Source organism: Ursus maritimus, unplaced genomic scaffold (assembly GCF_017311325.1).
Source record: "Ursus maritimus isolate PB19 unplaced genomic scaffold, ASM1731132v1 scaffold_7, whole genome shotgun sequence".
Lineage (NCBI taxonomy): Eukaryota > Metazoa > Chordata > Mammalia > Carnivora > Ursidae > Ursus > Ursus maritimus.
Window position 1 is genome coordinate 60846410 of NW_024426885.1, and position 72089 is coordinate 60918498.

Below are 72089 nucleotides of genomic sequence, written 5' to 3' on the forward strand. Positions count from 1 at the left end.
CAAATTGTTATAGAACATTATTTTCTTTAACTTAAGCACATGCATTGTTCCATAAGATTCTAAAAACAAAAGATGGTTATTGTAAGGAAAATTGAAATTTAACTGAACAGAATTTACTATTTCCCTTACTTAAAATTGAAGCGTATATTTCAATTTTAATTCATATTGCAGATTTCAAAAGAACAAGGCCTTGAAGTTCTACCAGAACATGATCCGATACGTGACCAAAGTTGGTATGTGAACAAAAAGCTCCGCCAAAGACTATTTGAGGAATATGGAGTCAGAACCTGTACTCTCATTCAGTTCCTTGGTGATGCCATTGTGTTACCAGCAGGAGCACTTCATCAGGTACATAAAAACTTATTTCTCACACATCTATTACTGAAGGAACTGATTTTGAAAAAGAAATTGTTCTGACAAGTTAGAGAATGATCTGCACCCAGTTAGCTTTCATTAAGAAATCACTAAAATAGCTTTCCAGTGCTTGAAGAGATCTTACATAATTAAATGCTTTGAGAACTTAAATTGTTTCAGCGTGAGCCAGATTTCCATTTTTGTATTGTTTCCGGTTTAGTGGATCAAAATCTCATTTTTAAGACTTTTTATGGAGGAAAAAGAGATACTATATGTTCAGTTCTCAGTAGTGAGACTTAGCACTTAAGTATTAAGACTTAAGAGATCACATATTTTCTAAGGCACCAGATTGAGCAGAATGAAGTGTTGGCTAGACCATTCCATAATTCAGGCTTTTAGTGTAACTCCTGCCTTGTTGTTTGCTAACAGCAGTAGCATGTCCAAAGGAAGATACGTAATTTTTATAGCTATTAATCCATAAAATTTAAAAACTAAAATAAACACGTTACCTTTGTTTCTGTGGCTTGACTATGTGGCACCTGGAAAAAAGGCATAGAAAGATACTGGGCATGGAGGATTGGGTTAAAAGCATACGGTGGATTCCTATAAATAGACTGGAGCTACCACAGACCAGTTAGCCCTCATAGTAACAGAGTGTGCAGAGTAATCCCCAAAACCCCAAAACCTAGTTTGCCTCAGTTGGTTCTCCACATTTTCTACCACCTGGTAGTTGAGATGTATCTGATATGTGTACCTTTTTTTTTTTTTTTTTTTTTTTACCAAGGAATGTTTTTCACATTTTATATAACTATGCAATTACTCCCTACACCATTATATAATAGCACAAATATTCCTTAAGTGATAATAGTTGCTTAGTTTTTAACATGTCAAGCTCAGGGTTAGATTTATCATTCTTAGATATCAGATAGCATTTATGACCGTAAAATACAAACATCATAATAATTATACCTGTTTCACTACCTTAACTTCTTGGAGAAAAAAATACATTAAATGTATTAAGTTTAATGCATTATTTATATTAAATTGTTTTATTTTCCCATGGTCTTACCTAATCATTTCGGGGATGTTGTATCATTTATGATTCAAGTTCCCACATACCATTTTTTTTGCCTTCTAGTGTCCTATCAGAAAAGAGCTGATCTGTATGAAAATGTAAAACACCCTCAATGGAGCAGCCTATTTAAGAGGATAGTACAGTCAATCTTTTGTAAATAGAATTCTTTGATAATACAAGACAGGTTCCCTTGAAAATCCTAATAAATTATTTGACTTATCCAGTATCTATTTTCCTAAAGTTAAACTGGACATTGCATTTTTTTAAATTGAGGTATAATTTTAGTGCATAGTTCTATAAGTTTTGACAAATACATAGTTAGGTAACAACACAACAAAATACCAAACACTTGCATCACTCCTAAAAATTCCCTCCTGCCACTTTTTAGTCAACTTCTCCCATCTGACGTTCCTACAACTACTTACGTTTTCCTCCTATAGTTCTGCCTTTACTAGAATGTCATATAATATGTAGCCTTTGAGTCTGACTTTTCTTTTAAAATATATAATAAATTCAACATTCTTCTATGTTGTTGTGTATACCAGTAGTTGGATTCTTTTTATTGCTGGGTAGTTGTTCATTATATAAATGTAACAGTTTTTTAAATCCATTCACTAATCGAAGAATATTTGGGTGTTTTCTAGCTTGGGACAATATTAAGTAAAGCCACCAAAAATTTTGCATACAGGTTTTTCTGTGAACATTGATTTTCATTTCAGTTTGATAAATACCAAGTGATGGGATTTCCTGGTCATATAATAAATGTATGATTAACTTCACAAGAAACTGTCAGGTGGTTTTCCAAAGTGATTGTGCCATTTTCTATTCCCCAAAGTAGTGTATGTGATTTCTGTTTCCTCTGCTTATTGTCAGTTTGGTTTTTAAACATTTGAATAAGTGTGCACTGGTATCACATTGTAGATTTAATTTACTTTTTCCTAATAACTAAGTATGTCTAGCATCTTTTCATGTGCTTATTTGCCATCATCTATATATCTCTTTTGGTAAATCTGTGTGTTCAAATATTTTATACATTTTGAAGTTGGATTTTTCTTTCTTCTTAGTAAGTTTTTGAGTGTTCTTAACTACTCTACTTTATAAGCCCTACATCTGATATATGCTTTGCAAATATATTGTCCTGATCTGTGACTTGTCCTTACATTTTCTTAATGGTGTCTTCCTAAGAGAAGTGTTTTATTTTTTTAATTTATTTTTTATTTTTTTTATTATGATATGTTATTCACCGTACAGTACATCATTAGTTTTTGATGTAGTGAAGTGTTTTAATTCTGATGAAATTCAGGTGATCAGTTTTTTCTTTTATGTATCATACTTTTATTGTTGTATATCCAGAATTGCTGCCTAGCCCCAGATAGCAAACATTTTCTCTTACATTTTCTTCTAGAAGCTTTCTTGTGGTTAGTTTTAAATTTAGATCTGTAATCTGGTTTTAGTTAATTTTTGTACATTGTGCAAAGTATGGACCAAGGTCCGATGTATATATATGTATTTTTTGGTATGGATAGTTTAGTTGTTTTAGGCTATTTTCAAATAATTTTTTATTTTGAAATGTAATGTAGTGATACGATTTTTAAGAATCTAAGTAGTACAAAAGGGTTTACGGTAAAAATTCAGTCTTTTTCTCACCTTTGCCCCCAGTTGCCCTCCTTCAGAAGCAATCCCTGTTTACCACAGAGATTCCATGCCATGTACGTGTCTCTCTCTGTTGCTTTTTTGTGGGTAGAGAGCCATGTTTTCTCAAAATAGTAGGCACAGTGATCCTCTTAAAAAGTTTAGCTCACATAACATTGCTCAAAGCTTCACAAGGCCCTAAATGATCCGTATTTGTATCCTGTCCATGCCCTCATGTGTACACACACATAACCCCCTTCACTGTCTTTCTTCCCTCCTCCTTACTTCTCTCTGGCTCCCCAGCTCTCTCTGTAGTTTTCACATACACCGTGCAAGTGTCCATCGCAGGGCCATGGTGCTTGCTAATTCTCTGGCCCAGAATTCTTCTTTCAGGTATCTCTAAGACTTGCTTCTTCACATCCTTTAAAGGTTTGTTTGCTCAGATGTCACCTTTCTCAGTGGGGTCTTCCTTAACCACCCTAGTTTTAAAGTGCAAATTGTGTCCCCAAATTCCCTGTCATCTTCTCTGCTTTATTTTCCATTTCAATCATCACCTTCTAACATTATTCATAATTTATTTACTTAGTTTATTGTCCTCTAATCCACACTGGAATGTAAGGTTCACAGGGACAGTTTTCTGTGTTTTTCATTGCTCTCTCCCATGTTTAGAATAATGCACTTAAATATTTGTAAGTCCTGACAGCCTGAAAATATGTTCTCATACACAACATATTTTTGCACAAGTACAGATGAAAACAAAGTTATGACTTTACATAATTTATATATATTGTGTTCTTTGTACAAACATGTAAACTTCGGCCTCTTCTTAAATGTGTCTTCTGGCTACTTCAGAAAGTTTACTTAGGTTGGAATCTAACTTCCAATTATGACTATATACGTAAGTACATAGGAAAACATGCTTTCTTTTGAGATATATAGAAATATCACTTAGATTCTAGAGAGCAAATTTCATCATAGATTTCTAGAGTATAAAAGATGTTATACTTAAATACAGCATGTATAACCTAGATTGGCAAATTCTATTCTGAGCTCTGCTACTAACTTGCTGAGTGTTCCAAGACCACTCTGCTGCATATCTTGGCATAGAATTGCCAGCTATAAGCACAAAAATTTCTGTCTTCTTTTCCTTATGTGGTGTGATAATGACAGCATGGTTATGTGTACTCTGTTGAAAGGGTGTTGTCCATGACTCAGAAGTGATGATAATGTGGTTTTGAGAGAGAATTAGAAGGAAGTAAGAACTCTCTGTTCACAATATTAATTTGGATTTGAGATGTATTATTATTTCCAACTTAGTCCTTAGAGGTCCTGAAAACTTTTCATTGATGACTTCACTTCCAATAGACTACAGGTAGCCCTTAACATAAACCCAGACTCTAAATTAGTGCTTCTCATGTGTTCGCATACATCAGGATTTCCTAGATTTGATAAAACACAGATTGCAGGACCCTACCCCCAGAATTTCTGATTCAATGGATTTGAGGAGGGACCTGAAATTTTACATTTCTAACAAGTCCCCAGGTGATGCTTATGTTACTCTTTGAGGAACACACTTCAAAAACCATTGCAAATACAAAGGCCTTGCAAACCCAAGGCACCTAATCAAAAAATGGTTTTGACCAGATATGATACATTTTATTCTGGTTTGTCAGCAGGGAGCACTTTGAGAAGCCACACTGAGGGAAAGTATCATAGCCACAATCCTCCATATATTAAGAACAATTGCAGGCTTAATCTTCTGTTGGCAAACATGAGTGAATCTGTGAAACTCCAGTATATCACTAGGTGGAGCAGGTGGACCCTGCCCTCCAGGATTTGCTTTGCTTAGCTCTAGTACCCTGATGTCCTCAGTGGCCTTCATTTCATTCATGCATTCATTCATTCATTTTATTTTAAAGATTTTATTTATTTGAGAGAGAGCAGGGAGAGGGGTAGAGGGAGAAGCAGACTCTCCACTGAGCAGGGAGCCTGACACAGGGCTAGATTTCAGGACCTGAGATCATGACCCTAGCTGAAGGCAGATGTTTAACTTACTGAGCCACCCAGGCGCCCCAGTGGCCTTCGTTTTAAACAGCAACAGTTTTTTTTTTTTTAAGCCACAAAATCTTTAGGATAAATTTGTGCTTAACTACTTATCTTAATTGATCATGTTTTCTCACTCATAGTTTATAATATTGCTAAGTTGTGAATTTTCTGCATTCATAATGCTAAAAGGACTTTGGCAAAATCTTTCGCTCTTAAGTTCTCATAAGTCAGTATGTATATGACATTCACAGTGTCAAGATGATAACCTTCCTACTGTCAACACAAAGAGTTACATTTTCTTAACATTACCTATTTATGATTACAATTGATCCTGTGGACAAGTATGAATAAGAGAGTCTGTCAAGGAAGTGAAATGTAAATAAATCAAGGATAGTTGAAAAAGGGGATTGGTGGAATGGGAAGTTCAAATGGGTTCTACTTTTAAGACTAAACTTTGTCTCTTCAAACTCTAACCTGTAAGCCTTTAAGCAAAATATTATCAGGTTGAGGTCATCAGAAAGCATAATAGCATTTTTAAGCACTAATAAAAGTCACCGTTCTAAAAGTGATTTTAAAACAACCATGAACTGGCAAAAACTGACAGAATCAACTTTTTTTAGAACTCTAGAATCTAATCCAAATATACATCAATTGGGGGACTGTTCAGTGAAGAAAAGGGCAGCTGACTTGGGGCATTTAAGGAAATCTCTGACAGGTCACTGGCTGACCACTGAGATAACAGAACAGAGACTTCAGTGATCATACCCAACAAGGAACACAGCCTTTGCAAGAATAGTGTGGAAAAGTCACAAAAGAAATGGATGACTGCAGCCTTGTCTGACAGAAGCAAACCCTGAGGCAGAGAGAGAATCTGATTTTCAGTAACCACATTATAATGTTCAGGTGTCCAGTTTTCAGCAAAAAGTTTTAAGACATACATAGACACTATAAAGTATGTCTATTCATAGGGGAAAACAGTCAGAAGAAACTGTCCCTGAGGAAGCCCAGACATTGGACTTACTAGACATAGACTTTATGTCAGCTGTCTGAAATGTACTCAGAGAGCTAAAGGAAACTGGTAAAGAGGATCAGGAAGATGACATATGAACAAAATTAGAATATTGATGAAGAGACAAATTATAAAACAGTAGAACTAGACATGCTGAAAGAAAGGTACATGCCAAAACTTTTGAAGGACTTAATCCCCATGGCATGTTCACATAAGTGGAAGACATAACAAGATAGGACATTTGGAAACTATGCTGGTGTGACTGAGTTAATATAGGACCATAAAGCATCTGTTAGACAAGATGTTACAGGAGCTGGGCTCCTGTTAGCTTGCCATTTGTTGGCTGGTTTATCTTGGAACAGGCACTGAACTTCTTATCCATAGTTTCCTGCTCCATGAAATAGAGCATCTGTTCTAGAGACACAGTGAAGATCCAGTGAGCCTGTATAGCAGTGCTGAAAATGTGAGGCATCATTGTGTTCATCTTGCAGAGGAACCGACAGCCTAATGATTAAAGGAAGAGAATGTTTATATATGCTACCAGGTTATCAGTTGAGGGACAGTGCTTGACCTAAAGAACTCTGCAGACTTGAGCAGCTGTTCAGACATTGCCCAGAGGAGGAATTTCAGGGCCTTTGGAATCCATCACTCTATTGTTAGATTTTTTCTCTATTCCCCACTTATTATCTTCTTCTTCTCATGCCTCCCAGTTAAACTTAATTTCATCATTTTAAAATTAGAAATAGTGTAGTGGTGCCTGGGTGGCTCAGTTGGTTGAGTGTCCAGCTCTTGATTTCAGCTCAGGTCCTGATCTCAGAGTCGTGTGTTGAGCTCTGCACTCAACGTGGAGTCTGCTTGTCCCTCTCTGTCTGTTTCTCTCTCTTTCTCCCAAGTAAATAAAATCTTTTAAAAAAAATTAGAATTAGTATAAATGCTTAGTTTTCAGTTATTTATCCTTTCCCAGGAATATTATGATATCCTTTCACTTATCACTAGAAGACAACCTAGAATGTCATAAAATCCAGATTGGATCAGCTTGGTCCTTTCTATGTCATTATACTAAGCGTTAAGAGAAGAAAACAGTTCCAAGAAATAGGGAAGTACTAAGTCAGTTTGTACATGGTGTACAAAGAACAGACAAGACTGTTGACTGGCTTCTTGTGAAAACCATTTATTTAGTCAGGGGAGGAACAACTATTGAGAACAGTGGTACTGATGCCACTGGAGCCTGAAGGTTTACTTTAGTTGGTAATTTGAGAAAAGCACACATAAAATCCTCGGGTAATTCTAAAACTATTGTGAGTGATAGATCTATTTGGAACTACAGTTTTCATCCCCGTTCTTCACAAACTAAATTTCATTTCTTTTGCTTTCATTTACTTTCTGTTGTAAAAGTTAATGGTGAGGGGCATCGGTTAAACGTCCAGCTCTTGATTTCAGCTCAAGTCATGATCTCAGGCCCCAACCAAGTTGAGCTCCACGCTCAGCGGGGAGTCTCCTTGAGATTCTCTTCCTCGGTCTCTCCCTCTGCTCCTCCCCTCCTCTCTCTCTCTCAAATAAATAATCTTTAAAAAAAAAAAAAAGGTAACAGTGAAATGACCCAAATACTCAAAGCCAAAGGAGCAGCAACAAACATCAGATTCTTTGCACTGAATGGTAAAGCAGACACTTTCCAGTTAGCTTTTTTTTTTTTTTTTTTTTAAGTAACACCAAAAAATCACCTTGACTAAATTGATAATTTTGGATCTGATTATCAGCCTCTCTGAAGGATTCCTGGAAAAGTTCTGTTCTTTCCATCATTTAAAAATATTCCATGTCGGTGTGCCTGGGTGGCTCAGTCACTAAGCATCTGCCTTCGGCTCAGGTCATGATCCCAGGGGCCTGCTTCTCCCTCTCTCACTCCCCCTGCTTGCGTTCCCTCTCTCGCTGCCTCTGTCTCTGTCAAATAAATAAATAAAATCTTAAAAAAATTCCATATACAAAGTCCCTCGGAGGCATGAAAACTTTTCAGTGATGTAACTCATATAAGTATAGTGTTCTGCTTTGAAATGCATTTGATATTTCGGAGAAAATAAGTTCTCTGGTATTCCTGCCTCCTAAAATTGATCTTTTACTGTACTGTTTTTGTTTTGGGAATAGGTACAGAATTTTCACAGCTGTATTCAGGTAACTGAAGACTTTGTGTCCCCAGAACATCTTGTACAGTCATTTCATTTAACACAGGAACTGAGACTTTTGAAGGAGGAAATCAATTATGATGATAAACTACAGGTAAGAGACAAGCTTTCTAACAAGCTCCTGCTCTACATGCCTTTTATATTCAGAGATAGGGTACCTGCAGAACAGCTTAGGTCCTCACTGCCTAGTCTGTCACATTTGGATAACAACCACAGGCTAACAATATGCGTTTAATTGTTTGAATTTTAGTGGCCCTTATCCTAACTTTCAACCATGACATTTGTTTTTCTTGAATTTGGCTTTCTTTCATTAAGAAAAAAAATTGTTTTAATAGCAATTTTCATTTGTTACTTTATCTCCAGCTGAAGTGATTAGAAATACCAACATCTCTTTCAGGTTAAAAATATATTGTATCATGCAGTCAAGGAAATGGTGAGAGCTTTGAAGATACATGAAGATGAAGTAGAGGATATGGAAGAAAATTAGGTGTGGTCCAGTTTGATGTTTTTAGGCCATTGAACTGGAATTTCTCTTGAACGATGACATGTATGCACATTGACTTAAGCTTCATAAAACCATCAGTGCCAAGAAATTCTCTTTTGTAGTAATTACTTGTTACTGATACCGCAGCAGTATGGCATACGTCACAGCTCCTGTGATTCAATGTTAGTTATGAAAACAAGCTAAATTTAAAAAGCAGCGCTTCATAGCTGTTTTTGTATTATAGTGTATATGAAGTTTGTGAAAATGCCAGATTTAAAATGATGTATTTATTTTTGAAAAAAAAAAAAACCACAAAATTCTATGCTATATTGTTGATCAAGTGTAAATGTGACCTTGTACAGTTTACTAAAATAACTGATATTTTTCACTACATTGAGACAGTTACTGTGAGAATAGGACACAAACACCAGCTATTGCCTGCATTTGGGAAATTGCTGAATCGCACAGCATTCATGTCATAATCAGAAAATTACTGCCAAATAATTGTAAAATTTGTAAAATATGAAGTATATAAAGTAGATACTAAATATGGACACTTCAATATTTTGTTGAAGCTATTGACTGTACAATTAAACATTTTCAAAAGGTGTAATTTATTTAAAATTGTCTCATTTTGGTAAAATTTATGTGAACTTTTAAAGCTAAATATTAAACTTAATATGCTATGTAAATATATACATATATACATTTAATGATGTATTTTTTTAAAACATTGGCTTGCTTTTATTTGTTAAAAGTGCAAGTGTTACATATGGCTTTGTACATTAAAGTTGAAAGGGGTTTTACATTTTCCATTAAAAGGACTTTATCAGAAAATGGCTTGTTCCAGAGTTCTTCCTCTTATGACATACATACTACTGGGGATTCATCATCATGACAACTACTAGCATTTTCTTATGATACAGCATTCTTTTCTGGAACAATTTTCCTTTGTTTTACTCTTATAAGTTTCCAGCTTTTCTGCAGATTTTATGAGCCATCATCGCTTCTCACCCTTTTGGCTAAAATCAGGTGTAGGTTTTATGAGCCATCGTAAGTGTCTCAATAATACTTGTCCTGTGGCCCAACTAAAGAAAGGAATACAGGTAACTCCCATTTGTTATTTATGAACACATTTTCATTGAAAGAAGAACCCATACATGAATTTAAAAAGCCATGATTATGAGTGTATGTGATTAATTTCAAGTAAGTGTTTTTCATAGCAGAGATAGCTGATAATACAGTTTTGTGGGTGGGAGGAAGGCAGGCGAAATAGCGGCAGGGAAGAGACTAAAGTCAGCCAGCCTCGGCTGAATATGAGTTCTGTTTGGAAATTTGCTTTAATTTGAAGTCTTGGCTTTAATAGCTGACTGTTACCAGTTGGTTGCTTTGAGGTTCACATAGCCTTAACGATTTGAATGCTCCCGGAAATACATAGTCCTCCACTGACACCTGCAGGATATGGAGGGGACAGCCTTTTATTTTCATCTGAAAGCACATAGTTTAAACGAAAAAAGTAAGCAGCCCAAGTTGTGACCTTGTAAGTTGCTTAGTTTTCCTCCTGTTGTTTCTGTCTACCATTTTTAGCTCCGTGTGAGCTATTTATTATATCCCCTTCTACTCCAGACAGGATGCAGCCAGGAATGTGAGCAGTTACATTTCACATTAATGCCCCACGTGACACAAAAGTTAATGGGATGGATGATGACTACTGGGCTAGAAAAGTTGGGCTGAGGAATAGTTCAAATGATTATGTGAATCTTCTTTTGTAAGTTTTTGACTTTTTAATACTGTTCTTCAAAACATGTTTCATTGCATTTAAAATGGTACTTTTTGCTTAACACTTTCGAAAGTCCTATCTGATTTAATTTTGTTGTGAAATTAATTTCAAGCCCAAGATATTAATTCTGGAGTAGACTGCCTGCTTGTCCCCTAAAGTCTGCCAAGAACCCAAAGTTTTATGCTGATTTTCTTCCAGAAGGTTTTGCTGCTTTGGCTGTTTGAGCTACCTCGTTAACCATACTACAACCCCTACAGAAAGGTGGGAACTAAGGCAGTGTGGCTTCTCTCAGAGCAAACTCCTCTGATAAGAGTGTTCTTTCTTTCCATGGTCAGAATTCCATGCTAGGGACTTAATTCTTGGTAAGGCAGGGTGGAGAGAATGGACTACAATGCTTACCTCATTAAAGACATTTGACTTTTTGGAAGGCTGGGAGTTGTGTTACTGATTGTATTGCTGATCAGTTGCTCCCTGATGGAGTAGGTCCTCTGACCATTTACTCTGTTCCCTCCGTCCTTTCGGTTGCCTCGGATGCTTCTCACACATGAAACCACCTGAGCGTGTCTGTTTACTCCTGATAGTGATAGAGTAAGTGATAAATGTGTAGAATAATCCGAAAAGCTTCGAGGAGACTTTATATAGGGAAACTAGTGCTGAATATTTAGGTCCCTCCCATTTTACTGTTATTTGGACCTGAATACGAATACCTTTTCCTGACCAGTAAATTACATGAGTCCAAATCCATTTCTCTTCTGCCAACACGTTCTGGGATTGCAACACCCATAAAATGTCTAGTTTCTTATTACTTCCCTTTGGTAGATGGAATATTAATGCTATCTGTGTAAGATTAATGAGCTTCAGAAGAAAAATGTGCTCTCTCATACCTTTACTTTGCTTATTCTGTGTGTGCACACATGCTGTAGATACACAGGTGTAAACTTGGCATGTTCTGTCTCTAGATGCCAACCTATCGAAGATACTCTGTCAGACCAGGTCAGGAATGTTGGCCACGGAAGAGGAAAGAAAAAGAAAATGCTCCAGTTACCATTCTACAACTATACTGAGCACTATGAATTGGGGTAGAGCAAGTGGCCAAGATTCAGACTCAACAGTAATCTCAATAGTGACAACTTGAAACTATATGGACGGTATAGGAACTGAGTACATAAAGTACTTGGGCTCTCATAGTAATCAACCTGGTTCTTTTAATGAAAGCAAAGTGACTTTCAAACAAAAATGAAATGTAGGTGAGCTCCAGGTCACTGGCTGCATACGAAGTGGGTTCCCTTCCTGACAGGGAAGATTTTCACAGCTGACTTAAGCTGTTCACTCAGTTCTCTGTAAATAAGCCAACCAGCTGCAATTAAGACTGGAGGATTGCTTGTCTCTTCTGTGTCTTGTCTTTGAAAAAGACCTCAGCCCTGGGGTCAGTGGAGGGGCAAATCAAGAATGGTGTGTTGTATGTGTGGGTCACAGCTGGACTCCATTTTGAGAGGAGGTACATTCTGAGGACAAATGAGTCCCAACAATGCTCTCCTTGCCCCTAATCTTTGACCCCAGATTTGACAGACGCTGAAAGATTTGGATAGCTGGGTCAGTGAACAAATCAAAATGGAGAAGCACAAAACAAGATGGGGACTGACTCCCAAGGGGAGCCAGTATAGTCCTCCGCTAATAGAGTCTGATAACGGATTCACGGGTCCTGTCAAGCTATTAATACAGGCATGGGGAAAAAGCACAAGATCAATGTGAATTTTCTGTTAGCAAACTTTTTTCCAGGTGTAAGTTTTAAAGATCAGCCTATAACTAATGTTTTGGGAAAGGAGATTGAATCGCTTGAATCCCATTATAGTCAGTCCCTAAAAATCACTGCATTATGCCGAGTCCAGTAAATAAACCACAGGACTTAAAAGGGGAGAAAGGGGGGATTTGGGCACAACATTGAAAAACTTCATCAGTGACCCATTTAAAAAAATGAGGCAATAGTGTCTTACATATGTTAAATGTTTAAGAAATAGATTAACACTATAAAATAAATATGGCACTTTACCTTAAAGAAAACAGACCAGAAATTTGCTGTAGAAATGGGCATCAGAAAGCTTGCTGCTTGTGACAAACACTGTGAAGTGCTTGAAATACAGGGTTCTGTGAAATCGGGGAAAGTGGTAACACCAGATGTGGATGGATGGCTGGGGCTCAATACCATCATGAAGCTTCAGGTGGTGGGTTTTCTGCATTCGCTTAAGTTTTTCTTGTAGACAAAATTGCCCCTTAAGTAGACACAAAATGCACATCATGCTCAGATTGTTCCCTCTGAATTTATTTTGGGACAAATTTGCATTTTCAAAACAATACTTACCGCTGAACTGACTGTACAACAAAAGATTCTTCAAACCAAAGCTTTGAGCCAATGAAGCCGTAGTATTTCAGAAACAAATTCTAGTAAATTAAAAATTTGGTACATCTGTTGAATTGTTTATCCTGTGACTTGATGCATCATCTCACATTCCCTCCCAGGGGAGAAATGAAAGTAGCTAGTGAGCCCAGTGACTAATGGTTATGTGTTCTAAGAGAAATATACAAGCTCTAGAAATTGTAGTCATGGGAAATTGCAGTTCATCCCTTGTTAATGGAACTTTTGAGGAAATACATAGGACATACTGATCTACCATAGTCGGCTTTCAAGTATGCTGAGTTAGGAGTCCATGTTTGGTTCTAAATATTCCATTCACGTCTTTCCAACCATTAGCAGTTTCTTGAATTTTTCAAGTCCAGTGTTGACTCCTCATCTTCCTGGTGTTCAGCACATTTTCTGTGGTGTTCAGTGAGCTCGGTGTCAACTGAACAGGGAGAAGGGTTTATTTAAAAGGTAGATAGAGGGGCACTTGGGTGGTTCGGTCGTTTGAGTCTGCCTTCGGTTCAGGTCATGATCCCAAGGTGCTGGGATCCAGCCCCGAGTAGGGCTCCCTGCTTCTCCCTTCCCCTCTGCCACTCCTCCCTGCTTGTGCTCTCTGTCAAATATATAAATAAAATCTTTTAAAAAAATACACCTTAAAAGTAGATAGGGATGACCACTAATTGAATGAAGCTCAAACCATTTTTGATTGTTAAAAACCTCAGGAGTCAAAAATTCCTTTTTTTCTGGATTTATCAAGATATGTACCACCAAGTATGAAGAATTGGGGGTAAATGGGGGTGCTTGTAGTTTCCCCACCTAGAAAGACCACTGTTACTGGTTTACTTGCCACAAATCTTTTCTATGTGTTTTTTCCACTTCATGTATTATATAAAAATTGGTATGCCGTTTGGGATTTTTTTTTTTTCCAACTACTACTGTGCCATCCTAACTTTTTTTTTTTAAGACTTTATTTTTGTTAGAGAGAGCGAGCACAAGCAGAGAGAGCGGCAGACAGAGGGAGAAGCAGGCTCCCAGCTGGGCGAGGAGCCTGCCATGGGACTCGATCCCAGGACCCTGGGATCATGACCTGAGCCAAAGGCAGATGCTTCACCGACTGAGCCACCCAGGCGCCCCATCCTAACTTTTAAACTAAATATTTCTAATAGCTTTACAAACCCGCAAACAGATTTGTCACCATGGAACAACAATGAAAAATAACATTTAAAAATAGCCAAAGATAGGGGTGCCTGACTGGCTCAGTCATTAGAGCATGCCACTCTTGATCCTGGGGTCATGAGTTTGAGCCCCACACTGGGTGTAGAGATTACTTTTAAGAAATGTTTTAAAATAATTTTTTAAAAATTAAAATAACCTAAGATAAGTCCAAATCTCTATCTTGAATTGTGAGCCTATTCGTTCTGTTGGCAGTCTTCCAATAAATGAGCCTACATTTAAAAAATTCAACAAATACCTCAAGTATTATATTCAGTCATCATTTTTAAAAATTTCATAAAATTTTAATTCCACTGTAGTAAATGAAGTATTCTATTAGTTCCAGGTGTACACTACAGTGATTCAACAATTCTATACTCAGTGCTTATCATGAGGAGGGAGGGTACTCTCAATTCCCATCACCTACTGCATTCATCCTCCCACCCGCCTCCTCTCCTCCCCTCTGGTTACCATCAGTTTATTCTCTACAGTTAAGAGTCTGTGTTTTGGTTTGTCTCTTTTTTTCCTTTGTTCATTTGTTTTCTTAAATTCCACATGACTGAAATCATATGGTATTTGTCTTTTTTTTTTTTTAAGATTTTGTTTATTTGACAGAAACAGCGAGAGAGGGAACACAAGCAAGTGGAGTGTGAGAGGGAGAAACAGGCTTCCCACCGAGCAGGGAGCCTGATGCGGGGCTCCATCCCAGGACCCCAGGATCATGACCTGAGCCGAAGGCAGATACTTAACGGCTGAGCCACCGAGGCGCCCCAGTATTTGTCTTTCTCCGACTGACTTATTTTACTTAGCATTATACTTTATAGATCTATCCATGTTGTTGCAAATGGCAAGATTTAATTCCTTTTTATGGCTGAATAATAGTCCATTCTATATCTATACCACATCTTTATCCATTCACCTATCAATGCAACTTGGGCTGCTTCCATAATTTGGCTATTATAAGTAATGCTGCAATAAACATACCCAGTGCTTATATCTTCTCAAAGTAGTGTCTTTGTACTTTGGGGGTAAATACCTAGTAGTGGAATTACTGGATCATAGGGTAGTCCTATTTATAATTTTTTGAGGAACATCCATACTGTTTTCCACAGTGGCTGCACCAGTTTGCATTCCTACCAACAGTACAAGATTCCTTTTTCTCCACATCTTCACCAACACTTGTTTCTTGTGTTTTTTTATTTTAGCAGTTCTTTGTGGTATGATGTGAAGTGATACCTGACTGGTTTTGATTTGCATTCTTCTGATGATAAGTGATGTTGAGCATCTTTTCCTGTGTCTGTTGGCCACCTTATGTCTTCTTTGGAGACACGTCTGTTCATGTCTTTTGCCCATTTTTTAATTGGATTATTTGTTTTTCTGGTGTTTATTGTAGAAGTTCTTTATAGATTTTGGATACTAACCCTTTATCAAATGTGTCATTTGCAAATATCTTGGTTTTTCCTTTGCTATGCGGCAGCTTTTTATTTTGTTGTAGTCACAATCATTTTTGCTTTTGTTTCCCTTGCCTCAGGAGACATACCTACAAAAATGTTATTATGGCAGTGTCAGAGAAATTACTGCCTGTGCTCTCTTCTAAGATTTTTATGGTTTCAGGTCTCACATTTAGGTCCTAAATCCATTTTGAGTTTATTTTTGTGTATGGTGTAAGAAAGTGGGGTCCAGTTTCATTCTTTTGCATGTAGCTGTCCTGTTTTTCCAACACCATTTGTTGAAGATTATCTTTTTCCCATTGCATATTCTTGCCTTCTTTGTCAAAGATTAATTGCCTATATAATCCAGGGTTTATTTCTGGGCTCTGTATTCTGTTACAATAATCTGTGTGTCTGTTTTTGTGCCAGTACCACATTGATTACTACAGCTTTGTAGTATTTCTTGAAATCTGGATTGTAATAACTCCAACTTTGTTCCTCTTTGTCAAGATTGCTTTGGCTATTCAGGGTCTTTTGTGGTTCCCTGCATTTTTTAGGATTAATTGTTCTAGTTCTGTGGAAAATGCTGTTAGTACTTTAATAGGGATTGCATTAAATCTGTAGATTGCTTTGGGTAATATGGACATTTTAACAATATTTGTTCTTCCAGTCCATAAGCATGGAATATTTTTCCATTTGTTTGAGTCATCTTCAGTTTCTTTCATCAGTGTTTTATAGTGTTCGAGTAAAAGTCTTTCACCTTCTTGGTTAAGCATGTCCCTAGGTATTTTATTACTTTTGGTAATATTGTAAATGGGACTATTTTCTTAACTTCTTTTTCTGCTACTTCATAATTAGCGTATAGAAATTTCTGTATATCAGTTTTGTATCTTGTGACCTTATGAATTCATTTATTAGTTCTAGTAGCTTTTTGGAGGAGTCTCTAGGATTTTCTGTATATAATATCATGTCATCTGTAAATAGTGAAAGTGTAACTTCTTCCTTACCAATTTAGATGCCTTTTATTCCTTTTTCTTGTCTGATTGGTGTGGCTAGGACTTCCAGTACTAGGTTGAATAAAAGTGGTGAGAGGGAACAGGCTTGTCTTGTTCCTGACCTTAGGGGAAAAGCTCTCCATTTTTCACCATTGAGTATGATGTTAGCTTTGGGTTTTTCATAAATTGCCTTTATTATGTTGAGGAACGTTCCCTCTAAACCTACTTTGTTGAGGGTTTTTTTTATCATGAATGGAGTTGTACTTTGTCAAATGCTTTTTCTGCATCTATAGAAATCTTCTCTCTTGTTGATGTGCTGTGTCACGTTGATTTGTCAAAGTTGAACCCACCTGCATCCCAGGAATAAATGCCACTTGATCATGGTGAATGACTTCTTTTTTTCAATGTTTATTTATTTGAGAGAGAAAGAGAGTGTGTGTGTGTGTGCGCGCGCGCGCGCGCGGGGGGAGGGGGAGGGGCAGAGGGAGAAAATCTTCAGACTTCCTGCTGAGCAAGAACCCGATACAGGGATGGATTTTATGACCCATGAGATCATGACCTGAACCGAAACCAAGAGGCCAACGCTCAACCAACAGCCATCCAGGCGCCCTGGTGAATGACTTTTTTAAAATGCATGGTTGGATTTGGTTTGCTAATATTTTGCTGAGGAATTCTTCATTTGTGTTCATGAAATATATTGGCCTGTAGTTCTTTTTTGTAGTGTCTTTATCTGTTTTTGGTTTCAGAGTAATGCCAGCCTCATAGGATAAATTTGGAAGCTTCCTTTACTCTTCTATTTTTTGGAACAGTTTGAGAAGAATAGGTATTCACTTTTCATTAAACGTTTGGTAGAATTCACCTGTAAAGTCATCTGATTCCATGTCATTGCTGGTAATCGGTCTGTTCAAATGTTCAATTTCTTCCTGATTCAGTTTTGGGGGGTTATATATTTCTAGGAATTTATCCATTTCTTCTAGGTTGTCCAATTTGTTGGCATATAATTTTTTGTAGTAGTCCTTTATAATCCTTTGTATTTCTGTGGTGGTGGTTACTTCTTTCATTTCTGAATTTGAGTTTTTTTTTTTTTTTTTAATGAGTCTGGCTAAAGGTTTATCAATTTTGTTGATCTTTTGAAAAACCAGTTCCTGATTTTATTATCTGTACTATTGGGTTTTTTTAGTTTGAATTTCCTTTATTTCTCCCCTTATCTCATTTCCTTCCTTCTTCTGGTTTTGGGTTTTGTTTGTTGTTAATTTTCTAGCTCCTTGAGATGTAAAGTTAGGTTGTTTTGAGATTTTTCTTGATTCTTGAGGTGGGCCTGTATTGCTAATATACTTCCCTCTTAGAACTACTTTTGCTGCATCCCAAAGATTTTGAACCATTGTGTTTTCGTTTTCATTTGTCTCCATGTATTTTTTAATTTCCTCTTTGATTTCTTGGTTGACCCATTCATTTCTTAGTAGCATGTTATTTAACCTTCATGCATTTGTGTTCTTTCCCGATTTTTTCTTCTGGTTGATTTCTGGTTTCATAGTGTTGTGGTTGGAAAAGATGCACGGTATGACTTCAGTCTTTTCGAATTTGCTTCTTCTGTGGTCTAATATGTGATTGATTCTGGAGAATGTTCCATGTGCACTTGACAAGAATGTATATTCTGCTGTTCTAGGATAGAATGTTCTGAATATATCTGTTGGATCCATCTGGTCCAATGTGTCATTCAAAGCCACTCTTTCCTTGATTTTCTGTTTGGATGATCTGTTCATTGATGTAAGTGGGGTGTTAAAACTCCTCTACTATTGTATTACTATCAGTTACTTCCTTTATGTTTACTACTAGCTGCTTGTGTATTTGGCTGCCCCCCATGTTGGGTGCATAAATATTTACAAGTGTTATATCATCTTGTTGGGTTGTTACATTTATGACTATATAATGTCCTGCTTTGTCTATTTTATCCGATAGTGTTTTATTTTTTTTTATTTTTATTTTTTTTTAAAGATTTTATTTATTTATTTGACAGAGATAGAGACAGCCAGCGAGAGAGGGAACACAAGCAGGGGGAGTGGGAGAGGGAGAAGCAGGCTCATAGCAGAGGAGCCTGACGTGGGGCTCGATCCCACAACGCCGGGATCACGCCCTGAGCCGAAGGCAGGCGCTTAACCGCTGTGCCACCCAGGCACCCCTCCGATAGTGTTTTAAAGTCTATTTTTATCCGATAGTGTTGAGTCGAGTCAGACCAGGCATTTGCCAGAGCCGCAGTAGCACCAAACTGCGGGCTGCTTTTCCCGTGTTGTCCCCTGAAAAACTTTCATTGGTGGTTGGGGCCTGCGGCCAGATCAGTTGTTCTGCCCTCTGCCCAGGGCAGGAGTCACTTTAGAGGGGTTCTAGTCCCTTTTGGGACTGCTTGCCCCATGCCAGGCTTGTGGCTCCTGTTTGAATAGGCTCCGGCCAAGGGCATATTGGAGGGAAAGGTCAGCAGGAGCATACAGGGGTGGGATGAACGGCATCAGCAGGCTTTGCATGTGTGCTTTGGGAGGGGACCTGGAGTGGAGGCCTGGCTGGAGGGGGGCATGTCCAAGGGGACATATGGGGGTGGAGCGTGCTGTTAGCAGGGGAGGGAAATGGCTCCACCAGCTCCCTGGTTCCAGGAGGAATCTCTCCATGATCCCTGCCCCTCCAGCATGCACGCTGCCTCCCATGGACCCCTGAGGTTTTCAAATTGCTGCTTCTATGCTGTGTCTCTGCAGGGTTGTTTGTAGTGCTAAGGGTGGGGACTCAGTTTCCTCTCGCCCTCCTGGCTCTCCCAGAGCTGAGCCCATTGATTCTCCAAGTTGCAGGTTTAAGCCCTGCAAATTGTAAGAACTCACAAAATTATGCCCCTCTAGTTTTCAAAGCCAAACATTTTGGAAATCTGTCTTCCCTGTGTGGGTTCCAGTGCCTGGGGGGCTGGTTGTGAGGGTCTGTTTCTCTCCCTCTTTCTGCACCCACAGTTCCCTCCCTCCTGTGGACAATCCCACCGGTGGGTCCCTTTAGCTCTCGACCACATCACCACCCTTCCTACCCTCTGCTCTCCCTTTAGCTGTGCAGTCTGTTCTGCCAGTCGTTGGGTCATTTCCCGTGTTACCCAGTTGTACCTGTGGGACAAGGTGTGCTCAGGGTCCTACTCCACCATCTTCCCAGAAATCTCAATTTTTAAGTACAGAACAAAGGTCCTTCTAGAACTTACATTATCCAAAGTGTTGGGTATTTAGGGATGCCTGGGTGGCTCAGTCAGTTAAGTGTCTGCCTTTGGCTGAGGTCATGATCCCAGAGTGCTCAGCGGGGAGCCTGCTTCTCCCTCTCCTGCTCCCCCTGCTTGTGCTGACAAATAAAATCTTAAAAAAAAAAAAGTGTTGGATATTCAAGTAAATGAAAAAGATGAAAAAGGGCCTATGACCCTTGTTCCACTCGATTTCTTGCTGCCGCCATAGTTTATTTTTTTTTAAAGATTTTATTTATTTATTCGACAGAGATAGAGACAGCCAGCGAGAGAGGGAGCACAAGCAGGGGGAGTGGGAGAGGAAGAAGCAGGCTCATAGCGGAGGAGCCTGATGTGGGACTCGATCCCATAACGCCGGCATCACGCCCTGAGCCGAAGGCAGACGCTTAACCGCTGTGCCACCCAGGTGCCCCGCCATAGTTTAGTTTTAACCCTAAAATACAGGGTTTGGGGGCAGATGTTAACATGTGTTTCAGATAACCAGGCCCCTCCCTGAAGAGCCATTTCCTTGGAAGTACAGGGAATCATCGGCCCCAAAGCCAGTGAGAGACCTACTGGTGGTGACAGAGGCTTTGGGTCTTCACAATACCCTCGGCAGCAGAATTTTTCCTTGGGGAATTGATTTCAAAGGAGCATCGGCCTAAAAGTTGTCTGGTTCCTCAAACCAAGAATCCCTTTTCCAGACTACAACCTCCCTTTCCTTGTTTTAGAAAGTATCCTTTACTTTTGGAAACCCCTCATGCGGCTTTAGTACCTCAATCCTACCCTCCTCCCTCATCATCTAACCGGCCTTGTTTCCTTTGTGAATCTTGGACTGTTTGGTGACCTTAAAGATATTCTCATTTGTATCCTTGATTCCTTCACTTTTTATCCCCATGTCGTAACAAGAGTACCCGACCCTCTTTTTCCAGTTTAACATCTACAACAGAGAAGCAGGCTAAGGACCAGCCACAAAAACTGACCCCAGCTTCTGAGATCCTTTTGGCTACTGAGCAATCCTAACCTTGAGAGCATATTCCAAATACGTTCCACTCCTCAAGACCAGGATCGGATCCAGACCCCCTCACTTTTAGGATACTAAAGGACAATCCACATGAGCCTCCAACAAATTTTCTCATGTGTCCGGCCATGATACGATTCTGACCAAGCTTACAGGTTCCTCTTTCCCATATCTGACTCCGTACTTTTGTTCATGCTGTTCTCTTCCGTGAAAGCCACTTCCCCATCCTCTGATCGCTCTTACTTCTCCCGTGAAGGCTACACTAGCTCCTTTGTAGTTTTAGTGGCAGAAGGAAAGATGGCGGTGCCTGTATTCAGATTACACTGATTTAAGTTGAGGCTTTTTTTTTCTGTCTATACATATCTACAAATGATTTTTTTTTTTTTTTACAAATGGCTCTTGAACACAAGAATATTTACTAAATACTAGAGGAATATTTAGTGACCAACTAAGGATTTTTTTACCTCCGCTGCCCACACTCCCCCTCTGGCCCAACATGAACCACTAGATGGCACTGCTTACTTGTTCAGCGGTGACCCTTAAAGGCTACTATTCCAACTGGGACAAAATAGACAAATCTTGAAGCCATTCTCCTTTTTTAAATCATGCCACTTGCTCCTGCAGAGGTCTCCAATTAGGCTACACCGGGATTATGATGAAATACAATAGCGATCACTCTTGATCTTCACGCCTGCTGCGTACTGGTCCAAGCCGCTACTGTTACTGCAGTTCGCAAGCCCTTGACTCTTCAGATACGGTATAACCATCCTAAGGCTGACTGCCTCACGCTAGTGTTCATCTTCACCTTCTAAAACAACGGCACTTTAATCACAACTCCCCACAAATGAAAAGGGACACCAGAGAAAATGGAGATTAGGCTTTTTACAACAGAGGGCAGGGGTAACTTCCAGCAGGCGGTCCCCAGCTGCTCCTTGGGAAGCAGAGGAGCTGAGGCACAGGGAGACAACGCGAGCCCACAGAGAAATGCGAATGACCAGGCCACTTAGCCCGAGCAGGAAAACCAGCCAACTCGGCCCCGTGTGGCCCGGGCAAAGCTGCACGGGACTGTCAGACCGTGTCCCTCCTGGCTCTGCTCCCAAGCTGGGATAAAACTTCACCTGAGTCATAACCTTCTGGGCCTCAATTTGTTTCACTATAAAGTCAGAGGTCTTAAAGGCTTTAAAAATGATGACATACAAAATATACTAAAAGAAATAGTACCTACGAAGTGTTAAAAGCAGAACATAATGGATTTAACATTTTGAATTGATTCAGAGACAAGTATTTCCATTATTTCAATAACCTTGATCAAACGAGGGACTATCTTCTTGTCTCGTCTTAAGCCTGGTTTCCAGGTGGGAGGGATGACCTGTGGTTACCACGCAGGATAGCGGAGACTTACTACATACCACTTACCTTCTGAAGGAAATGTTTGTCTTTCTGTGAAAAGCTGAAAGTAAGAACTTTCTGGCCTTTCTAACATCCAGCTAGCTACCTGCGTTCAACAGTGAGAGGCCGCCACCGAGTGAGTGGGGCCAGGAGCCCGCTAAGCAGCTGGTACAAGCAGAACGCGTTGTCATTTCATTCCGTGCGACCAAGCTCTTCCTGAGTCCCACTCGGTGCCTTGAGCTGAACGAAGACCCGGGAACACGGGAAAGCCCAGCCAGCAGAGGGGCCACGCGCCCGGAGGCTGGGTCTTACAACTAAATAAAACAAATGCTTTTTTATTTCATTATCTGCTCCATGGAAGACCCGCTGGGATGCTGCAAAGGTGTCAGGGTCATGCTGGTCAAGAGGCACATCCATTCTAGCGACAGATTCAGACACAAAACTAACCAGATAAACGAGAGTACGAACTAGCGTGAGAGCTTCAGGACAGCAGTAAAGCCGAAGTCCGTCAAACGAGCGTTTACTCTGGAGACGCTGGAGAGCGGGGAGGGCAGGGAGCCAGGGCACGCCGGCCGGGCAGAGGGGGGTGACTTAGAGAAGGTTCACGTCAAAATACAGCAAGCCTCAGTTTCGAGAGAGAAATGATGAGGTGGCTAAGTTTCTTTGGGGCACAAACTTTTATAATTTTTTTTAAGCAGGCCCCACGCCCAGCCTGGAACCCAACGTGGGGCTTGAACTCATGACCCTGAGATCGTAACCTGAGCTCAGATCGAGAGTCGGACACTTCCCTGACTGAGCCGCCCAGGCACCCCTTGGGGCACAAACTTTATATCTGAAGTTTTGTGAGGAAGGTTAGGCAAACAAAATATTCTGAATCTGGGCTATTACAACACTGAGATGGACAAACTGACATAACTTTAGCAGAACAGGAAGAAGTCTTCCTTTTAAGAAGCTAGTTTATTTTTGGTTTCACCTGCAGCAAGATGAGACATAAAAAAATGTGGCCTCGCCAGCTCGCTTCAGCTCATCTTACTTCTGCCAGTCTCATCACCAAACGTGTGTGCCCAGTCCTACCCCGCGGCCCCACTGTCCCTGAGGCCGCACGGTGTCCGTCCATCTGTCTGGCACTCCCACAATGCCACACCGGGAACAAAGTCTAGGCTTCGAACACACCCAGTGGCCTGTAGCCAAGCATTTTTCACTTACCTCCTCCTCCTCCCTCCCTCCCGGCTCCTGGAACATCGGCAGAACATTGTCGGACTCCACGGAGCTGGGGCCGGGGACCCGGGGACGGNCCCCCCCCCCCCCCCGCCTGAGCACTGTCCCTGCGGCTGGGCAAGAAGAGGGAGCACGTGTAAACCTCAGGAACATACTTCCTCTCCTTCACCCCCCCCACGGGAAACGAACTACAAAACCACGAAGCACACGTCTTTAACAAACCCAAGTGATCGTCTTTAACAAACCCAAGTGATCGTTTGGCTGAATCTCTTCAAATGCATATTCAGAACTGACAAGAGACACACAAACCTGCCTGTCAACTACCGACCACATTCAACAAAGGTATAAAACACAATTACTTTATTGACTTCTTACAATCAAACACTGCCAACTACCATTACTTCCACTCATGCATCAGTAAAGAAAGGATCTTTCCTTCGTACTTTCAAATGATACATTTAAACAATAAACAAAAAGTTAGAACTTAAAATGCACCCTGATTAATTATGTAAACTGGTAATTAAAAAAAAGCATAACTAACAATTTGGTTCCTTTCTTCATAAAATGGAAATTTAAATATTTCTCCTGATAGTCTTGAGGTTCTCATTATGTCATGAGTAGTGCAAAGTGTGGCACACAGTTTCATCTAGAAAGGTGTGTCTTACACGCCTTATTCAACAAACGAAATGTGCATAACAAAATGCATACAGTCAATGCATGATAGAAAGCATGTTTCAAATACAAGGTGGCCCTCGGGCCGCCCTATTATTTAGGTTTTGCATTATCATTTATGGCATTAAAGATTAATTATACATAACATACGTTTATACATTTTAACCCTGAAGATAAGAAAAATAACTGTTGCTTGAAAAAACTATTCCAGGTAGCCATTTGGTTTGTATCAGGAGAAAGCGAGCCCCCGAGAGGCCGGTGTCTGCCCCGGCCGGAAGCCCTGGCGCGGGCGCGAGAGCGCTCGGCAGACGCGGGCACGTTTCACCGGGAGCGGGGAGCGTTTCGGGCCGCGGCCCCGCCCCCACGGCCGGAGGCCGGGCGTCTCCGCAGTCACCTGCGCGCTCCCCCCGTTTTTCTGGAAGCACTGCATCACTCCGCTCCCTCGTCTTGTCTTCTCCGCTCTTTGCTGGCCTTGCGGTTCAATTATTCATAAACCCTTTGAGAATATCCTCAGAGAGCTCCATGAGGGGAAGCTCCGGCGACGGGAAGTCCAAGGGCGGCAGGCTGGGTATCGGAATGTCCTTGGCCTTCCCAGGGCCGGCGGCGAACTTCTGCCAGCTTGCCGAGGCGGCGGCGGGCTCGGCCTGCGGCGGCAAGTTCCACAGCTCCGACTTCTCCACAAAATCAGCGTCGACGTCCGGCTCCTTCTCCGCGGGGCCTTTCAGAAGTCTGGCCTTCTCGGCCCTCAGCTGCTTATTTTCTCTCCTCAGTCTTTCATTCTCGGCCACGAGGAGCTGCACGTGCCGCTCCAGGTCGGCGATCTTGGTGGCCTGCTCCTCTCGGACGGTCTTCTCATCCTTGGGCGCCTTGCTGCCGGGGCACGGCTCGGCCGGCTCGCTCTTCCGCTGCAGCAGGAACAGCAGCGTGTCCGGGTCCCTGTCAAACACGCCCGGCAGCCCGGGCGGGCGCTTCTCGGCGGAAGGGCTGTACTTCTCCGAGAGAAGGGGGCCCCGGCCCTCGGCGTCGTCCGCGGGGGGCCTGTGCGACGTCTGCAGCTGGGCGGCCGCCTCCCTGTCCGCGCCGCGCTGGGCCTTGAGCCGCTGCTCGCGCTTCGCCCGCGTCCACCTCTCCTGGATGAGCAGCAGCTGCTTGGCGTGGCTCTCCCGCTGCAGCCCCAGCGACAGCCGAGCCTAGTGCGCACAAGGAGAGGTCATTTCACACGGACGTCTCTGCAGTGAGAGCCAGCGGATACCATCCCAAGGCCCTAGCTCCTTTCCCAACAACTTCATCAACGCTTAAAATGTACATACTGTGTTGGCAATTCAACAGAACCTCGCCTTTTTTCAAAACAACTTGGTCTCGGCTGGGCCAGAGGCCGCTCCCACCCGCAGCAGTCACGGCCGCCACACACACAGGGGGTCCACGCAGGCCACAAGGGGATTAGGGAGGGCTGCGCTTCTGAGACCCACAGGACGTCTACACAAGGCCACTCCGTCAAGACCGGCGGACGCAGGTTAACTCCCTAACAGAAATAAAGACAGAAAAAATCCAAGAACACATTCTAAATGAAAGAATAAGACAGATCCTCAGAAAAACTACTAAATGAAACAAAGAAAAGAAATCTACCCCTTTAAACAGCTCAAAGTAATGGTCATAAAGTGCTCACCAAGCTTAGGAGAAGATGGAGGAACACAAGTCTTCAACAAAGAGACAGAAAATATCTCCATGATAGAAGAAAGTACCACGCAGAGCAGAAGAATACAATAAGCAAAAAATACACGATAGGGAATAAACAGATTAGATGATACAGAAGAAGAGAGAGCAACCCGAAAGGGTAGAAATCACCCAAAATCAACATCGAAAATTTTTCTGGATGAGGATATAGTTACTTAAAGAGATCTCTGTGACAACAAAGCAGAATAAGAAAACTTACATGAAGAAATAATAACAACGTCTGCAACAGCCAAACTATGGAAAGAGCCCAGATATTCACTGACAGACGAATGGATAAAGAAGGGGTGTGTGTATGTGTGTAAAGGACTACTACTCAGCCATCAAAAGAATGAACGCTTGCCATCTCCAATGACGTGGATGGAACTAGAGGGTATTATGCTAAGCGAAGTCAGAGAAAGACAAATACCGTATGATTTCACTCACAGTGGAATTTAAGAAACAGAACAGATGAACATAGGGAAAAGGAAGGAAAAATAAGATGAAAACAGGGAGACAAACCGTAAGAGACACCAAACTCTGGGAAACAAACTGAGGGTTGCTGGAGGGGAGGCAGGGTAGGGGGACGGGGTTTAACAGGCTGATGGCATTAAGGAGGGCACTTGTGATGAGCGCTGGGTGTTATATGCACCTGATGAATCACTAAATTTTAGCCCTGAAATTAAAAAAAAAAAAAAAGGAATAGAGCTTTTTAAATTAACTTTTATTTTAAAACAAAACAAGAAACAGCTGAAAACTTCAGGGAAGAAAACAATCAGGTCCAGGAATCCAAAAAAGCCCCAAACAAAATTAACCCAAAGAGATCCATACCAAGATATATAATAATTGAATTGTCAAAAAATTAAAGATAAAGTGAATCTTAAAAGCAGCAAGAGAAAGACAACTAGTTGCGTATAAAGGAATCCTCATAAGATTATCAGCTGGATTTTTGTGGGGTTTTTTTGTAAATCTCTTTCTTCATCTTTGTAACAACATCTAATTTTTAGGGTGGTTTTATTTTACACCATTTCTGTACAGATGTTTTGCACTCTGGTTTAGATGAAAACTATTTAACCTCAATTATAAAATAACATATTGGGATGCTATTAATTTATAGATCAATTTTATTTTCACCACCAAAATGATCATGTTCTGTCCACAGCGGTGTAAAGTCCGCTACCTGCTATCGCAGGAACCGCAGCTGCAACTGGGGGAGCCACATGGGAAACACAGTTCGGCAATTTCAGAAATGAGAACACTTTTCCAATGTGCACGAGCCCCATAAAAAGACCAATGTGAAATGTGCAAATACTGGAATAAAACAGAAAAGCATCCCATACTATTCAGTAACTGAACACGTCTACTCTTCTTCGGCGACCGACCGAAGTGAGGACACAGCGGGAAGGCAGTGGTGATCACCGGCAAGTTTTTGTAATTTCCACACAATTCCTTCTCAGGTTTCCGGAGTAGAAGCACAGACTGGAGAAGTGTCACTAAAGAGGAGGGGGACAAAAAACCCCTAACGGAGCTGACCACAAATCACGTGGTACACATTTTCGGAAAGTGCGTGACTCCTGTCTGGAAGCACGAACTTCTGACCACCACCGAGAAGATGGCGCAGAAATGTGATCATCTGTTTTCCCCCTAAGGTCTTGTTAGGTCTTCGAACATCACAACCCTGATTCACAATAACAATACTAGAGCCTAACAAATAATATCGATTATGGTATCTGGAAGGAAATGGAGAATATGTTTATTTTTCTGGTACTCTGCTGAGGACCAACTAAGGCCCTGGTCATTGACACAATGTCTCCTAACTGCTGGAAAGGCTCTGGCCTTCTAAGATAAATGCTTCTGGCTGGTGCTCACGTCTGTGCAAGGCATGCCTGCGAGTCCCTGGGTTCAGGGCTCCTGGTGACCCTGTGCCGAGGACAGAAACTCCCAGGAGGGAGAAGAGGGAAAACACCGGCTCTCTCCCACTCCGCCCAGCACAGCAGGGAGCGGCCCGGGGCACCCTCAGCAGGACTCCCGGGACCTTCCAAGGCCAGAGGCCAGGCCTCTGGGCAGCCGGCGCAGGGGAGGCTCCACCGGGCAGACTTCGCCTGCCGCACTCCTAGTAGAAGATGAAAGACTTCTACAGAAACTTGTATATCAACATACTGGACAACCTAGAAGAAATGGATAAATTCCTAGAAACATATAACCTCCCCAAACTGAATCAGGAAGAAATAGAAAAATTTAAACAGACTGAATACTAGTAACTGAACTTAATCTATAATAAAAAATTCCTAACAAGCAAAGGTACAGGACCAGATGACTTCACAGGTGAATTCTACCAAACATTTTATGAAGTTAATACTTATCCTTTTGAACCTATTACAAAAAATAGAAGAGCTAGGAAAGCTTCCAAATTCTGTGAGGCCAGCATTATCCCGATATCTAAACAAGACAAAGACACTACAAAAAAGAAAATTACAGGCTAATATTCCTGATGAACGTAGATGTAAAAATCCTCAACAAAGTATTAGCAAACCGATCTACCACAATCTAGTAGGGTTTATTTCAGGGATCCAAGGATGGTTGATATCTGCAAATGTATCAACCAGATATACCAGGTTAACAAAATGAAAGATTAAAAATCATACAATCATCTCAACAGATGCAGACAAAGCATTTGACAAAATTCAACATCTATTCATGATAAAGAAGCTCTCAATACAACGGGTTTAGAGGGAACATACCTCAACTTAATAAAGGCCATATATGAAAAAAGCACAGCTAACATCACATTCAATGGTTAGAAGCTGAAAGTTTTCCCTCTGAGATCAGGAACAAGATAAGGATATCAACCCTTGCCACGTATTCAATGTAATACAGAAGTCCTAGCCCCAGCAATAAGAAAAAGAAATAAAAGGTATCCAAACTGGTAAGGAAGAAATAAAATTGTCACTATTTGTAGATGACAGAATACTATACACAGAAAAACTCGTAAGAAGCCACCAGAAAAGTATCAGAATAAATGATTTCAGTAAGTTTGCAGGTCAGAAAATATACAGTAATCCATCACGTTTCTGTACACTAATATCAAAGTAGCAGAAAGTGAAATTAAGAAAACAATCACATCTACTATTACATCGAAAAGAATAAAATACCTAAAAATAAATTTATAACCAAAGAGGTGAAAATGACCTACTAATGGATGAAAAAAATTAAAGATGACACAAATAAATGGGAAGATATACTATTAAAGTGTCCATATTACCCAAAGCAATCTCCAGATTCAATGCAATCCCTATCAAAATACCAATGACATTTTTCAAAAAACTAGAATAATCCTAAAATTTATATGGAAACACAAATGACCCCAAATAAATAACCAAAACAATCTTGATAAAGAACAAAGCTGGGGGTGCCTGGGTGGCTCAGTCAGTTAAGAATCTGCTTTCAGGGGGCGCCTGGGTGGCACGGAGGTTAAGCGTCTGCCTTCGGCTCAGGGTGTGATCCCGGCGTTATGGGATCGAGCCCCACATCAGGCTCCTCCCTGTGAGCCTGCTTCTTCCTCTCCCACTCCCCCTGCTTGTGTTCCCTCTCTCACTGGCTGTCTCTATCTCTGTCGAATAAATAAATAAAATCTTTAAAAAAAAAAAAAAGAATCTGCCTTCAGCTCAGGTCATGATCTCGGGGTCCTGGGATTAAGGCCTGTGTTAGGCTCCCCTGTTTCTCCCTCTCTCTCCCCCTCCCCTCACTCACGCTCTCTCCGTTTTTCTGCCTCTCTCTCAAAATAAATAAATAAAATCTTAAAAAAAAAAAAAAAGAACAAAGCTAAAGGTACTGTACTCCCAGATTTCAAGCTATACTGCAAAGCTACGTAATCAAAACGATACGGTGTGGCACCAAACGGACACACAGATCAAATAAAACAGAACAGAGATCACAAAAATAAATGCACACATAGTTAATCTATGACAAAGGAGGCAGGAACATACAATGGGGAAAAGACAGTCTCTTTATTAAAACTGGTCCACTACATGCAAAAGAATGAAATTGGACCACTTGCTTACACCACCCACAAAAATAAACTCAAAAATGAATTAAAGACCGAAATGTGTGACCTGAAACCATAAAATTCCTGGGAGCAAACATAAGCAGTAAGTGCTTTAACACTGGTCTCCATGATTATTTTTTGGATCTGTCTCTTCAAGCAAGGACAACAAAAGCAAAAATAAATGGGACTGTATCAAAATATAAAACTTTTGCACAATGGAGGAAACCATCAACAAAATGAAGAGGCAACCACCTCCGATATGGGAGAAGGTATTCACAAAATGAATCCAATAAGGGTTAATATCTAAATATATAAAGCATTCATAAAGCTCTTTATGAAAAAAACAATCCAGTTAAAAAGTGGGCAGAAAGCATGAATGGGGGGCGCCTGGGTGGCACAGCGGTTAGGCACCTGCCTTTGGCTCAGGGCGTGATCCCGGTGTTGTGGGATCGAGCCCCACATCAGGCTCCTCTGCCGGGAGCCTGCTTCTTCCTCTCCCACTCCCCCTGCTTGTGTTCCCTCTCTCGCTGCCTGTCTCTATCTCTGTTGAATAAATATATAAAATCTTTATTAAAAAAAAAAAAAAGCACGAATGGACATTTCTCCAAAAAAAGACATCCACATGGCCAACAGACCCATGAAAAGATGCTCGACATCACTACGCATCAGGGAAATGCAAATGAAAACCACAAGATACCACCTCGCACCTGTCAGAATGGCTAAAATCAACAACTAGAGACACAGCAGGTGCTGGCGACAATGTGGAGAAAAAGGAGCCCTCCTGCACGGCTGGTGCGGCTGTAAATGGGCGCAGCCACTATGGAAGCCAGTGTGGCAGTTCCTTAAAAATTTAAAAATAGAATCACCATACAACCCAGTAATTCCACTACTAGGTATTAACCCAAAGAAAACAAAAACACTAATTTGAAAAGATATACGCACCCTTACGTTCACTGCAGCATTATTTACAATAGCCCAGATATGGAAACAACCTAAGTGTCTATGGATAGATGAATGGATAAAAAAAGATGTGGTGTATATAAATAGAATATTATCCAGCCATTAAAAAGAATGCGATGTTACCACTTGTGACAACATGGATGGACCCAGAGGGTCTTACGCCAAGCAAAGTTAAGACAGAGATAAGACAGGGATGCCTGGGTGGCAGTCAGTTAAGCATCTGGCTTTGGCTCGGGTCATGATCCTGGGGTCCTGGGATTGAGTCCCACATCGGGTTCCCTGCTCGGTGTGGAGCCTGCTTCTCCCTCTGCCTGCCACTCCCCCGCTTGTGCTCTGCTTCTCTCTCTGACAAATAAGTATATAAAATCTTGGGGCGCCTGCGTGGCTCAGTCGTTAAGCATCTGCCTTCGGCTCAGGGCGTGATCCTGGAGTCCTGGGGTCGAGCCCCACATCAGGCTCCTCCGCTGGGAGCCTGCTTCTTCCTCTCCCACTCCCCCTGCTTGTGTTCCCTCTCTCACTGGCTGTCTCTATCTCTGTCAAATAAATAAATAAAATCTTAAAAAAAAAAAGTATATAAAATCTTAAAAGAAAAAAAAAAGAGGTAAGACAAACACCATATGATTTTACTTCTATGTGGAATCTAAAAAGCAAATGAACAAGAGAAACAGACTCAAACACAGAGAACCGGTGGTGGCCACAGGGGAGAGGATGGTTTGATGGACGAAAATAGGTGAAGGGGATTAAGAGGTACAAACTTCCAGTTATAAAGTAAGTCATGAAGACAAAAAGCACAGCACAGGGAATCCAGTCAATAATACTGGAGTAACATCATATGGTGAGAGCTCAGACCTATACTTATGGTAAGCACTGCGTAATATACAGAATTGTCAAATCACTATGCTGTGCACCTGAAACTAATGTAACACTGTATTATCAACCAACCAACCAACCAACTAACTAACTAACTAACTAACTAACTAAATGGCAGTTGAGGAAGAGACACACTCAGGAACAGGCCCAGGGTCACTACAGCCCCACTGTGGTGGTTTTGTTTGTTTAAAGATTTTTTTTATTTGAGAGAGAGAGAGCACAAGCAGGGGGAGCGGGAGAGGAAGAAGCAGACACCCCGCTGAGCATGGAGCCCGACACAGGACTCGATCCCAGGACCCTGGGACCATGACCCGAGCCAAAGGCAGATGCTTTACTGCCTGAGCCACCCAGGCGCCCCCCAGTGTGGTGGTTTTAAAACATGTCTATAAATTTTTAACAGTCCTATCAAGAGACAGAGTCTAATAACCCTTCCCTCAAACCTGGGTGGGCCTCTGTGGTCAATTCAAGGAACAATGCAGAAGGAGGGACAATGCTGGGAAACTTCAACGGCCACGTGGCCAGATGGCAGAAACTGGAGAGAAGAGGAGGAGGGAAACGAGGCCGTGCTGCCTAGGGAGCCCCAGCTCTCTCAGGCCGTGTTAGTCTCTCCAGCCCAGCACCAGACAGAAGCCCCCTCGGAGATGACATCATCAGCTGCCATAATCTGACTGCATGAGAGCTCCCCAACCCCCCAACTGACAACTGCCCAGCTGAGCCCAGTCAACCTGATTTGTGAACAAATAAATGCCTATATTAAAAAAAAACACACAACCTTATGATCATCTCCTTCCACTTAATGAAGAGTAAATTATCATCATGCCACATAGTTAATGAACTTACCTGTGTGTGAGCAGCTTCATGTGAAAATCTAATAACTATGCTGCAAGAACCATATGAAATGCTTCTGTGTCCTCATCATCGCTGAAGTAGTCATTGTGTCTGACACCATGTGCAAGGCTTGTGTGCAAGCAGTCTACCTTTACACGGGCACAATGATGTTTTCTTACCGTTTTATGACTTTGCTTTCAAAGAGTTACATTACCATTCAGTACGCCTCTCCCATAAGCGGGAGAAACCACATATTAGCCTACCATCACAGGTAAGCGGGTTTTTTTTAAATGTAACAATGTTTCCAATACTATACGATGAATAGGACTGTAATACTATACACCATAAACATTCTGTAATGAATGATTCATACATCAGTGTTTAGACTAGTCTACCATGAAGCAATCATACTGCTGCTTCTTCATTATCAGTACATGAATTGTTTTATCTGCAAATAAACGAGTTTTTTTCATTTTCATTTTTGATGTCTCGTGTCAGTAACACATGTTAATTAACATCTACAGTACTATGTCCGTAGTAATACAATTCACTTTCGTAAACAGACAACAGAAACTTACTGTGTTGACAAATTCAGGACAGTACTCTAAACGTATTTTTTTCCTTGTGATTTTAATATTTTCTTTTTTTCTAGCTCATGTTTGTATAAAAATACATGTATAATCACGCAACATACACAATATGTGTAATCAACTGTTTTATGTTATCATTAAGGCTTCTGGTCAACAACAGAATATTAGTAATTAAGTTTTGGAGGGGGACAAAAGTTACAGGCAGATTTTTGACTATTCATGAGGCTGGCACTCCTAAGCCTCAAGTTGAGACTCAACTATATTTTCCAAATTTTTTATGTTGAATGTGTTTTTTGTCAATGAGTTATTTGTGGAAACTTTCTGTTAACAATTTTCTACTTGTAAAAGTAACATATTCACGGTAGAGTGTGGGGGGGGGAAACTTTAATATTTTGTTTAAAATAGTAACTGGCATTTTGTTAACCATACTGGGTACTTTAAAAAAAATTCTAAGTAAGAAAAACAATGGTCTAAAAAATAATAATTATGACAATGTGATTCAATCAGAATTCTATTCTGTTATGATGTTTTAAAATTTTTTAAACAAAAAAGCAAAAACAAAATAACTGGGCCTTTCTACCTTAGATAAGCTAACTTTTTTAATTCATAAACAAAACCCCATTCATTCAGAAAGTCAGAAGTCCTTTCCAAATCAACACTGTGAATAAGACCTTTTTTGAATGGCCCTACCCCTCTAAAATACCATTTGTACTCAGCTTATAATTAGAAAAACTTTCCTCTTTAGGCATTCATTCTATAACTAGTTAAGATCTTTTTTAAAGATTTACTTTATTTATTAGAGAGAGTGATTGAGAGAGAGCAGGGGGAAGGGAGGGAAGGAGAGAGAGAATCTTAAGCAGACTCCATGCCGAGTGCAGAGCCCAGCTTGGGGCTCGATCTCAGAACCCTGAGATCATGACCTGAGCTGAAATCAAGAGTCAGACGCTTAGGGACACCTGGGTGGCTCAGTCGGTTAAGCATCTGCCTTTGGCTCAGGTCATGATCCTGGGGTCCTGGGATAGAGTCCCACATCGGACCCCTTGCTCAGCGGGGAACCTGCTTCTCCCTCTGCCTGCTGCTCCCCACTTATGCTCTGACAAATAAATAAAATCTTAACAACAAAAAAAAAAGAGTCAGACGCTTAACCAACTGAGCCACTGAGGTACCCCAACTAAAATCCCTTTTTAGCAGGGGTTCAGGAGGCTCAGTGCGTGTTTGTATTGTGTGGCTAACATGAGCAGTTCTATACAGTCAAAGGGAAGAGCATGGAATAGAACATAACTTTCAGGTTCTCTTGGTTCAGTCTGAGGAAGTGGTATTTTTTCCCTGCCCAGTGATATGCCCTTACAGAAAGGATCTCCTTAACTCAAATTAGACAAACATTACTGAGTATCTCCTATATACCCTGCCACTTTTATAATCAGAAAATCATCTTTGGATAAAGGTATTTTCAAGACATAGGTAGGCCCTCCCCAAACACAGAAGAAATTTAGAGCCGCTGGTGAAACAAAATTTAAAGGTACCAAAACTGCTTAGGAATTCAGGAAACGACAAATTCAGATTTAAATTATTTTTGGCATGCAAAGGGAAGGCCAACTGGTTTCCCCTTGGCCAGGCCTGCTTACTCTCTGTGAGCTAACGCTCAGGAAAGGCCCTAGAAGTCTCTAAGGAACACATTTGGTGGATGTGAGATCTAGGAGTAACTAACAGAAGACAGAAGTTTCTGCAAGCCATGTCTGGGACATCGACAGCAGTTCACTGAGTTTTAATTTCTGAAGTACTTTTCTCTTGTCCATCTTATGTATTTTGGACGACGGTTTTTTGAGAGGGGCACAATACTTTATTTTATACACAGTTCAAGTCTCCACAAGAAAATTCTAACCTTTATCACAAATTTTAAGAAATTGTCTCACCTGCTCAGACTGTGTGAGTTTCATGGCTTCAGAAAGATAAGCTGGTTAAAAAAAAAAAAAGGCACATTAATATGAGTGTCATAATCTTGTAATCAACAGGTCAAAGGAAGACTTTTAGTACTCCTATTGAAAAAAGAACTGGTTTTAGAAGCAATTCTGCTACATAGTTTCCTGTTTCTGAAAAGAAACAAGGTGGGGATTTTAAGACAGGATTCTTAACTTCTCCAAGAAAGGAGTCAGTGGTAACCACCTGTAGATACTCTCTACCCCATCTTGAAGGGCTTTGTTCTTCAAAATCCTTGTAGATTTCATAATTAAGAAAGTAAAGATGGTCTAATCAGAAATATAGGATCAGGAAAGATTAAAATTAAACAAGAACCTATCAACACCCTATTGCTCATTCTGATCACAAAAATATCAAGAGATGGATTTTTAGTGTCTTTTTATCCACATGAATACCTGGACTCTATCATTTTGGCCTCCTACAGAACTACTTTTATTGAATTATTTCTGAACTATCCCATCAACCTACCATGAATCAGGTAGTTAAGAGCCTTAAGAACTCGTTGACTTATTTATTATAAGCAAGTTGTTGAGGATAGTATGTCTTTTATGAAGACCATAAATCGTATTTCAATAAACTTCTCTCTGACCTTAGGATCAGTTCTTGGGTGACTTAATTTACTTGAATTTAAAAAGTCACTGTAAAAATCCCTAATTTTCCTCTTTGAGCTATCTTCCAGAAAGCTCAAAGCCAAGTTCTTCTTCTACCAAATAAGCAAGAACTCATGGTGCATTTTGCGAACTATGCTCCCAGGCACTCCTCCTTTTATCTTTCTGTGGATTCCTCATCCGCTTATTTTTAATTACATTTTATATTTTGCTGTATTCCTCTCTAAGGCCTTTTATATACTATCTGGAACAAAACAGGGTATAAATGACAAGTATTATAACAACAGATTACACACAATCTCCATTTTTTTATTTCTTGCTTACTATAAACTTTTCAGTATCTCTCATCCCTATATTAAGTTCCTTTTTGCCTTTTTGCAGACACTACAAGGCAATCTTTCTGTCGTCTTAATCCAAATATTTTAATGATTTTGTTGTCTGCCAGGTTCTACCATAGTCTTCAAGATACAGACTAACTGGATGGTCTCTCCCCAACAGAGCCCAGTTGGTTCTACAGCCTTTGCTCTAGCCATACTTACATTTTTCCCCTCAACTTTTGTGCCTTTTATCCCTATAGTAAGTCTGTATAGCTGCATACAGACTATTTCTTTTTCCTTTTCTTCATGTTTAAGGCTATTGAGACATTGTATCTATTGCTGATACAGTGTGGATGAACTTCCTTAAACTTCCTATTATGTCTGCATACATTTGTGTCCCTGTGTGAACTACAGTTTGCTTTAAATCCACTTTATGAACAAATGGAACAGTTTCATAAAACCAGGCTTAAACCAACTGGACTACCCTTTAGAACCTTGAAACCATAACATGACAGCAGAGGATACCCAAGGACACCGAGTTCCCAAAGTGCAAAAGAATCAAAAAGAGTCACACCGTCACTTAAAGTATGTCCCATGCTTCGATTTAAAATTTGGGTTTTAAGGGGCACCCAGCTGGCTCAGTCAGTAGTGTGTGTGACTCTTGATCTCAGGATTTTACATTCAGCCCCACAATAGGTGTAGAGATCGCTTAAAAACAAAATCTTAAAAATATATATTTATAAATAAAATAAAATTTGCTCTTTTTGCTATTTGTGAAAAAAATGAAACCCACTTAGGGAAGTGGACTGTACAAGACTACAAGCAAGAATTCTAACTGACTGAGCCACCCAGGCACCCCTAACCACGTCAATTTTTAAACTAGCACTACATTCACAACTCCACTCTAAAACACAAGGCTACTTTTAACCAAGTCTAAACTCCAAATCAAATCAGCTCAGCGGGATTAACTAATCACACTTAAAATTCTATCTCCCTAATTAGAGCTAATGGGATCCAAAAGGCTGCCTTTATCTTTTCTACTCCTGAGAATGTCGCAGAAAGCAGATACCGAGGAAGTAGGGAGAGGCGTGTAAAGCCTAACAACAGTCTTAACTCCTCATATAAAGACAGGGATGTAGGTTAGGAATGAAGGAGACCTTTCTCCCTTTATATACTCAATCTCCTACTGCTCAATGCACAACATATGCTGGTCATTCCATTGTATTATATTTTATATACATGTAACCATAACCACTGTGGGTTACTTAATTAAAGGTATTATTTGGGTGGCATTCATTCACAACATTTTTTTTTAAGATTTTATTTATTTGACAGAGAGCACAAGCAGGGGGAGTGGGAGGCAGAGGGAGAGGGAGAAGCAGGCTCCCCGCTGAGCAGGAAGCCCCATGTGGGGCTCGATCCCAGGACTCTAGGATCATCACCTGAGCTGAAGGCAGATGCTTACCCGACTGAGGCACCCAGCACAACACTGTTTTATTTAAAATAGTGTAGTACATTGTCTTCTGTAAGGTGACTATAAATTTAACAACTTGATTCACAACAAAATATGGTGCATGAAAGATATAAAGAGCACTAGCTGCCAAGTTTAATTCTGTATAAAGTTCTCCATAAAACACACCATAAAAATTCACGAAGACTTACAGGGTACATATTATGCACTCAGCCCTACTGCTGAAGGAGTATACTTCAGTGGCAAACTAATTCTTTAAAAATAAGACTTGAAATTTTCTCTGAAAATCACGGGCGTGTAGGCAAAAATCACTGACATAAAAGAACTTATTCAAACCAGTATCCACTGGCTGGTCTGTATTTCACCACTAAGGCAACACTGGAGGGGTACACTCTGCCAAGAAACAACATGGCTGTAATCATCACAGTGGCCTAGAAGGACAAAAATAGCGTCTTCCTCCAGCAGAAAGACTACAGGACTTACTCTAAGAAAGGTGGCCTACTTTGAATGCAGCATGAGTAAAATACTCCCTCCCCAAAGCTTTTAGGTTTGTTAATTAACCAGCCAACAGAAACCAGTCTTACAAAACAGACCCCAAAGATCTATTTCTAAGTTCAACACATGCTAAACTGTGCAACTAACTGTGATAAAATAACTGTTTGATAAGAAGTCATTAATTCTAAATTTCATACCTAAAAGAAAGCAATCATCAGATGATACCATAGGCATGAATGTACAGATGAAATATTCAGAAGGAAGCTAAAGAAAGAGTATTATCAGCATCTCAGAAAACAGAAATTCAGTGAAAACTAACTGGTTAAAATTAATTTAGTTATTACTTTCATAACCCAAAATGGCTAATTATTTGAAATCCATTTTCCCTAACAACTAATATAAACTGGTAGACTTCTTGCAATCAGTTCTATCTTTAGGAATCTTTGGATTCATGAAGCTGTGTCCAGAGTCATTTACCAATATGGCATATGCAACCTTCATGGTTTTGGAAGACTAGGTTAGGAGAAACTGGGAAATCCAACATACTCACTTGAAAAGTAATCCAAACCGCTGTTCTGGTGGGTCAGTAGTGTCAACCTTGTATATGCAGGGCCAACAACACATCATTACTATTGTGACTTTCATTCTGAATAAGTTGTTGAGAGATGCTGGAGAAAAGAAATTGCCCTCCAGTTTTAGACTCAGTATTGCTTTAGAATAATACTCACCTGAAGCCTTTTTGTGACAAGAAATAGCCTCTTCGTATTTCCCTGCAGCTAGTAAACGATCTGCTCGTCTGCTCTGCTGATGAGCCTAGAAGACAAACACTCCTAAATTCCTCTGAATTATATAAAAAGACATGACTTAAAAAAAATTTTTTTGACAAGATAAATGATGTCCTTATTTGCCACGCATCAAACCATTGCAGCTCTACCGGTAAGAAATCTAATGGACAGCTCCTTGAGCGGCAGCATCTGAAAGGACTGGCAACTTTTCTCAACTCTACGAATAAACCATTAAGTTTCACACCAGGCACTCAGCTCCTTCAGTGACTCACATCCTTCCACTCTTCAGAGATTAACCAAGAGCTACAATCACAGATTGTTACCTAAAATGTATATTCACTTGATTTTTAACAACCTGCTTTCAAAACAAAAGTCATCTTGCAGATCCTTTCACGGTTTGCATCATTCAACAACCGTGATCAGGAAATTACTTACGGAAAAGTCAAGCTTCTCTTTTAACAACTCATTCTTCCCTTCCAACATTACAGTTACTATTTTTAAGATAAAAATTGGTACACTGTACAGCTGACGAATTAACTATACAAATATTTAATAGTACAGTGATTTCTTTTTCAGGTACCACCGCCCAAAACAAACACAGGCTCAGAACTTCTGAAAGCAAATGACTAAAGTGCCCCCGAATGTAAAGGAAAATGGATTAACAAGTAGTCATCGGCCTCTTCACATCTGTGCTACACTTTAAGAATTCCTACAACTTTATGGGGCGCCTGGGTGGCTCAGTCGTTAAGCATCTGCCTTCGGCTCAGGGCGTGATCCCAGCGTTCTGGGATCGAGTCCCGCATCGGGCTCCCTGCTCCACTGGGAGCCTGCTTCTTCCTCTCCCACTCCCCCTGCTTGTGTTCCCTCTCTCGCTGGCTGTCTCTCTGTCAAATAAATAAATAAAATATTAAAAAAAAAAAAAGAATTCCTACAACTTTATGTTTCCGTTTCTGACATAAGAAGGTCCAGCAGACTCCCAAGGCCCACATAACCTCACCTAAGGTTACACAATCAGCAGGCAGGAAGACAGAAATGATCAACTCAATTCTTCTAAGTAGTGTAGTTTTCCTCACAAACTCAGATGATTTAACAAAGCTTCTTTAAAAAAAAAAAAGTGAAAAGCACTGTACACCCATGTTCACAGCAGCATTAATCACAACAGTCAAAAGACAGAATCAACCCAAATGTGCATCAACGTGGATACAGATACACACACACACACAATGAAATTCGTATTCAACCTTGCAAAGGAAGGAAATTCGATATATGTCACAAAATGGATGAACTCTGAGGACATTACACTAATAATAAAATATAAAATAAGCCAGTTACAAAAAGACAAATACTGTATGATCCCACTTTTATGGGTATCTAACGTAGTCAAAGTCATAAAAACAGAAAGTGAAATAGCGGCTGCCAGAGCGTGGCGGGAGAGAAAAGTGGAGCTGTTGTTGGAGGTGCAGCGTTTCAGTTTTGCAAGGTGAAAGGTTCTGGAGACCTGTTGCACAGCAAGTGAATATACTTGCTACCATACTGTGTACTTAAAAATGATAAAGAGTGGGGCGCCTGGGTGGCACAGCTGTTAGGCGTCTGCCTTCGGCTCAGGGCATGATCCCAGCGTTATGGGATCGAGCCCCACACCAGGCTCCTCTGCTATGAGCCTGCTTCTTCCTCTCCCACTCCCCCTGCTTGTGTTCCCTCTCTCCCTGGCTGTCTCTATCTCTGTCAAATAAATAAATAAAATCTTTAAAAAAAAATTTTTTTTTTAAGTTTTTTAATTTTTTTTTTTTTTTTAGTAATCTCTACACCCAATGTGGGGCTTGAACTCACAGCACAAGTCACATGCTCTTCCAACCGAGCCAGCCAGGCACCCCTTTACCTCAATGTTTTAAGAAGGCAAAAAGCATATCTGTTCTGTCAGGTGTAAAGCGATTTATCTTGAAGGCTTTTCAAAGACTGTGCCACAGATGCCTCATAAAAATACTTCAGAGAATCAGTTTTGCAACTGAGATTAGAACTATTCTGGGCATGTTTGCAAATTATGCTCAATGTGAACAGAGGTGAAGACAAAAGTAGAAAACAGCACTCTCAGCAATGCTTGCTGTTTATATTTTCCCTTCTATTTTTGTAAGGAAGACACAGCAACACACTTTAAAAGCAAGATCATCCATTTCTACCATTTGAGGTTTTTATTCTTCAAATAATAATTAAACTTTTCCTCTAAGTCTCAATTTGTTCCTGAAAATAATAATGGGTAAAAGAAATGGCTAGGAGCTTAAAATACTTTTTTTTTATTTTAATGTTTTTTTTATTATATTATGTTAGCCACCATATAGTACATCTCTGGTTTCTGATATAAAGTTCAATGATTCATTAGTTGCGTTAAAATACTTTTAACTGAGCAAAAAATACATTCTGAACACAGGAGTATTTTATAGTACCCAGCAATGATACAGATCTTTTGGGAAGAGACTATATATGAAGAAAGCTAAGTTATGATCAACACAATTTCTCTAAGTAACATGTTCCAATAATATAATTAAAGCAAGTGGCACTCTATCAACAAGGCTCTAAGTGTAGGTAGTAAATGAAACCAAAGAAAAGGGGTGAATCTCCAGGTGTCTTAACCTTTCTGAGCTTTGAAAGAAGCCATATAGAAGAGACAAACCTGCTCTGAAATTCCAAAGTACCTCCTAACTATGCGTGGCAAAGTGCAGATCCTACCCTACCATGAAGCCAGGGCTCTGGGCTCAAGTCTTGGCTTTCCCACTGCCAAGTTAAACTACTTCATCCTTCAGGCTCTGTAAAATCATAGACATGGACCAGATCGGTACTTGAAGTTTTAATGGAGTACAAATCACCGGGCGATCTGGTTAAAATGCAGGCTGATTCAGTATGTCTAGAGCAGATGCAGGGGAAGCAGCTGGCTCCTGGACACACTCCTGAGAAGCAGGGACGAGATACGCTCTGAGGTCACCTTGCTCTGATGCTATGTCTCTATCATCTGTGTCTCTGATGACATTAACCACTTTCTACCTTGTACTATATTTATGAAGCTCCCTAATTCAATTTCAAGCTCCAGAGTAATCGAGTAAATTGTTTCTTGAACACCAAAGAAACAAAAAGTTCTTGAGTGGTGAGAACAGATCTCCTATCCCTCCCGAATTCACTAAAACCTCCCCACGTAAAGTCCAATCTCTGATCACTCTGTAAATTCAGGAGTTACAGCTCATTTAAAAACACACAGCTACTCTAGGTTATTTGGCACAACAGCAATCAAATTCCCTATTAAAAAAAACAAAAACAAAAACACAGTTCCTACTAAGTTCTTGTTAGACACCCAGCAAGCCATGACTATGTACACAGCTTGACTGCCTAGGTTCAAATCTCAGCTTGAACACTTACTAGACACATGAAATTGGCTTTCTAAATTTTCTGCCTGAGTTTTCCCATCTCTAAAATGAGAGTATTGTGAAAAACTAGTTAAAAGACAAAAGTACCTTGGCGGTACTTGCCATCAAGTTCACAATGTAGTTGGGGAGACTAAATTGCTTTTTTCTCTAACTGAAGATATTATAGGAAATTTATTTTGGTAATACTTCTTATTGTATTTATTATTATTATTGATACTTCCTTATTATTATTATTATTATTGATACTTCCTTTTTTTTAAGTAGACTCCATGCTAGGGCTTGAACTCACGACCCTGAGATCAAGAGTTGGATGCTTAACCAACTGAACCACCCAGGTACCCCAATACTTATTTTTAAAACAATTTTTAAAGATCCCTTTAATTTAAAATTAATCTCTTTAAATACTGTTCTTGGTAGAATCACAGCCATTAAACATACTAAGTCTATAAATAAGTTTCTTTGGTAATTCAAAATAAAACAGGAACAAGAAGCAATTAATATGGAAATGTTGGTTGAGAGATTCTAAAAGCAGTCTGGGCAGTGATATATTTTAATTCTGATAACGTAGTGTTTTTTGGCCAAGTATTTCAAGATGGACCGATTTATGGAAAAGGCTTTATCTCAATATTTCAAATTCATTAAGAAAGGATAAAAAACACTCCAGGTCTTTATGAATGGTTTCACTAACAATTCAAAAAATGTTTAAGCCAAGAATGCATCTATTTTGGCTACTAAACAAAACAAATTAAGCTTAAATTTTATTTATCTTTTTCTTAAAAGTATCAATACTGGCCAGGAAACTTCGGCGGAAAAGGCAACATAACACTCTTCAAGAGCTTCAACTCCATTAACCCATTTTCATCTCCCTTGCTGGTAAATAAATGAGCTCGATTTTTTGTCTGTTTTAACCTCCTGGACTTCTTATAAAAGTGTGTAAATCTTTCATAAAAATCAGTGTTTTCCAAACCAACAAAATAGAAACAGACTCATAAATACAGAGAACTGGTGGTTGCCAGAGGGAAGACGGGTGGGTTGATGAAGGAAACAGGTGCAGGGGATTAAGAGATAACAAACTTCCAGTTTTAAGTCATGGAGATGAAAAGTGCAGCACAAGGAATATAGTCAATAATACTTTAATAACATTGTATGGTGACAGATGGTGATTATTTATGGTGAGCACTGAGTAATGTATAGAATTGTTAAATCACTATGTTGTACACCTGAAACCATAGGATATTTTCTTTTTTAATTCAGGTATAGTTGACATGTAACATTGTATTAGTTTCAGGTGTACATGATTTGATATTTGTGTGTATTGCAAAATGATCACCACAATAAGTCTACTTAACATCATACACCATATATTATTACAAAAAACTTTCTTCTTTTTGTTGTTGTTGTTGTTTTTTTTTAAGGTCAGGAGCAGAGGGAGAGGGAAAGAGAGAATCTTAAGCAGGCCCAACACAGGGCTCAATTTCATGACCCTGAGATCATGACCTGAGCCAAAAATCAAGAGTCGGACACTTAACCAACTAAGCCACCCAGGTGCCCCAAAACTTTTTTCTTTGGATCAAGACTTTTAAGATCTACTACCTTCACAACTTTCAAATACGCAATACAGTATTATTAGCAACAGTCACCAGGCTATACATTATATCCCAGGACTTATTTATAACTACAGGTTTGCACCTTCTGACCTCCTCCATCTATTCTGACCACCCCCTTACCACCACCTACGACAACTACCAATCTGTTCTCTGAGCTTTTCTGTTTGTTTTGCCTTTTAAGTTCCATATGTAAGGAAAATCACACATATCTTTCTCTGACTTACTTCACATAGCATAATGCCCTCTATGTCCATTCATTTTGTCATAAATGGGAAGATTTCATTTTGTGTATGTGTTTGGCTAAATAATATCCCAATGTGTAAGTACCACATCTTTATCCATTCATCCATCAATGGAAACTTAGGTTGTTTCCATATCCTGGCTATTGTAAATAATGCTTCAATGAACACGGGGTCTATATATCTTTTCAAGTTAGTGTTTTCATTTTCTTCAAATACCCTCAAGTGGAACTGCTGGATCATAAGGTAGTTCTAGTCTTAATTTTCTGAGGAGCCTCCATACTGTTTTCCAGATTGGCTGCACCAGTTTGCATTCCCACCAATAGTACACAAGGGTTCTCTTTTCTTCACATCCTAGCCAACAATTGTCATTTCTAGTCTTTTTGATATTAGCCATTCTAACGTGGGTGAGATGGTACCTTGTGGTTTTGCTGTGCATTTCCCTGATGATCAGTGATGTTAAGTATCTTTTCATGTACCGGTTGGCCATCTGCATGTCTCCTATGGAAAAATGTCTATTTGGGGCACTTGGGTGGCTCAGTTAAGTGTCTGCCTTTGGCTCAGGTCATGATCCCGGGGTCCTGGGAATGACCCCGTGTCACGCTCCTGGCTCAACAGTGTATCCTGCTTCTCCGTCTGTCCCTCCCCCACTCATGCTCTTTCTCTGATAAATAAATAAAATATTTAAAAAAAAAGAAAAGGAATAACGTCTACTCAAATCCTGTCCATTTTTTAATTGGGCTGCTTGCTTTTCAGCTATTGAGTTATATGAATTCTTTATATATTTTAGACATTAACACCTTAGCAGACGTATGATTTGCAAGTATTTTCTCCCATTTATTCTGTCAATGATTTCCTTTGTCAGGCAGCTTATTAGTTTGATGTAGCCCCACACAATTATATTTCTTGTTTCTTTGTTGATTCAGTTATTTTCTTTGCTTCTCTATCAACAACTGTAGTAAGCAGCTTCTGATGTAGCTCCCAATGACCCCCGCCTTCTGGTATTCACACACTTACGTAATCTCTTCCCCTCACATGTGTGCTAAACCTAGTGACTTGCATCTAAGGGAACAGAATACAGCAAAGGTGGTGGATGTTGCTTCTACGATTAGGTTACAAAAGACTGTCACTTCCAGCTTGGTAGGACTTTCTCTCCCTTGCTCACTTTAATGAAGCCAACAGTCCTGCTGTGAACTGCCCTATGGAAAGGCTCACATGGAAGAAACTGAGGGTAGTTTGCCAACAGTCAACAAGGAACTGAGTCCAAAAGGGGATTACAAAGCCTTCAAAGAACTGAACCCTACCATCAACCATGTGAGTGAGCTTGGAAGTAGCTCCTGCCCCAGTGGAACCTTCAAATGGGACTGCAGCCCCAGGTGACACCAGTGTTGGGGAGACAGGCTGCAGTCTAGGCTGGACAGACTACAGGAAACTTAGTGAGAAGCCGCATTCACTCTCACCTTCCCCAATAAATTCACTGTAAGTCTCCTACAGGCAAGTAGTATCTCCTAACAGTAAAGTAAGTAATGAATTAACCTGTCAAACTAATGTAATATAATTATACTTAAGGTAATTGCTCAAGTGTTAGAGAAGTCCAAGACCTGTTTTTGATTTTAAGTCTAAGGATCAATTTCTCCCACATGCAGCTCTGCTTTATCTTTTTTCCTACCTTATTTCCAATGTAGCTTACTTTTCTTCAGAACTGCCATCATCTGCTGTGAAGACAAACTGTAGGATACAACCCACCAATGAGTTATGAAATCAATTTAGTGAGTCAAAACCACCATTTTAAAAAACTAATAGTAAATATTAGAGTAAATGTTTAAGCTCTAACAGTAAATATTAGAGTTTAAAAAACCTAATAGGAAACATTATACAGTAAAAAGTAGTAAATGCTACTCTAATTTTTAAAAAATATTTGTAATAGTAAATATTAGAATTTTGTTTTGGGTGAAATTTTTGAGCACCCCTGCATTTTGCATAATTTCAAGAGGCATATGCATAATGTGGCAGCTCTACAGTAATATATACATATGTATGTGTGTACTGGTCATTACGTAAAAATCTCACTGTGGATCACAGTCAAAACAAATGGGCAAACGCTGATCTAACAGATCACTATTTTAATGAGAATCTTGCTTTCACACCCCACTGTCACCACTTGCTCTGCATTTCAATATCTTAATCAGTAAAACGGGGAAATATACAGCTACTAAGAAGATAAATAAGACAGCTGACCCTTGAACAACATTGGTTCAAACTGCACAGGTCCACTTATATGTGGATTTTTTTTTTTTTCAGTAAATACAGTGTAGTACTGTAAAGTATTTCCCTTATGATTTTAGTATTTTCTTTTCTCTGGTTTATTGTAAGGATACGGTACATAATACATATACAAAATATGTGTTAATCAACTGATTATGTTATTGGTAAGACTTCCAGTCAACACTACACTATTAGTAAGTCTTTAGGGAGTTGGGAAAACTGGACAGCAACATGCAAAAGAATGAAACGGACCACTTTCTTACACCATACACAAAAATAAATTCAAAATGGATGAAAGATCTAAATGTGAGACAGGAAACTATCAAAATACTAGAAGAGAATACAGGCAGCAACCCCTCTGACATCAGTCATAGCAACTTCTTACTAGACACACCTCCAGAGGCAAGGGAAACAAAAGCAAAAATGAACTACTGGGACTTCAAACAATCAACAAAACTAAAAGGCAACCTTCGGAATGGGAGAAGATATTTGCAAATGACATAATCAGACAGGGTTAGTCCAAAATCTATAAAGAACTTATCAAAATCAACACCCCAAAAACAAATACTCCAGTTAAGAAATGGGAAGACATGAACAGACATTTTTCCAAAGACACCCATGATGGACAAGACATGTAAGATGCTCAATATCACTCATTATCAGGGAAATACAAATCAAAACTACAATGAGATATCACCTCACACCTGTCAAAATGGCTAAAATTAACAACACAAGAAATAACAGGGGCTGGCCAGCATGCAGAGAAAGGGAAACCCTCTTACACTGTTGGTGGGAATGCAAATTGGTGCAGCCAGTCCGGAAAACAGTATGGAGGTTCCTCAAAAAGTTAAAAATAAAACTACCCTACGACCCAGCAATTGCACTACTAGGAATTTATCCAAAGCATACAAAAATAGTGATTCAAAGGAACACATGCATCCCAATATTTACAGCAACATTATCACAACAGCCAAATTATGGATGAGTCCAAATGTCCACTGACTGGTGAATGGATAGAGAAGATGTGGTATATATTTACAATGGAATATTAGTCATCAAAAAGAATGAAATCTTGCCATTTGCAACGACGTGGATGGAACGAGACAGTATTATCCTAAACGAAGTCTGTGAGTCAAAGACAAATATACGATTTCACTCACATGTGGAATTTAAAGGAAAAAACCCCACATGAACATAAGGGAAAGAAAAAAGAGAGGGAGGTAGGGAGGGAAGCAAACCATAATAGAGATTCTTAACTACAGAAAACAAATAGGGCTGCTGGAGGGTGGCGGGGGAGGGGGGATGGACTACATGGGTGACAGGTATTAAGGAGGGTACTTTTGACTGAGCACTGGGTGTTACATGTAAGTGATGAATCACTAAATCCTACTCCTGAAACTAACATTACACTTTATGTTAACTAGAATTTAAATAAAAACTTGAAACATTAAATAAAGACTATTAGGGTTATGGAAACAGAAATATTTAAGTTTAGGGGCGCCTGGGTGGCACAGCGGTTAAGCGTCTGCCTTTGGCTCAGGGCGTGATCTCGACGTTATGGGATCGAGCCTGCTTCTTCCTCTCCCACTCCCCCTGCTTGTGTTCCCTCTCTTGCTGGCTGTCTCTATCTCTCTCAAATAAATAAATAAAATCTTAAAAAAAAAAAAAAGAAATATTTAAGTTTAGGTAAATACTGGTAAAATAATAGAGGCATATTTAAATTATGTTCTCATTTATTAATAATATTCTTTATGGGGGGCACTTGGGTGGCTCAGTCAGTTGAATGTTGGACTCTTGATTTCAGCTCTTGATTTGGGCTCGGGTCATGATCTTGGCCTTGTGGGACTGAGCCCTGCATTAGGCTCTGTGCTCGGCAGGGAGTCTGCTTGAGATTCTCTCTGCCCCTCTCCCACCCCCTCAAATAAATAAATCGTTAAAAAATTATTTATGATTATTGCTGAATATACAGAAAAAGTGGAAAATAATAAAGGAATACACAGAAATTTAAGGAAGGTAGTCATTTCATAAAATTAACAGTATAATCATAAAAAAAGTCTTTGGGGAGTCAAAAGTCATACGTGGAGTTTTTGACCACACAGGAGGCTGGCACCCCTAATCCCCACATTGTTCAAAGGTCAACTATATATGTAAAGTGCCAGATGCCAACGCTAGCACTTAGTAATTGTTGGCTAAGTCTTAGTGCTCTACCACCTTTCCCCAGAGCACCTCCATTGAGCCCAACATAGCTGTGAGAAGATGAACTTTACCTGAAATTTTTTAGGGCAACAAGAAAGTGGTTCAAAACAGCCTCTTTTTTTACCTTAAAGATTTTACTGCCACCATAAGTAAGACGGGATAATTATAAAGGCTCTGGGTATGTACAAGGCCATTCTCTAGACCATGATATCTGATTCCTTGTCTCAGATGAGAAATGACCACTCTAGAGGGACGCTCAGTTACTCAACAAAACATTCTCAGCACTTAATAGAGCCAAACACATACAACTGTGGCCACAGTCACATGGACCCTGTCCTTAAGAGTTTGCAGAGTAGGTAAACAAAGCATGAGCAACAGTCATGTGTAAATTAAGGTCTGACATCACTTCCCAAATAGGCAGTAAACAAATCAAAGAACTACAAATTATCTCACACAAGTTTTGACATTTGCTACCAGCACTCACTTTGACAAAATTAAATGGAAAGAAATGCCTAAATATACACTAAGTAACTTTATAAGTTATAATTTTTCTATATTAAAAACTGACAAAAAGAAAAAAACTGATGAAACAAAACTTATTCAGTCCAAATAGTCATTCCTCTTCCCCCAACAATGGAAATATGATTTTTTCTTTTGACCAATTTCAAAAACCAGAACACTAGAACACAGTATCTGTATTAAATATTAAAATGACTATTTTTGAACCAGTCTCTTCTGTATCTTAAAAATCTACTGCTAGGAAATAAGCATATAAGGCCCTTACTACAAACCTGACTAAGAGAATCAATACTAAAGCAAAGGCACTAAAGACACAGAATCCACAGTTCAATATAAATAAGGACCATACTGAAATGAAAATGGTGAGTACTGTACATTAATTCAGAACTACTGTTGGAAAAGGTCATGATATTAAAATAAGTTCTGACCCACCAATCTAAGTAATTACTTAAATTCTCTCAGTCTAGGCTTATTTTTTTGAAAAAAGGGGAAGCAGTTCTCCCTAAATTCCAAGCATGCTCTGAGGACACATAATAATAAACCTAGGTACTGTAATAAGTCCTTATACAACAGATCTGGACTACACTATAATGTCATTAGAGAAAGCCTATATAAACTACTGGTATTTTCACAGGCACTCATTAAATCATAGCACTAAGAGCTATTTCTCACTTTTAGTCAACTGGATACTAAGTTGTTAATTGCTGATGTAAAAAAAAAAATTGATAAGTCTTAAAAAAAAAAAACCAACAACCATCTTTTAAAACTGACAAATTCAGACTCGCATTGGTACTTAGCAGTTAAAATGATTCAAGAAAATGTTAATCGCTGTTCAACTGTTATCATCCAATAAACAGCTAGGTTAGAACTCAGATCTTTCAAATCTCAAATGGTTTATGAATTTAAGATGCCAAATTTCTGATACTTGTCCAGGTACATTTTCTAGCTGGATTATGGAACTATGCTAGTCTGCCTGACAAGGCTCTAGCCAAATTCTCCCCTATAGAAAGATAATACTATTGTCACCATTTAACTAAATTTTCCTAAACTGGTGATTCTGCTGCTCCATCTACAAATGTCACCCAACTCCAGTCTTCTCATAACTACCACACACTAGTGGGGCAGTTGGCTGGCGTTATGCTGCAGCCTGTAGCCAAATAAAGTGAAGCTAACTGGAACTGAACCAATGGTCATTTTGCAAGGACACTTGAACTTTGAAGCACTCTGTAAACTGCTGGTTATTTCTAATAATATTCCTGTGAAGTTTCAGTATTGAGCCATCCATTATATTTCACTGTAAACTATACGTCACCTTAAAAACAAAAAAGGGCAAGATAATGTCCCTGATTTTTTAAAAACTCACAAATCTCGTCCAATTCTTTTTAAGTGTAAACAACTCTTAGCAATGGGGGCAAGCTCAACTTAAAACTGGGAGGCGCTTCTTAGAGCAGCTAACCTGGCATCAGTCATTTGGGAACAACAGCTTTAGGTCCTAGAATCTCAGGCTTTTCAAGCCCAGCAAGTCCAAGCCTTCATTTTACAAAAGAGATTTTAAATTAAGAGCTTATGGTCTGGTTACTATAATAGCTAATTCTTACATTGTACTGGGTACAAGGTACTGTTCTAAGCCCTTTACACCTATTTACTCCTTTAATCCTCACAACAAACCAGAAACAGGGTGAGGTCAACTAATTTGCCCAAGGTCACAGAGCTACTGAGAGACAAAGCCAGAACTGAAATTGAAGCAGTCTAGCTCCAGAATCTATACTCAAACCACCAAGCTCTACTGCTTCTCTATAAAGTGGTTTAAATGCAGCCTAGGGCTCTTCCAGAACACTAGGGTTCAGAGTTCCAACCTGAGAAACTAATTCTCCATACCTCCCTTTCTCCAATGCCGCCGTCGCCCACCAACGCAAATGAACTGCAAACCCGTGACTCCAAAAGTTCCTCCTGCCTGTCTATAACCTTACTTCTGTATTCAAGTAGGTGCCCTCTAGGAATTACTGCAGTAATCAGTCAGGAAAGAACTCGCGTAGCTCGCTGCTGTTTTAATGGGAACATCTGAAATGCCTAAGAACATAATAAGTAAATGGCCTATAAGCACTTTTTCTGAGAAGGGGTAAACATCTACCGTATTTTCAAGATGCCTAAAGTGATGAAACGGAGCTAAAAACAGGGACGGCCCTGTCTTTTTTTTCCAGCTGTCTCTCACTTATCCGAGAAGGGAGATTCTCAGTTTATGCATCTGAATGTAGGTGAGAAATGGGTGGAGGAAACAATGGGGGTAGGGGGTATTACTCCAGCTCTCCAAAGTAAGGAGGCTCGGTCTTCAGACCCTGTATGTTAGAAGTTAAACCCAGTATTACACACCACTGCTGCCCTGGCCGGCCTCAGTGCCCCTCGAGGCTGCAGCGAGGTGGTTACGTGGCGCTTGGAGGCATTTCCTCCAGCCTGAAGAGGAGGTGGCTTTCCCGGCCGGTGGAAGCCCCTCGCTCAGGGCACTGCGGCAGGGGGAGCCCCGGGGCAGCGGGAAGTGGGAGACGTGAGAGCTTCCCGGGGATGCCATAAGGCACAACGTCTGGGGCAGCCTGCGCGGAGCCGCTGGGGAACCACGCCTGCTCGTCTCCCCGACCCCTCAGGACCACCCCCGCCAAACCCGCCTCCCAGCCTCGAGGGTCTACAGCACGCCGGAGACGCGACCGGACTCCTGAAGCAAAAGCTCCCGAGGACGGACACGACCCTCTGGGGGCTACTCACCAGATTGAGGGGTCCTTCCATTACTTCCATAGACCCCGGAGTAAGCGGCGGCCTGAGGAAGGGGAGCGACGGCGCCGGGGCACATGGAGGGACAGCTGCCCCTCTCCGCGCCCGGGGAGCCAGCAATGGGCGCAGAGGGAGAAACAACCGCACCACTTCCTCCTCCGGTGGCGCGCCGCGGGCCCGCCCCCTGCGCCGCGGCCACGCACGCGTCATGGCGTCACACGTGGCTGGTTCAAGGTGGGAGTGAGGACCGGGGAGTGGGTGGGGCTTAGGGAAGGCGGGGCACAGACGGGCGTACACTTGCTCCTGGGCGATCTTTCCTCTCGCGAGAGGCGTATCTTCATCTTCTTGAAGTCTTCTCTGACGTCACGTAGGGGTGGACAGCCTTGTTGAAATTTAAGTAAGGTGGTTGACTTAACGCTCTTGGCCTCTCCCATTTTCTTCCAGCATGACTTTTCCCAAAATCCCTCTGCTTTGCTACACCTTTTCTTGCTCTCAAATTCCCAACTTTATTCTTGCACCTGATTTTTTTCAAAAATCAGATTTGAGCAATGCTGAACCACGCGCTGGACTAGACCTCCCCCTGGAGGGAGGCAAACGTATGATAAAGGGCTCTGCCCTCTAGGTGATAGCGAACTAATTAAGAAAGTAATATGGGTTACAAATAGCCAAATAGAATGCTTGATTAAGTTAACAGTTATGTGCTAAACCGCTCTGCTAGGTTCTTTCCGTCAAGGAATTCACTGACAAAAAATAATTATGATTTATGTTGTAAAGGGAACAGATAAGGAGATGGTATAGAGGCACCATTAGTTGGCTTCAAGGAAATAAATTTGTTCAAGAGCCGTGTGATCTTGAAAGAGGACCCCAATTTTCAGATGAGGCCCCAGCCCAGGCATACACCTTGATTGCATCCTTGTGAGAACCTGGGCAGAGGACTCATTGAAACCATGCCCAGATTCCCCACCCATGAAAATTGTGAGATAATGAATGTGTGTTGTTTTAAGCCACGCATTAGGGATAATTGGTATAAGGCAAAACAACAACAACAATTACAGACCCCTTCGAGGTGGTAGATAAACTGTAAAGGTGGGTAGTAAATCCATGTCACTGCACTAGTGAATTTCCAGCAGCTGGCTGTGCAGTGGACAGGTTTAATAAACTTCAGTGACAGCTGGACAAGGAAGGAAGAGTATGATGTATTCAACCACTCACGAGTGTTTGAGAGAAACTTCCGTCATATCAGCAAAAGAGAGGACATGATGGATATACACAACCATATCCAAATGGTGACACAGACATTGCATGCACCAGTCCTAGTTTGTCACTCGCTGTCACCCTGTTAGCCCGACCAGCCACAGGCTATGAAGAGCATGCTGGACATGGACACATCATCAAAGGAAAAGGTCACAGGCCTACAAAGGCTTTAGAGCTATCCAAGCTGATTCCTTTGAAAGTTGGGAAACAGCAGCTGCACCAGAAGCTTGCCACTGGCCATTTTTACTGCTTGCAGGTTTGTATCCCTTCAGACACATGGACGACTTCTTTGCCTTTTGGAAAAAGCCCATTTATCTCCTGAGACCATCAATGGAGGGTGATAGAAATCCTCAGGCCATCATAGCTGGGAACACAGTGGACATTCGTAGTATTGGGTCAGAGGTGAGAAGAGCTCAGCACTAGGTCTCTGCTGCAACTCAGCAAAATGGAGCCAGAGGCCTTTGGAAGAACATTTATTTTATTTTTTAAGATTTTATTTATTTGAGAGAGAGAGGGCATGAGCAGGGGGAGGGGCAGAGGGAGAGGGAGAAGCAGACTCCCCACTGAGCAGGGAGCCCAGCCCAGGACCCTGAGATCACAACCTGAGCCAAAGGCAGACACTTAACCAACCGAGCCACCCAGGTGCCCCTGGAAGAACATTTAAAAGCTGTGAAGCTTTTTGTGCTTTCTGTGGCTCACCTGGAAAATGCATTTCATGTTAAAGAATCCATTCCTAAATGGGCCACCACTGATGGACTTGCCACATCAGAGAGTTTCCTTTGTTTCTCTAGAATTTACCTCAAGTCATTCAGATATTCCTTATATTGACATTGAACTATAATCTGTCTTCCTGTGACTGCCATGCTCTAAGTTTGTATAAATCACCGTGACACTTATGTGTGAACACGTGCACAATCTACTCCCTGCTATCACAATGTAACGTGCATACCCTTGACTCAGCAATTCCTGCAGAAATACTAGCATAAGTATAGAAAATAAAGGTATGTGAGGAGGTTTACTGGGCCTTTGCAATAATGCTTTCCGTAGTTTTGGAGCAGCTCAAGTAAATCTAGAAGGACCATTTGGCAGAGACATCATAGAAGACATTGCTGCATCAAGTGGGAGCTTGGATTGATGACCTCAAAAGTTTGTCTAGTTATAGGACTTTGGTGTGCTCAGTTACAGGAAGAGAAGAGAGCAGGCCCTTCAGGTCTCCTGCTCCATCCTCTCTACCTTTGCTGTTCTCTCCACGGGAGTTCCATGGAGAAGGGGGTCAGGATAAGGCCAGTATCAGGAAGCTTCACATGGTCCTTGAGGTGTCTAGGAGCCCCTCCGATTATGCTGTGGAAAAGGGAGTCCAATATGCCTCTCACACCTGCTATGTTTATGGACTTCCCAGCGAATCCACACAAAGCACAAACTCTTCTGTAGTCATGAAACCTACAGGCCCTACCAAAGTGTCAATAACAGGGGTAGCAGCAGGGGCAGCAACAACAGTGCTGGGTGCAAGGCAGCAACCAGGTCTGCAGGCCCGAGACAGGGCAACACAGCAATGTCAGGAGCAGCCAGCAAGGGCCCAGGAGGATGAGGAGCCAGCATGGTTACGGCAGAACAACTGACGTGTCCTCAGTGGGTATGTGAGTGGTTCTGGCAGGTGTTCACACATGTTCTTGCAAGGTACTTCCAGACCTGCTGTACAAAGAATTACAACAAGGTGGGGAATTGTTTTGTATCCAAGCAGGGTGGCAGGTATGTGGGTGCTTCCTGTTGTAATTTTCCCTATTTTACCAGGTCTGAGATCTGGTGATCTTATAGTCACTGACAGCCAGGTGGCAGTTGTGATGAAGTTGCATTGCCTTAGAAAAAACCTTTAACCAAATTTCTTTCATTTATGTTTACCTTTTTATGTATGCACAAGAGTGATATGGGGCAAAATTACATCTAAGTCTGAAGGACCAACCTCTTTCACTATATATAAAATACAAATTTAAGTAATGAAAACAATGCCTACATTGCAGAGAAAACCAGTTTAAGTGGATAATAACCCTCTTTCCTGTACTTATCCATATGAGGACTCATCTTCATGCTTCATCATCCCTTGCCTTGAAAGGAACCACCAAATCCTTTCCTTTTCCGAATTCATCATGAACAAAAAGTAACACTGCATTTAACTGTGGGGCGCCCGGGTGGCTCAGTTGGTTAAGCGGCCAACTCTTGGTTTCAGTTCAGGTCATGGCCTTGGGGTCTCGGAGTCAAGCCCCAGGTCAGGCTCCACGCTCAGCAGCAAGTCTCATTGAGGGTTCCTCTCTCTGTCTCTCTCCCTCTGCACCTCCCCCCACTCTCTCACACACAAATAAATAAATAAATCTTTAAAGGGGCACCTAAGTGGCTCAGTTGGTTAAAGCATCTGCCTTCTGCTCAGGTCATGATCTCCAGGTCCTGGGATCGAGCCTCACGTCGGGCTCCCTGCTCAACAGGGGAGTCTGCTTCTCCCTCCTCCTCCCCCTGTTCATGCTGTCTCTATCTCTCTCGCTCACTCTCTCAAATAAATAAAATCTTAAAAAAATAAAAATAAAATTTAAAAAGGACTGCCTTTACCTTTAAATGGAGGCTATAGTTTTAGCTGTTTGTTTTTTAAGACTGAGCATGATGTTGAACAGAGGGTAAATGCTGTCTTGCTTCAAGTTGACCCCAGTGCTTCTTGAAGATTTAAATTTCTTCTTTTTCCTAAAATTTTTCAATCCCCATTTCTAAATAGCAATGGTTTACCTTTGTGTAACACTTTGCAAGATTCCAAGCACTTACATGTATGCTTGCCCATTTAATTTCAACAGGCTCAAATTAGTGACTTACCCAATGTCATAAAATTGGTAAATAGCTGAACTAGGTTTGAAGTCTAGGTCTGTCTGGCCATAAGCCCAGTACTCTTTCCACTACAAGCAGCTAAATATCTACTAGCATGACATCGAATGTTGGTAATAACAGAAATAGACTGCTAGGGTAACCCACTGTAATTACATAGGTTATTTTGGGTTTTCCTAAATTCACAGTCCTGAGTACCAAGAGATTCAAGCTAAAAAGGGAGTTGCTATTGTTAGTGGCTCTCTTCTCCTCCGGGGTATTTGCCAAGAACTATTCACAAACCAGACTGGGCAGGAACAGGCCATGTGAGGGAGGGGGAGGGTAGCCGTGAGGTCACAGGCTCTAACTCCTTGGACTCTGAGCCAGGCTGTCCAGTTGCTTCAGCATGAGCCAGGATGAAGAGAGCCAAGTTAGGCAGGAGTCAGGCATTCTATTCAACAAAGTTCAACAGAGGGGACGCCAAGGAAAGTAGAATTTCAGGGCAGGTTTCTTATCCAGTAAGCTGACACCTGGGAAAAGTCAGTCAAATAAAGGCAGAAAGGCAATGATTCAACCAACTTTGTATTACGTTAGTGTTTGTCAAACAAGGGAGCAGAAGAGAACTCTCCAAAATCCCAAAATGTCCTTGGACCATGTATCTGCTGTTGCATCAGCAGGGCTGCTTCATTTCCATCTAGAAAAATATAACTTCCCTGTTTATTTGTGGTAGGTCTGGCATCAGGGAAACCCTTTTCATATATATATATTTATTTATAAATATAAATATATATATTTATTTATAAATATAAATATATATATATTTATAAGTATAAATATATCTCATTATATATAATGTATTTTATAAATATAAAATTATATATATAATATATAAATATATATAATTTTATATATATATAATTTTTTAAAAGATTTTTATTTTTCCCTTTAAAGTAATCTCTACACCCAATGTGGGGCTTGAATTTACAACGCTGAGATCAAGAGTCACATGCTTTATTGACTGAGCCAGCCAGGTGCCCCCACCTATATTTTTTTTACAAGCACTTCAGAACACTGAGGCATCTCTAATTAAATCCTCTTCAACCATTCTAGTCACCACGCCCGATTACACAGACCTCAAACTTCCAGTTCTACCTCTTGCACTGACCCTTTGCTGCAAAATGCTGACCCATCTGGACTCTGTTTCGAACAGAGGGGAAGGGATCATGGGAATCCTGAGATATTGGAAGATGATAGGGCTTGGTTACTCTTAAATAAATACAGATGAGAGGGGGCTTAGAAATGGAATGGTGGAGAAGAAATGATTGAAGTCAAAAGGCAGAAGTTTAGAGATTGTTTTTCCTTATGTTTTTAGGAGAGATTTGCCTCCAGCAGAAGTTGTCAAGATTTGCCAGTCCACTGTTAATCTGTTTAGTTCCTCTGTGCCCCCGCTTCCATTCCTCCTAAGCAACTCTAGCACCCAGCACCTCTGACTGACAGTCTTGGGAAGCCGTGTGAGGGCTTCAGGGAAGGAAGGGGCCATAGCAAAGTAGCACAGACAAAATAAGAATTTTACCATTAATTGAATATTTTACCTCTCGCTATCAGTGTACGCTTTACTTCTGAGATGGTCTTTTTCACGTCTTTATACTTTCCTCACCCTTCAGGGAACTGGAAAACCCTCTGGGAGCTTCTCTTAAAACCTTGTAGGTAAATGATTCTAAAACAAACAAACAAAAGCTAAGGTGGGGGGGGAAGATGGGGAGGGAGAGAGGAAGAGGAGGGAAGAGAGAAAGAGACAGAGAGAGTGAAAGAGAGAAAAAGGAGGAGGAGAAGAGAAAGAAAGAAAGAAAGAGAAAGAGGGAAAAAGGGAGAGAGAGAAAGAAAAAGAAAATACGACAAATACATTATACTTTCTGTCCTGATGTGTTGACATCATATGCTGTTGACATCCAGTCCAGAAGCAACCGTGGGAAGAATGGTGCAACCTCAGATGTGAGGATCTCGGGCCTGCAGCCAGAGAATTTTCGCAGCATACACGGAGGCTGGCCAGGCTTCAGCCTTGGCCAGACACACTTAGGTTATTCCATGCTGAATTCTCTCTCGCCAGTTCTAAAACCTGAACAACTCTGATTGACTCAAGTGGCTTGACTGCCATATTCATCACACTATTCCTTTTCAGTTCAGGTTTGGGGGGAAGGGAGAAAAGTAACTGGGGAAATAAACCAATTGGAGAATTTTTGGTCACAATGTTGAAATTATTTGCAGAATTTAATTATTGAATTCTTGAATTCTTCAGTTATCACAGAGCAACTACTACTTGATTAAATTGTAATTATTGGCTATGTTTTTTAGGAAGTATATTTTATAATTGTATAAACCATTAAAGGCTTTTTTGCATAGATGCACTTTGTATACCTCATATGAAAAGTTTCAAATATATTGAAAAGTATAATAGTATAATGAACAGCCATATACCCAAAACCCTGTATTTAGTAGTTAACATTTTACCATATTTTCTCCATCTATTTGTTTGCTAAAATTTTTAAATTATAAACAACATATTACTTCCCTCTAATTACTTTAGCATTCATCTCTAAAAAGTAAGAGCATTTTTCCTACCTATGATTTACTATAATACCTTAGTCAGAGTTCCCCAACTGTCCCCAAAATGCCAAAATTGTAGCAAGTCAAGATCCAGTCAAAGTCCCCGCCTTGCGTATGATGGTTATATCTCTTAATTCTCTTAATTTGGTTTTAATCTAGATAAATCCTGACTCCTTTTTTTTTCCTCATGACATTTACTTGTGGAAGAGACTTGGTAAGTCATCCACTCCCACCCTATTTGTAATCATTGATCACACTGTCTTTTTTTTTTTTTTTTTAAGATTTTATTTATTTATTTGACAGAGATAGAGACAGCCAGTGAGAGAGGGAACACAAGCAGGGGGAGTGGGAGAGGAAGAAGCAGGCTCATAGCAGAGGAGCCTGATGTGGGGCTCGATCCCATAACGCCAGGATCACGCCCTGAGCCGAAGGCAGACGCTTAACCGCTGTGCCACCCAGGCGCCCCCTATCACACTGTCTTTTAAAATCATTGGATATAGGAGTGCTTGGGTGGCTCAGTTGGTTAGGCGTCTGCCTTCGGCTCAGCCCTGTTGGGCTCCCTGCTTCTTCTCCCTTTGCTTGCCCCTCCCCCTACTTGTGCTCTCCCTGTCTCTGTCAAATAAATAAATAAAATCTTTTAAAAAAATTAAAAAATAAAATCATTGGCTATAGATAAGATATTAATTATACTTTCTTCACATATTCACTTATAATAAGCCTTAAAGTAAATAAAATAAAGAATAGCAAACTCTGACTTTATAACCAAGAATCTTGTGCCACCTATTTGGCAAATAGCAGAAACCAACCTTGACTAGATTAAATCAAATGGGGAATTGAACTGAACTTGTTAGTTACGAGTTGCATTTTCCTGCATGTAATGTGAAATCCCAGAAGAAAAATGGCTGAAGTAAGATAGATGACTGTAAAAGATGTCTAGAGGAGAGCAGCCCAGGCCTGGGGGCAGAGCCACAGCAGGGGCCCAAACTATCTCTCCACTGTACACGCAGTCACCTGGTTTTCATGTCAAGGTTAACTCTCAACCTGCTGCTTCTTCCTTTGCTTTGATCCTCAGTGCGCTCCGAAGGAGTACTGCACCCTCGAGGACCATTCTCACCAATAACTTACCCCTCTCCCTTTTCCTGGGGACCTCAGTACAGATTTGAATTAATTATAAGCCTTGGTTCATGACCAAATGTCATTAGTAATCCATGCCTGGCACTTTTTATTTATTTGTAACGGATGTATTTAGAATATAGTAAGTGCCCATGCACCCACCACTACTATAAAACAAAACTAATACGAACATTGCTGTCCATGTACTTCGGAGCACGTATGCATGCATGGCTGCTGAGCATGTATCTAGGACTAGACTTGCTGGGTCATGTGTGATGCATACGTTTAGTTTTGGTAGATGTTGCCAATTTCCCAAAATGTGTATGCCAATTTACACTAACACTGGCAGTGAATGAAAATGCCATTTGCTTTAAATTGCTGTCATACTTTGCATTTTTTGTCTTTATCATTTTAACCATTCTATTGATAGTTTGTATAGTAGTTTGTCTTACTGTTTAACTCTTCAAAAGCCAACTTGTGCTCCCAAAACTTTATCCTAGTAAAGGATATGCTCCTGAAGATATCTCTATTAATTTTTTGATCACCACATCTAATGACCTTTCTTCAATTGATGCCCCTCATCTCTCAGTAACATTTGACATCACTAACCACCACTTTCTTCTGGAAACTCTGTTTCATTGACTTCCATGACTTTGCATTACCCTGGGAAGTCCACCTTTAGCCCCAATTCCAAAATCCAGTACACCCTGAAAACAAAAAGTTTTTGTATTACTCATTTTGTGGCAAAACCTCTCCTGAGCTATCATGAGACCATTTAGTCCTTCGTTATCCTACTTGGTGTTATGTTTACATGATTCACTGATGATTTGTTAATGTATCCATTTATTAGGAGATACTGCCCCAGTCTCTGTTCTACGATATGGAGTATAAGCACCATATTAGCTTGAAAATTCAGAAAATTCTGAATTCAAAATAGATCCAAGTCTTAAGAGTTTTGGGTAAAATTTTGTAGGCTACTGTAGAAAGAGCATAATCTTGGAGTCAGATAAACCTGGGTGTCGATCCCACTTTATTCAACCTCTTGAAACTTCAGTTTTGTTCTTTTAATCTCATCTCTAAAGAAGGAATTGAAAAAACTAGCTGATAAGGCTGTGAACATTCTTACTTGGATGACTCACACATCTAAAACTCAATATATTGAAAACTGAGCTCACCATCCTCCCCGCCCCCGACCATCTGTTCCTTTGTTCCCTATCTTAGGGCATGGCACCGGCTTTCCACCCATTTGCCCAACTCAGAAACCTAAGCACCAACCTCAGTTTACTCCTCCTTTCCCAGTCCATTAGCAAGTCCCGTCCATTCTACATCCTGAGGGTTTCTCAGTTCTGCATATTTCTCTCCATTCCCCTACCATCTTGCCTATTTCATTGTAACAGACTCCTAAGTTGTCTTCCTATCTCCAGTATTGCCACTTTTCAGTTCACTCGCCACACTGGAGCCAAAGCCATCAATGCAAATCTGATTATGACACTCTCTTGCTTACAGCCATTGTCTTCCTATTGCCCTAAAATCAAGTCCCAGTTCTATCATGATTTCCCAGGTCTTCCCCGATTGTCTGCTTACCTCTCTAGATTCATGGGCAAACTACCTTTCGTTCCCTAACTTGCCATATTCTCTCTTGTGCCCTGGTATTTGACTGTGCTTCACCTGATGTTTGGAAGCACACTTTTCTCACACCCTGTACCTGGCTATTTTCAAGCAAACTTAAGATGTTACTTTGAATGAGACTTCTTTCTGAAAAGTTGATCTGTTTTCGACTGAATTGTGTTTTTCCAAAATTCATATGTTGGAGCCCCAACCCTCAATGTGACTCTGTTTGGAGATGGGGTCTTTAGGGAGGTTATGATAGTTAAATAAGGTCATAAAAGTGGGGTCCTAACCCAGTAAGACTAGGCTCCTCATAAGAAGAGCAAGAGACAACAGGGAAAAGCCCATGTGAGGACACAGTGAGAAGGCAGCCAAGGAGAGAGAAGCCTTAAGAGAAACCAATTCTGCCAACCTTGATCTTGACATTTTAGCCTCCAGAACTGAGAAAATAAATTTCTATTGTATAAGCCACTTGGTCTGTAGTATTTTGCTGCGACAGTCCTAGTGGACTAATACATAATTCTTCCTCTGTCTTCTCAGGGCATGCTACACTTCTTCCATCAGAATCTTCATCATGTGATATTGTAATCATCTGTTTTGTTTTCCATATCTCCTTTTAGACCAGAAGCTACCTGCAGGTCAGGGATTTGTCTTTTTTGTTCACCATTGCAGCCCTAGCTCCTCACAGAACAGCTTGCATGTCATAGACACGCAATAAATATTTTTTTAAATGTTTTTTTTAAAAGATTTTATTTATTTATTTGACAGAGATATAGACAGCCAGCGAGAGAGGGAACACAAGCAGGGGGAGTGGGAGAGGAAGAAGCAGGATCATGGCGGAGGAGCCTGATGGGGGGCTCGATCCCAGAACGCTGGGATCACGCCCTGAGCCGAAGGCAGATGCTTAACGACTGTGCCACCCAGGCGCCCCTCAATAAATATTTTTGAATGAATAAATTAATTAATAGAATAACACATGTAAATGTTCTTGTATGGTTAACAACAGATATTAACACTTGGTAAGTGTTTGTTATACCTTTTTGTTTCTCCGATTGCTTCCTCCTATCACAAGCTCCTTTTCCCATTCAGTAAATGTAATTGCAGCTTGAGTCTACTATTTAAATTGAGACATGCCCAAGCACGTCTGAAGATCTTATAGGATAGACCCACCAGCTGTGTCTGTGTATGACAAGTTGCATCGTCTCCTGTGAATCCAGCATGACACATTTGACTTAGGAGTAACAAGCCTTGGTGGTCTGTGGGAGAAGTGACCCAAAGTGTAGTGTGGTTTCTGTTACTAGGAGAGCCTACCAACCTGGTTCCATTCTAAAATAGGCCCACTCCAGAAGGGAGTGTAGTAGTTTGCTAGGGTTGTCATAACAAAGTACTACAGACTTGGTGACTTAAACAACAGAAATTTATTTTGTCTAAATTCTGGAGGCTACAAGTCCAAGATCAAGGTATTGGCAGGGTCGGTTTCTTCTGAGGCTTCTCTCCTTGGCTTGTAGATGACCGGCTTCTCCCTATGTCTTCACATGATCTTCCTTCTGTGCATAGCTGTGTCCAAATTTCCTCTTCTTGTAGGAACACCAGTCATATTGGATTAGGGTCCACCCATATGACTTCATTTTACCTTAATTATTTCTTTAAAGGCCCTATCTCCGGGGCACCTGGGTGGCTCAGTCATTTAAGCACCTACCTTCAGCTCAGGTCATGATACCAGGGTCCCAGGATTGAGTCCCATGTCAGGCTCCCTGCTCAATGGAGACCCTACTTCTCCCTCTCCCTCTGGCCTCTCCCCAGACCACTTGTGGTTTCTCTCTTTCTCTGTCTCTTTCGCTCTCTCTATTTCAAATAAATAAAATCTTTATTAAAAAAAAAAAAGGCTCTATCTCCAAATATAGTAATGAAGTATGAAGGGTCAGGACTTCAATATATGCGTTTTAGGGGCACACAATTCAGTCCATAATAGGGAGCTAGACATTCACATCCACATTGCCATCAAATGTTACAGTTTGGGTACCACACCGGGGACAGGAGCCAGAGAAACAGCAATATTGCCCAGCAGAGGTGGCAGGACCCCCTGAGTGAGAAGGAAGTGGCACTGGTGCCCAGCAAAGAGGGACAAAACAGAAAGGGGGAAATGGAAGTTCTCAAGAACTCCCAGAAATACTTGAGGGAAACTTTGAAGAGAGTCTTGGGTCCTATTCAAGCAAGAAAGAGCTGCCGTGATGTGTTACTTTGGCATTTTCCAAGACTGGAGCCCTCTACTATGAACTCACTTTAGACAATGCACAGTTTCGAACTTTGATGATCACCTTTTCAAAGGTTCTAATGAAAATTACTTCTTTATCCTATTTCATCCTACTTCTTTATCCTACTTCAACCTATTTCCTGAACCTGGATATTCCACCTGTCCTTCATTTCCAGCTTCTGGCTTTCCTGTGTTAGTTCATAACTCCAGCATTCTTTCATCTTTGACCTTCCCTTTTTCTCACTTCCAAAATCCAAAAGCTTATCAATTATGGAGATTCTACCTCCATACTTTTTCTGAAGGATGTTTTCTCTCATTCATGACTCCTCACTGGTCCTATGAAATGGCTTCCAAAATTTTCTTCCCATTCCAACTAATCCTCATATTTTTATAAATGATGATGATGATTTGGTTTTGGCCACAGTTAGCCCCACCCCTCTCAGCTTCAGTAAAATAGAGCTTTGGTCATAGCTGGACTTAACAGCAGGACCCGAGAAAAATTCAGAAGTATTGGAAAAAGCAGGCAGGGAGACACCATATAGCAATGAAAGTGAATAGCAGCTATACACATTATCGTGGATGAATTTCAACTAAGGGTGAGTAAAACAAGTCACAAAAGAACATGGGTGATAGAGTGTCATTTGCTGATCAAGTCATAAACAAGAACAAACAATGTTGTTTAGGGTACATATTTGGTAAAAGTGGGGAGGAAACGTGTTAAGCTCAACGTTTAGGACAGTGGCTGCCTCTAGAGTGGGAGGAGGGTGTGCGATGGCGAGATACGTATATGGAGTCACAACAGTGTGGGGAACTGATCTGTATCTAAGCAGAATGATGGGTATGTGGGTGCTTACTGTTGTATTTTTTCCCATTTTCGCACCTCTGAAATGAGGTGATCATGCAATCGCTGTGAGCCAGGTGCGGTTCTGAGGAAGCTGTATTGCTTTAGAAATACTTTCATCAGTATGAGGACTCATCTTCCTGCTGTGCCATTCCTTGTCCTGAAGAGTTCAAATCTTTTCCCATTTTCAACTTCACAGAATGAAAGGTAAGACTGCCTTTAACTTGAAACAGAAACTAACTATAGATTAGTTTTAAGACTGAACACAGTATCGTGTGGATGGCTTGCATCCTCTTGATTCAAGTGCAAAATCTTTGACCCTAGAGGCAATCTTAATTACCTCCATTATCTGCCCCCATGCCTCCCCCCACCCCAGTGGCTCCCCTAATATTTTGTGTGCAGTAGAGTAGGTGAAATTCTTAAATGATAAATTTCAATATAGCTGAAGCATGCTAAACAGTTAAATGAAAACTAAAATCTGCGTTTAGTGGTCTATACCTATAGTTTTGTTACAGGATTTCCTTCTCCTTTAGGTCCCGCAGTTCTTGGTCACACCACTTTGAAGAATGAAGAAGACCCGACAGAGAGTGGTGGGCGGCAAAGCAAAGACTTCCTGAGCGATAGTAAAGTGGTAATACAAACTCCTAGAGAGGGACGGACCCAGAGGGTTACCACCGGAATTTCTCAGTCTAGGGTTTTTTTATGGACTTGGTGGTGGGCTGTTTTAATCCGATTAACCCTCCATGTGCCTGTCATCCAATCAGGTTTTTGTGATCTATCTATCATGTGTGAAAGGATGGAGGGCTCCTTCCAGGGTGGGTGTAAAATTCTTTCAAGGGTGGTTTCCTCTTAGGGTAGGGGACCCTTGTCCATGCCTGCTTTTCTTGCAACTATCCTTCATCAGTTTCACATTAAGACATCTCAAACCAGAATATATCCGCTCCCACAGGTGACTTACGGTATTGTGCCAAAGATTCCCAGAATAGGAAACACTTCATTAATTGTCCTGCATTGCCAATATTACTTGTGAATAAATGATTGTGAATAAATAATTGAAAAATTATTTTATTTGTACCTCAGACTAAAAAAACAAACCACCTAATTAATTTGTTCCAGCTGATACAGGCTGGCTGGGTCCAAGGACCCAGAGGGGGTCTCACAGGACCAGCCAAGAGGGTCCTTGGTTTTGTGCAGGATGGAAATCAAACATGAGCCAAGAGGAAGTAAAAACAGAGTTTACTGAAGATATAGAAGTGCTGTGGTTTTGGAATATAGGTGAGATTCAGTGGGGTAGAGTCCAGAGCCAACAACCAAGAAAGAATTCTTGAGACATCGTTGGTGCAAAATGGTGGTTTTATTAAAGCACAGGGACAGGACACGGGGGCAGAAAGAGCTGCTGCACTGGGGTCTTGAGGAGTGACTGATTAAATACTCAGGAGTTGGGGGAAGTAAAGAAAAGGGAGGTTTCAAAAGAACTTTCATATGCTAAAGAGGACCTACAAAATACTGGAGGCCTTGCCATCATCAAGGTAAGGTTGTTTTCCCCTCTTGCAATGTGTTAACATTAGTATAGCTGGGAGATCCCCGGAAGAATGTCACACATGTCCCACCAGGGAGTGGGGGGTGGGGGGAGGTTGCAGGGTGTCAGTTTGTGCTTAGTCTTCACCTAGCCTTCTGCTCCCTCATCCGAAGGAGAGCAGATTCAGAGTATCTGGGAGACTCTGAAACAAAAGGAGACAGTCTTGTCTTTGTCTGGAGTCTGGGGATTTTATTGAGGACTGCGGTCTGGAGTACGTGTTCTCTTAAGCATCTAGGAACTCATCAAAGACCAAGAACTGATCTAAGATGAGTGTTCAGGTGTCCTCCATAAGTCACTTCTGCCCTCGAGTCAGAGTTCTTGGCGTCAAGGTGTATGGGGTCCGTGGTCTTGGAAAATGTTCATGATGACCTTGCTCTGTCACTCCTTAGATGTTATCTATTGTGCTAGAAAACTCGACGAAATCATTTACTCCTTGACCATTACAAGGAGGACATACATGCAGGCATGAGTAAGGCGGGGGTGCAGGTCCTGGTGATGCAGGAATTGGTTGGGGTTTCGAGCTGATGACCAAGAAAGAATTCTTGAGACGTCTTGGGTGCAAAAAGGTGGTTTTATTAAAGCAGAGATAGGATCCATGGGCAGAAAGAGCTGCACTGGGGTTGTGAGGAGTGAGTGGCCCATTATATACTTTCAAGTTGGGAGGGGGTTAGGGATAGCACAAGCCTCCCACTTGTTTTGGAAACAAGGTTTCCAGGACCGGTGAGGGGGCTCGCTATTGTTGGGAAAATGTCATTTATTACTGTTTGGTAAAAACTCAGTCATGAGACCCTTCAAATGTATATCGGTGGTCATATGCTTGAAGGATGATTTCCAACATATATCTCGGGAGGTAGAGACAATGAAGTTTCCAAATGAATTTTTTATGTTAAAGTAAACTTACAGGATCCTGGGGGTCGGGCTGATTGCCTTTTGCCCTTAGCCAAGTATTAACATCGAGGCAGCTGAGCTCTGAGAGGAAGATCACTCTGCCTGTTTCAAGGACTTGCTAATGGACTGTAAGTAGTAAGGAAATTTAATTTTTCTTTGCCTTTGTTTCCCACACCACTAGAGGCTGTAAAAAAAGCAGTCTTTTTTTTTTTTAAAGATTTTATTTATTTATTCGACAGAGATAGAGACAGCCAGCGAGAGAGGGAACACAAGCAGGGGGAGTGGGAGAGGAAGAAGCAGGCTCCCAGCGGAGGAGCCTGATGTGGGGCTCGATCCCATAACGCTGGGATCACGCCCTGAGCCGAAGGCAGACGCTTAACCGCTGTGCCACCCAGGTGCCCCCCAAAAAAGCAGTCTTTTATATGTGTCTCTTCAGTTTCCCTGGCTCACAACTTCTTGTACATAAACCATGATAAAGTTAATAGTTAATAGCAAACTCCAAAATGTTCTCCTCATGCTCAGACAACTGAATGGATTTGGTTTTGTAACTCCGGCAGAATGAGTAATTTTGGTTTGGTTTCGTGTTGTTTTATTTAGTTATTTTCCATTTAATAGTAGTCATGGGAGATTTCTTCTTTGCAACAATAACGAAGGCATCCCCGGAAGAGGGCTACACAGGGCCAGACCATTCAGAGCTTGGAATTGTTAAAAAAACAAAACTCAACTGGGTAAATGTGAAGATCTAATTGGCTTTATTCATTGATCCATGAAGCGGTTGCGTCCCGTCTAGCAAGTAGAAGGGAGTTCTGGGGAACTGTATAAAATGGAAGGTGTTTATAGGCAGAAGGGGGCAGGGACAAGGACTTCACAAACCAAAGAAAGGATTATTTTGGGCAAGGTCACCTTCCTTGGGGGAAGGGTGGAGATATACCCTGCAGATTCCCTCAGGCGTGTTGACCAGGAAATTCCAGACTGACTGGTGTAAAATTCCACTCCTGGGAGAGGCTAAAGCTACAATTAGGTTAGGTATTAAGTCTTGGTTTGCTCCCCTCCCTCCCACCAGGCCCAGCACAAGTGACTCCATCTTGGGCCTGCGGTTTCTTTTTTAACAGAATGTAGATTTTTACACTTGCCTCCAAATGAAATTACTCTTACACCCCCAGACATACAGAAAAGACTGAGAACAGAAGGCATTTATCTCACAACTTGAAATGTGTATCCCCTCCTGGATGCCATGCTTGTAGTGCACTATGAATTAATTTGTTTTATGAATCTCCCAATTATCTTTTGAATGACATGATTTAATTTGTTTGATGTGAGTATTTAAACCGTGTCCTATTTGGGGTGTCTGGCTGGCTCAGTCAGAGGAGCGTGCAACTCTTGATCTCAGGGTCATGAGTCTGAGCCCTGCTTTGGAGGTAGAGCTTATTTAAATAAATAAATAAACTTAAAGGAAAAAAAAACCATGACCCAATTTTAGGCCAGCTTTTAGCATGTCTTTGTCATTTAATATGATGAAACTTGGCTCTTTCTCTCTCATACATAAGGAGGCATACTACTCAGCCATTAAAAAAATGAAATCTTGCCATTTGCAACGATGTGGATGGAACTAGAGGGTATTATGCTAAGTGAAATGAAATAAGTTAATCCGAGAAAGACAATTATCATATGATCTCACTGATATGTGGAATTTAGGAAATAAAACAGAATCATAGGGGAAGAGAGGAAAAAATGAAACAAGATAAAATCAGAAAGGGAGACAAACCATAAGAGACTCTTAATAATAGGAAACAAACTGAGGGGTGCTGGAGGGCCGGGAGTGGGAGGATAGGATAACTAGGACATTAAGGAGGGCATGTGATGTAATGAGCACTGGGTGTTATATAAGATTGATGAATTACTGACCCCTACCTCTGAAACTAATAATGCATTAATTGAATTTAAATTAACAAAATTATGTACCAGGACAAAAAAAAAAAAAAAAACACAAAAAACTTGGCCTTAAAGATCTTCAAAGTCTTGAGGAGAAGACAGGAAACCAGAAAACATTGTAATTTCAAAGTCTTGGGTGATTCTCCATGTTGGAAGTTATAGAAACCCGAAGTCACTTTTGTGGCCAACTACCTCCAATTCTTCTAATAGGCTGTTAGTCCTGAAATGGAAAGTAAAGAACCTTTGCTGACATAGAGACATTTCGAGGAACTCCACTTCCTGCGGCTGACAACTGCTTTGGGAGTGACAATGGTTTTAAAATGTTTTTTGTGGGGAAGGGTGAATTGTATCCAGGAAATGAGTAACCTTTGAGGGGACTTCTTTTAGCTGCGAGGCTAGGAGCACAGCCAGTCAACCACCTATATTCATATTAATTATCCTTGTGTGGTAACTTCTCGTATTACTTTCCAAAGCAACTCTCCTCGTCAGACTTTCTGCCCCCCTGGCACCTCCTCACTCTTAATTGATGACCTTGCTTCAGACTTTACCAGGAAAATAAAAAGAAAATAAAATTAATCATTTGGGAGTGATTCCTTTAAACCTTTGCCTTTCACCCAATTGTGTCCTTCTCTGTGTCCACAGATCTAATCTTTCATGTCATGATTCTTGCCTAATCCTCATCAAACCTCCACTGTGGCCCATATGGAGTGACATGACTTAAACCAGACTCCAAAACCTCGTAAATGTTCTGATTTTGCCCTCCCCACTCTGAGACACTTAGACTATACAGGTGGGCTCTTCCTTATCTTGGTGAGAACAAACTTACCTTAGCAGCCAGTTCCTCCTCAGCAGAGCTGAATGGCTCCCCTCTCACCTCAGACGCTTGGCATCTACAATTAGCCTTTCTCTTCTGCATTATTATTCTCTTTCTCTCTACTCTACTGGGTCAGCATACAAACCCACCCATCCTGAAACACCCATTTCCCTCCATTTGTGTGTCTTCTAAGTTCCAGCACTTTACTGCTTCCCATCACAGCTACGTTTCCTTTAATACACATGCGCGACGGCACACACACATGATGTTTTAAATAATATATTCACATGCTTCAAAAACTCCAAAGGCTAATTCTCCTTGCTAGAGACATCATGTATGTACTTGGAGAGATATACATATCGAGGCATCCAGCAATAATGCCATAACGCACACAGTGTTCTTTACCTTTTACTGGACAACAGATCCTGGCAGTCTTTCTGTATTAGAGCAGAAAGATCATAGCCAAACTTCTGGTAGTTTTTTGGTCTAACTTTCCTAACCTTTCATTCTCTCTCTAATACATTCTAATATGACTTCTGTCCCTTCCAGTGAAATGGCTATATTCCAAGTTACCAAAAAGCTCCACTCGCTAAATCTAAATGTTGCATGTCAGTCTATAACTGGGGCACAGGTGTGTAAGAGCACCTGGTGCGACGGACCCAAACAGATCAGGTTTGGCCACTGGATGCCGACAAAATCCAAAGGCAGAGAGGTGGGTGGTGGTGAAACAAGAAAGGGATTTATTTCAGTGAAGCCAACACTCAGAAGGCAGAGGACTAGCGTCTCAAAGACTGCCTCCAAGGTGCTGAAATACTTCTAGGTTTACATACGGAAAACATGGGACAAAGGTCAGTGGGTACCTGCAGGCGGGCAGTGAAGGTCGGGTCAATCGTTGTCTTGGGGTCAGGCACAGGTCAGGTCCTTGCTGGCTCAGGGGAGTCCCTATTCTTTTTTTTTTTTTAAGATTTTATTTATTAATTTGAGAGAGAATGAGAGCCAGAGAGATCACAGAGGGAGAGGGCGAGGGAGAAGCAGGCTCTCCATTGAGCAGGGAGCCCAATGCAGGGCTTGATCCCAGGACCCTGAGATCATGACCTGAGCTGAAGGCAGATGCTTAACCGACTGAGCCACCCAGGCACCCAGGGAAGCCCCTATTCTTGAGGCAGCAGATTCGGTTCCCATCAAGGGGTGCTTTGCCTGCATGGTCTTTTGCCCGAGTTAAGAGATAAGCTGGAAATAAGAACTTATTCAATTAGGAAATACAGACTGCGGTTGAATGGAGATAGTTGAAGTCCTCTTTCAAGTCCTCATCTTATTTCACTTCTTGGCAGCATTGGACACAGCAAACACTTTCTCCCTCTTGCACTCTTCTGCCTTGCAGAGAAGAATTTGCTGCAAAGTAAATGAAGCATGGGCCATAGGGCCGCTCACTGGCACCTGCTCCGCCCAAGGACCTTCCAGTTCTAGCCATGTGTTCACAGGATCACACAATCTTGTAAAATTTACAAAGTACTCTCACTGCAATCAGTCAAGACCACTGTCTCTTTTCGTTCTGATCTCCACTTCATCACATTTCTCCCTGCATTTAGGGACCCTGCTCAGGGCGGCTGAGTTGCAAGCACATTTAGTTCGGATCTCGTCCCATTAGTGCAGTGGTACCGGAGTGGCAGGGGCTCCAGAAATACTCAATTGGCCCACTTTGCCAACCTCCCACCCCTCGCTGTGACATGAAAATGCGGACCTGGGGTCATGTCATGACATCAACACTTTCCGTAACACCCTGCTCTGTGGGTCCATAGGATGTGGGGGCAACAATGTTGGAAACGGATTGAGCTGGAAGCTAATCTGTGAAGAAGGCTTCTAATCTTCAGACACATATTTGCAAGCAGGAGAATTAGATTCTCTCTGACAGTCGATCACATGAGAAATCCTCTCCTATCAGGTATAGGCTCGATCCTGGGCACATGCATTAGAAATGCACTGTGCTTGGGGAGGGAGGTGGAGGGAGGGGGTAACTGGGTGATGGACGTTAAGGAGGGCATGTGACGTAATGAGCACTGGGTGTTCTGTAACACCGATGAATCACTGACCCCCGACCTCTGAAACTAATAATACACTATATGTTAATAAAAAAATGCACTGTGCTTTTAAAAACGGGATTCATGCAAAACAGAATTTATCAGAAAGCAACTGGGGCAGGAACCTGCTCAGTACTGCAGTGAGTACACATGCAAGTACAACGCTAACATACTGGATTGCATTTTAATGTACTTGCCACTTCAAAATCTGGTGGTTTCAGATGAAACGGCACCAAAGTTGCCACCAGGAGAGTGAAGTGGTCTGAAGAAACTGGTGTTTCAGACGCAAAATTCCTATACTTTCTCATCAGTAAGTCAGTGTATGTAGAATAGAAGAAATTTGGCTTCACAATGGCACTGGTCTACACATCATAGCAGCCATTTAAGAATATATTTGAGTTGCTCTTGTGTATACATTCATTTTAGATCTTGATTTTTTGGCACTAGTGATTATGTCACTATTCAGCTATGATGAGAAGTGGTATCCTTTGGAAGCCA

At 40.9% G+C, this 72089-nt stretch overlaps 2 protein-coding genes across 9 annotated transcripts in view; one reads left to right on the forward strand and one right to left on the reverse strand.

The window, feature by feature from the left end:
- JMJD1C (jumonji domain containing 1C) overlaps positions 1-9614 on the forward strand; it is a 321235-nt gene extending 311621 nt beyond the window's left edge. For all 6 annotated transcript variants that reach the window (XM_040624460.1, XM_040624457.1, XM_040624459.1 and 3 more), the window contains 3 exons: positions 172-348; positions 8256-8387; positions 8691-9614. In XM_040624460.1, coding sequence (XP_040480394.1) covers positions 172-348; positions 8256-8387; positions 8691-8780 — 399 coding nt within the window. In that variant the 3' untranslated portion in view covers positions 8781-9614. The remainder of the gene's footprint in view (positions 1-171; positions 349-8255; positions 8388-8690) is intronic.
- A 14186-nt stretch (positions 9615-23800) lies between these two features.
- On the reverse strand, positions 23801-51869 carry NRBF2 (nuclear receptor binding factor 2). 3 transcript variants are annotated; one of them, XM_040624464.1, is made up of 5 exons: positions 51780-51869; positions 38727-38811; positions 35044-35084; positions 25438-25649; positions 24750-25317 (listed from the first exon to the last, which is right to left on the reverse strand). In XM_040624464.1, exons 1-5 carry the CDS (start codon positions 51807-51809, stop codon positions 24894-24896), a joined length of 792 nt encoding a protein of 263 aa, XP_040480398.1. In that variant the 5' UTR covers positions 51810-51869; the 3' UTR covers positions 24750-24893. The 3 variants fall into 3 exon arrangements, with proteins under 3 accessions (XP_040480397.1, XP_040480399.1, XP_040480398.1); XM_040624463.1 differs by lacking the exon at positions 25438-25649 and having other exon boundaries at positions 23801-25317; XM_040624465.1 differs by lacking the exons at positions 25438-25649; positions 38727-38811 and having other exon boundaries at positions 23801-25317; positions 51780-51864.
- Between the last annotated feature and the right edge of the window lie 20220 nt (positions 51870-72089).

Coding starts and splice junctions, on each gene's coding strand:
- NRBF2 (XM_040624463.1), bottom strand. CDS start 51,809: ATGGAAGTAATGGAAGGACCCCTCAATCTG. Junction 38,812..51,779: donor TGGAAGGACCCCTCAATCTG/GTGAGTAGCCCC, acceptor TTTGTCTTCTAG/GCTCATCAGCAGAGCAGACG. Junction 35,085..38,726: donor TTGTCACAAAAAGGCTTCAG/GTGAGTATTATT, acceptor TTTTTTAACCAG/CTTATCTTTCTGAAGCCATG.